The 72089-nt window shown below is 37.3% G+C and overlaps 2 protein-coding genes across 2 annotated transcripts; one reads left to right on the forward strand and one right to left on the reverse strand.

Annotated features, from left to right (window-relative positions):
- Window positions 1-12661: 12661 nt before the first annotated feature.
- Window positions 12662-39706, reverse strand: MMUT (methylmalonyl-CoA mutase). Its single transcript, XM_024766077.1, has 13 exons — window positions 39542-39706; window positions 35788-36212; window positions 34191-34558; window positions 30591-30748; window positions 29766-29937; window positions 28251-28499; window positions 25743-25854; window positions 24230-24345; window positions 22269-22384; window positions 20550-20681; window positions 19254-19401; window positions 16699-16866; window positions 12662-12918 (listed from the first exon to the last, which is right to left on the reverse strand). The coding sequence occupies exons 2-13, from the start codon at window positions 36170-36172 to the stop codon at window positions 12790-12792; spliced, it is 2253 nt and encodes a 750-aa protein (XP_024621845.1). The 5' UTR covers window positions 36173-36212; window positions 39542-39706; the 3' UTR covers window positions 12662-12789.
- Window positions 39707-39819: 113 nt separating this feature from the next.
- On the forward strand, window positions 39820-55146 carry CENPQ (centromere protein Q). The gene is made up of 9 exons (XM_024766392.1): window positions 39820-39885; window positions 44031-44173; window positions 44929-44983; window positions 46259-46385; window positions 46971-47039; window positions 47590-47719; window positions 52650-52769; window positions 52924-52998; window positions 54210-55146. Exons 2-9 carry the CDS (start codon window positions 44072-44074, stop codon window positions 54339-54341), a joined length of 810 nt encoding a protein of 269 aa, XP_024622160.1. The 5' UTR covers window positions 39820-39885; window positions 44031-44071; the 3' UTR covers window positions 54342-55146.
- The last annotated feature ends 16943 nt before the right edge of the window (window positions 55147-72089 follow it).

Raw genomic sequence — 72089 nt, forward strand, 5'->3', positions numbered from 1 at the left:
AAGACTATCCAACTGGTAAAATGCGTCCAATACCATCTATATTATGGTCATAGCCTGACAAACAATGTTAGATGGATTATTTTAGATGATACAGATTTTCAATGATAGCCTTGGGATTTTCTAAGGGCCGTTCCCTTAGAAAGCATGCACACGATTTTAAGTTTCTGAGCATATCTGTGACCAGTCTTTCTGAATTTAAACTGTTACAGGGCCCACTAAATCACACAAATTTCACCCCAGGGATGAGAAAGAGGAGTAGGAAGAAGTGGAGAAGAAACAGCACTCACCACAATGAAGCAAGTGTGGGGCTGTTTAAGTAAGAGGCTGTGAAGCTCTGCATTTCCAGTCTGCAGAGTCAGCTGGAAACACCGTCCTCAATCATGGTCTCCATTTCCCAGTGAATCTTTGTATCGTGCCTACAGCATGTCTGTTTTCAATTTAAGTCAAGTTTATTTCAGGCCTTGGGTCTGTGGAGTCCTGCTAAGGACAAGGTCGTATAATCTAAACAATCTGTCTTTGTTTTCCTAGGGTGCAATTTCTTTGCCTTTGCAAGGAGCCTGGGACCATGAGTACCCATTTTACACAAACATGTGATGAAGAGAAATATAATCAAACAGGGAGTATTTAGGAACCTAAACTTACACGGATATAGAGGACAAACTAGTGGTTACCAGGGGGGAGCTGGAAGGGCAAGATAGGGATAGAGGATTCAGAGGCACAAACTACTGTGTATAAAATAAGCCACCAAGGATATATTATACAGCACAGGGAATACAGCCAATATTTTATAATAGCTATAAATGGAGTATAACCTTTAAAAACTGTGAATCACTATGTTGTATACCTGAAATTTATATAACATTGTATACCAATTACACCTCAATAAAAAAAATTGTTTTGAAAAAAGAACACAAACTTGGTCTTGACATTGGGAAGGATATATTAGAAATATATATTAGCTAGAATGCGTTCAGTGCAAGCAACTGAATACACAGCTAAAACTGGTTTAATTGGTGAGAACAGTTATTTTCCCCCATAACAAAAATTCTGGAGGCCAGGCAGTTCCAGGGTCTGTGCAGCGCTGACTTAAAAAAATGTACGCACAATGTGAGAGTTGCGAGTTAAGTTTTATCTGGGACTAAATGAGGACTGCAGCCCGAGACACAGCATTTCAGATAACTCTGAGAAACTGCTCCTTTGAGGAGGGGAGGGGAAGAGCCAGGTTACATAGGAGGTTTTTCAACAAAGGGCAGGTAATTGGGAAGTCAAAAGATTACTGTTAAATAAAGAAAACCAGACATTTCAAGTTAAGGAATTTAGAGCTTTTCTATGTATGGAAAGATGCAAGAGGCTGGGCTCACTGAAATCACTCCTGTGACATGCACCTCAGCTATCTGGGGCCAGGAGCCTGTGTTTTCACATCCTGAGTTTCCTCGGGGCTCACCAGCCCATGTTGGAGGGCTGCAATCATTGGTGACTGTGACATCCTTTGTTTATTCATATGGCAGGAAATATTCCATTTATAAATATTCCATTTATATATTCCATTCAGTAGTCACTCCATAGAATCAGAGGCCCATGTTCCATACAGCTTTCCACTCTGCCACTCTTAAATTACTGACTCTGCCTTTTGGCTCTTCTCCTTGGAGTGGCATGATCGCCATCAGAGTTCTAGACAACCACAGAGAGGCAGAAGACAGGATATTTTATTTTCATGCATTTTTCAAATAAGAGAGTTAAATATTTCCCAGAAACCACAGAGCTGATTTTCATTTAGGTCTTATTGGCTAGAATTGGGTCCCCTGCCCAAGTCTTAGCTGCTGGAGAATGCAGCCAAGAGAGTATTATTTAGGCATCTTCAGCCTCTACGGCAGAAGGAGGATTCTGCCAGCAAGGAAACACAAAGGGGCTTGTAGGATGCTTCAGCAGTCAACACAACCCGCCACGGTACAAGGTACACTTTACTCTCAAAGAGCTTACAATTAATAATAACATCATTTTGTATGGTGATTGACAGTTCACAAAGTCCTTTTGAATAAATTATCTCACTTAATCTTCACATTGCCCTGAAAAATAGATTAAATTACCCTTTCCATATTTTTAAGGAGGAAATTGAATCTCTGTATGGAAAAAGACTAGTAATATAGTACAAATTAAGCTTCCTCAACCTTGTAAGTCTACTAGTAAACAAACTTAGAAATCACAGGGATCAACTGGAATTGGAACTAGGTAGGCAGATCGCCACCACAAATCAGCCAATAGTCTAGGAGAAGAGGAAATGAGCAGACAAGAAAAAATGAATACCCAGTGAATAGGTAAATCTAAGACAGGGGTCATGAATGCAAGCCCTACTGAGAAGTTTAATTCTACAGTATTTATTGGGCACTTACTGTTTGTGCAAAGTTTAGACTGTGGAGAAAATCAATGTGAATTAGACTTAGTCTGTGCTCTAACAGCAGAGTCTAATGTAGCCCCAATTAGTAAATGCTCTGACAGAAACATGGAACTCAGTATCTCATGAATAGTTGAGGGAAGAAAAAAGAATGTAGGCAGATTTTAGAGAGTAGGACACCACAGTCTTTTATTCAGCTCTCTTCTCCCTCCACATGTGATGTTCATTGTTAATGAGAGTTTATTTTCTTCCTACGCAACTATTTTTGGTTCCCAGATCATTTGACATGAACACCAACCAGCCAGGATGGATGTTGGCCAGGGTGCCATATTCTTTTTCTTTTTCTTTTTTTTTTTTTTTTTGCGGTATGCAGGCCTCTCACTGTTGTGCCCTCTCCCACTGCAGGACACAGGCTCCGGACGCACAGGCTCAGCGGCCATGGCTCACGGGCCCAGCTGCTCCGTGGCATGTGGGATCCTCCTGGACCGGGGCACGAACTCGTGTCCCCTGCAGTGGCGCAGTGATTGATTCCATCCAAAATTTCGCCTAAAACACAGTTATTTAGCCCTACCTTTTCTACATCTTTCTAGGTTTTTTTTTTTCTTAAATCTGTACCAGTAGGGAACTTTGAATGAATTTGCTCTATGCAGATCCTTATGAAAACGATGCAATTAGAAACAGGGAGAGGTGCTGGAAAGCAGCAGGAAGCTCAGAAAGTAGACAAAAATTTTCTGTACGCTAATGTAAAGTGGAGTTAAACATTTTCCCTACCCTCAGTATTCTTTAAAAAACTAAGTTGACCTGGCCTTACAAAGGAACTTCTAGTCTTGAGCTGATGGGATGTGCTCAGTTGAATAGTCTCAAATAATAATTAATTTTTTCCACTTTAAAATTTTTCAGAGATTACTCCATTCAATGGAACTCTCATAAGAGAGGTAGAAAGCAGAAATTATTAAAAGTACAAAAAACAAGCAAAAAGTATTCACTGGCATTGTCTGTTGGGAGAGGTCATTAAGAGGACATGACCACCAGCTGACCCAAGAGCTGAACCCAGGCAATCGGAGGTACCTCACCCCCTTCCCTTTCCTTGGAATGTACGTCCCACCCACTTTTCCCATAGCCGAAGACATTTCAAGGACAATTCTTGAGAGAGCACTGTTTTGTTGAGAACATCTGGACTGAATACGTGACTGAAGCCAGTCGAGGCCTCTACATAAACTTTTAAGATTCTGATGGATGGGTGTGGAGATCTACTCAGCTTACACTCATCCAAGACAAGCCTCAGGTGTAAGCTCCCTTGCCTATTAAAACTTACCAATCACACCAATCTGGAGTGATCTACCTATTTCCTCTTTCTCTCTTTGCCGTCCACGTATGGAGGCCAATTTCAGATTTCACCCACCGAGCTCCCAAGGTTGCAAACCAACACTGTCTGACCTTCAAGTAAATAGAACAAATTCATATTTGTGGTCATGTGAACTCTGTCTGCACATGGCCTTTCAAAAAATATTTCAGGGACCAGTCCTCCAAGAGTCATTTAGTATCTCATGCAACAGTGATAGCTTATTGCATATAAAGGTGAGAATTGTTGCTGCGATGTGTACAGTTGATGGAGAATAATAGCAGCCTTCTCAGCAGCTAATAAAAGGCCATCTGGAGACACCCTTCAACACTGATGTTACATTTCATTTTTTTAATGTACTAGAGATTGCATGGAAAATTAAGTTTTGTGAAAGCCAGCAAAGTGGCATGCTGTTGCCTTTCCTTAGGACTTTGTCACTTGTATTCATAATATTGTTTCTAAGCTGACAAGGTGACGCAAATCAAATCCATTTTTAGAACTTACTTTGGCTTTGCTGTTGTAGATTTCTATAAATCACAAATCCACACCTTGGAAACAGACTAAATAAATAACATATCCTATGTACTAGCGTCCTCTGATATCTTTAGTAGTCAAAGTAAAGTAGAAAATCTGATTTTTTTTTTCCCTTCCAGTCTTAACTGAGTGAAAGATTGTGTCATTGTCTTCTTGGATAACCCACACATTTTTCTCCCTCCCTGAGGGAAGTAAAACTAACATTCTTCAGTGTTTACTCTGTCTGAGACACATATTCATATACAAAACATTCAAGGAGGGTGACAGAAAACTGAGGCCCAGCAGGACAAGCAGATGAAGTTGCCCACAATCCAACATCTGGAAAAAGGCTGAACTAGAACTTGAGTCAATCTAATGCCCAAGTCCATGCTCTTTCCACAACTGGACATGATTCACTGAGGCTGAGCTGATACACAACCAAAAAAACCTAGAGAGCAGAGATATATATGTATATGCAATGGAATATTACTCAGCCATAAAAAGGAATGAAATAATGGCATTTGCAGCAACATGGATGAACCCAGAGATCATACTAAGTGAAGTCAGACAAATATCTAAAGATATCACTTATATGTGTAATCTAAAAAAAATCATACAAATGAACTTATTTACAAAACAGAAATAGACTCAAAGACGTAGAAAACAAACTTATGGTTACCAAAGGGAATGGGGGGGGGTGGATAAATTAGGAGTTTGGGATTAACATACACACAGTACTCCATACCGATATAAAACAAATAAACAAGGACCTACTATATAACGCAGATATTCAGTATCTTGTAATAACCTATAACAGAAAAAAATCTTAAAAAGAATATATATATACACACTGTACACCAGCTGTACACATTGTACACTGTATATCAAGAATACTTCAAAATAAATAAATTAAAAAAACACATGCCTAGAGAAGCCACTTGATCAACAGAATGAAAAGAAGAAAAAGGAAATGTATTTTCATATTGCAATCAGAATCTTAGAACTAGAGGCCCCCAGACAGTGACCTCAACACACTGGCACCGCTCCCTCCCCAGCCCTAGTCCCCAGGGTGGGGTTGAGGGTTTCCTTCCCAGGCTCTGCTGGAGTCCCCTGACTGCATCTGAGACAGGAAGACAAGAGCACAGCCATTTTGGAAAGGGACCAGGGAACGCCTTGGGCAAAACAGGCCTTGGAAGCAAAAGAACAAAGGCCCTGCGGGCCTGAGTCCCAGAAGGGGTAAAAAAATAGGCTTAAAAGATTAACTTTATCTCTGTTACACTGACGAGTATACCTAGCTGCCATAACACAAAAAGCTCAACTATACATTTGCACCTTATCCGTTCCTGTGCTTTCTTGCAGGAAATTCTCCTGCATTTCTTTCCTCTCAGAGAAGCACTCCCCATTCCTGACAGCCATCCTGGAGCCCCCTACTGCTGATTAAAGAAATTATCAGTGATTATGAGACACACCTTGTCTTTTGTTATAAAAGCAACTTGCCCTGGGGAGCTGGCCCTTCCCGCCCCTGCTTTCTCCGTTGTGCACATTCTATCTCTTCTAATAAAAAGCTTTGCTTGTCTAAGAGTCTTGAGGAAGCAATATTCATTTCTACGGTATTGCTGTCCAAGAATCTGGAAAGGGCCGTGCACCAGCTCATGAAGGTATGCTCCAGGTTAGAGGGAAAAGCTAAAGGGATTCGCTACCAGATCCCCGGCGCCCGGCCAGGCTGTGGAGGGGTCTCCGTGTGCCCTGGGGGCGCCCTGACGAGGGGGACGGTCACTGGGCAGGAGGATGTGTCCAGGGGGAGCGCCGAGGGTTCCAAAAGGTAGCAGGAGTCGAGGATGGAGAAGAGGGGAGGCCTCGCGGGTGGAATCTTGAACAAACATGGCCTCGGAGCCAAAAGGGTGGAAGGCGCAGGGATGGAGGGTGCTTTGGAGCTACTGGCCTGGACCGAAACGCGGCTCACTCACCTCAGTCGGTCTTCTGAGCTGCGAGGACCCCGGAGACGGCGCTAGGCAAGCGGGTCCGACCTTTTTAGGCCCCCCGGTCCGCAGGTGGAGTTCCCGGAAGCAGCGGGACGCCTCGGCAATGTTGGGTCTGTTTCCGCCTGGAGGGCGTGGCACATCGATTCTCGCGTTTTTTCCGGGACCAATTGGTGAGCCCTATTGTGTGCCCTGCACCCACCTCGGGGCCCAGCTGGGACCCAGACAGCCCCGACCTACCCTCCCAGGGCACACAGGCCAAGGGGACTTAGATTCTCGTCTCTTATTACTTTCCGTTTCCCCGGGACCCTGGAAAGGCTGCGGGCATACCCAAGCTGCCCAATAAATGTGTATTGAATAAAAAGAAAAAATCTTAGAAATAGAAAGCATTATACCCACCAATACCCACAATAGTTTGCTTCCACATCACCCACATATCTTCAGTACCAGTAAGTGGACCCTCAGCAAAAATATGAAGTAAAAAATGTTTTCGTGTGCATGCATACGCACACACACGCATACATGCACACAAATACACACATACACACCTGTTAAAAATACTCAAATTGGGCTTCCCTGGTGGCGCAGTGGTTGAAAGCCCGCCTGCCGATGCAGGGGACACGTGTTCGTGCCCCGGTCTGGGAAGATCCCACATGCCGCGGAGCGGCTGGGCCCGTGAGCCATGGCCGCTGAGCCTGCGCGTCTGGAGCCTGTGCTCCGCAACGGGAGGGGCCACAACAGTGAGAGGCCCGTGTACCGCAAAAAAAAAAAAAAAACACAACCAAAAGAAACTTTGTTGACAATTTCCCATTGTTCAGGAAAACCCATTGCAAGAATGTGCCTCAATTTTCCCTTCTTCTCTGCCCCTGCCCCCATTCTATTACTCACACAAATACCCTTTTTATTCTCTTAGCTCCTTTATACTCTCTCCCAGATCAAAATGTATGTGCGTAAGAAGATCTAATATGAATTGCCAACACTTCTCCCAGAGTTAGAGTTTACTCTCAGTCCTAACTAGAATTAAAGATGTGGTCTGCTGTTAAAGGAATTTCCAGCACAACTAAGCATGTGAGAAAGTATATTTGGGGGTGGCATCTTTGAAATCATCCTAGTTGATTATTTCTTCTCTTGGTCAAATTTATTGTCCAACTGAGCAGTGACTTTGATGAGAGTCAGAAATTTTGTGTTCTCACAGCATCATGTGGAGACTTCCTTCACATCATGTAGTCACAATCTTCCTGTGAGTTCATCTCCTGCAAACTGGCTACCATCTCCTTGAGAGGAACCATGTCGTATGTACACATTATTTTTATTTCCAAGGGCTAGAAGTGAGGCTAGCATAAAGTGTAACAATTACTATAGAAAATGTTGATTGGTCTTTCTCTGCAGGCTGCACAGTTCAAAGTGGGTTCCATGCACTATCTCATTTAATCCTTAAGACAAACATTTGACATGGGCTCTGCCGTTATGCCCCCTTCAAGGCGGAAAACAGCAGCACAAAGTATGCAGGGCTGTGACAGTGCAAGACTACAAAGTAAATGGCTCTCCCTGGAGGTGGGCAGTGCACAACCGTGCAGAATTAGCAACAGCCCTCTCAGTCAATGCTTTTAGAATCTAATTTAAATTTTCAATTGAATAGTAGGCTTTTATCAGATATATCTGCAATTCTGAAGAAAAATTTTAGAGGTCTTGATACCTTAAACCAAAGAACATGTTAGAGGTAAAGACAGCCATCTGCCTAGTGTCCTTCACAACTTATTGTCCAGATAACCATTTATTCTGACAGAAAATTGTCACTAACATTGCTCTGATGACCATATGGTCTAACGAGAATGAGAAAACTAAAGGAGAGAATAGGACAGATTGTTTGAAGTAAAGATAGTCCAGAAAATCTGAGAATATCATCAATGTTACTCTACTACAAGTTTTAGGCTATTTTGGTAATAATTTAACATAAAAATGTCTCTTTTCTATAGACATATGTAATGCGTACTGGCCACGTGGAGCTCTGCTAAAACATAATAAAATCTTGTATGTCTTTATTTTCTAAAAGTAATAGCGTATTAGGGCTTCCCTGGTGGCGCAGTGCTTAAGAATCCAGCTGCCAATGCAGGGGACAGGGGTTCGAGCCCTGGTCCAGGAAGATCCCACATGCCGCGGAGCAACCAAGCCCGTGTGCCACAACTACTGAGCCTGCACTCTAGAGTCTGCGAGTCACAACGACTGAAGCCTGCGCGCCTAGAGACCGTGCTCCACAACAAGAGAAGCCAGCGCAATGAGAAGCCTGCACACCACAACGAAGAGTAACCCCTATGTGCCGAAACTAGAGAAAGCCTGCGCGCGGCAACGAAGACCCAACACAGCCAAAAATTAAAAAAAATAAAGAGTAACAGCATATTAGAATTTAACAACTGAGAGTCAACCAATAGAAGTACACATTACATGAATTCATGGCACTTATCTGAATTGATATTTTGTCCACTGTCTCAGAATCAAAAGGATATTCGAGTAATCCTGAAAGAAGTTATTAAATTCTGCATTTCTCTTTGTTAAAGGACTTTAACGGAATCTGTATATTGCGTTGTGTATAAATATTCCTAATATCATTCTCTGATCTCATGGTAAATGGAAAGAGAAGGTCAGTATAACAATAAGAGGTTCAAGTGCAGAGGGAGGAAACATGCCATGAAGAATTAGTAACTTAAAATGAGTTAGTGTGAATTAGGGATGGATTTACTGAATGGAATTCAATAACAATCTCATATCCAAGGTCATAGTCTAGCTTCACTGCTAATGAATTGCTCATTTTAGCACAAACCCAGTACAGTTCATGAACAATTATCAACATTTAGTTTTATCAACCATAGATCACAATCACAAAGGATGACATTAGGTGCATCTAAGTAGATTATTAAAGAAATTTTGTTTATAGCACCTATGGGTTGCCAGAATGGGCATCATTTCGAATATTTTCAGGGAAATAGAATAATCCTGAACTTAGGGAGACACCTACAGGTAGAGTAGAAAAATCAAATAACATAAAAGGAGGATCTGAGAACCAGAAAACAATAATATTGTTTAATCAGGAAAACCAAAATAATTTTCTTTGAAAATAGTTTTGAATGCTGAGAGCATTTTTCATAATGATAAGCACAAATTATATAAGAATATCTTAGTAGAAAAAATATATATATATATATTTTAATTTTATGTCTCAAATTTAAGGTACTTATAAAAATCAAACTTCGTCAAATGGTCTAAAGCATGGTCCATAATTGTTGGAAATGGGTCAGGATTTATCTATTGGTAGAAATAACATTAGTTGCTATCACCATTACTATTATCATCAATTTTTACTGAGTGTCTACCAAATAGCAACAAGTATATTTAGATATTCATCACTTTGGTAAGGTTTTTTTCCTCATTTAAAATAAAAATACTCCTGGTTGGACTTCCCTGCTGGCATAGTGGTTAAGAATCCGCCTGCCAATGCAGGGGACACAGATTCAAGCCCTGGTCTGGGAAGATCCCACACGCCGCGGAGCAACTAAGCCCGTGCGCCACAGCTACTGAGCCTGCGCTCTAGAGCCCATGAGCCACAACTACTGAAGCCCACGCGCCTAAAGCCTGTGCTCTGCAACAAGAGAAGCCACCGCAATGAGAAGCCCAGACACCGCAACAGAGTAGCCCCCGCTCGCCGCAACAGAGAAATCCCGCGCGCAGCAATGAAGACCCAATGCAGCCAAAAATAATAAAATAAATTAATTAAAAAAAATAAAAATACTCCTGAGAAAACAAACATGGTCAGTGCCGGCAGACATTTATGCCTTAATGTAAATGATTTTATTAGGTTCTTTCTTAAAAAGAATTTTGAGTAGTATGAAGTGGATAGGAATATACAGATACTACTGTCTGTGAATATAGACCTAGAGCTGTTTAACAGCCCCCCATCCCCACCCCATTAAATGAATCCCCACTCCCTGAAATGGAAATCAGAAGAATTCGTCCGGTTTTCTTTTGTTGCTTATCCCTCCTACTTCTATGCAAGTTTTGCTCAGAAAGGCTGCATCTTCGAAGCTCTCCTCCACTGCCTATATTACTATTATAATATTCATATTTATATAACTTATATTTCCATTAAAGGAAAGGATTTGACATCTTCAGATGCCTAGAGACATCATTCTAGTATACTTCCAAAGCCGGAAAAGCTTCTAAAGCTCTGGTATTGACCAAAAAATCATTAGAAAACAAATCCTGTAATTCTGACTTTTCCTAATGTTGACATTATGCCAGTGTATCCAGTCGTGAAATCACTGCACATCAAAAAAGGTCCACAAAAGAACAACTAAAATGGGTGAGAGGAGAGCAGATTCCACACAGCAAATACCTAAGGATCAAGAGCCTTTTTTTTTTTTAAGACAAAAGTCAGATTCTGTCGATTCAATCTTCCAAAAATAAGATCATAGTCTCTCCATCTTTGCCATCTCTGAGCAGCACCTAAGCAGCAGATAAGCTTACTTAGAATTTCTGTATTATATTATTGTAACAGTCTCTCAATTCTTATCTCCAGTCTCGACTCCATTAAAAGGCATCTTCCACACAGCTGTTATGCTGAAACAAATCTCATCAGATTATTTCCCTGGTTAAAACCCTTCTATGAATCTCTTTATCTTCAGGATAAAGTCCAAATCCCTGAACTGTACAAGCCTCTGTACAAAATCGGTCAGCGCCTACCTTCCCAGTTTCATGACTTAACATTCATTCTTGTTTAATAATAACAACTAACATTTATAAAACATGTACCATATGTACCACATGCCAGGGCTGTCCTAAATACTTTTTTGTTGTGGTAGAACATACAAAACATAAAATTTACGATGTTAACCATTTTTAAGTGTAAAGTTCTGTGGCTTTAAGTACATTTACATTGTTGTGCAACCATCACCACCTGAAACTCTATAGCCATTAAATATTAATCCCCCGTCCCCTGCGCTCCCCAGGCCCTGGCAAGCACCATTCTACTTTCTGACTCTTCTAGGTACCTCATATAAGTGGAATCATTCAATATTTGTCCTTTTGTAACTGGCGTATTTCACTCAGCATAACGTCTTCAAGATTCATCCATTATTACGTGTGTCAGAATTTCCTTCCTTTTTAGAAGTAAGCTGAATAGCGTTCTGTTGTATGTATATACCACATTTTGTTTATCCATTCATCTGTCAGTGGACACCTGGGTTGCTTCTACGTTTTGGCTATTGTAAATGATGCTGCCATTAACATTAATATACATAGGTTAATGTACAAATATCTGTGTAACTCCCTGCTTTCAATTCTTGTGCATGTATACCCAGAAGTGGAATTGCTGGGCCATATGGTAACTGTTTAATTTTTTTGAGGAATAATATCACCTTCCACAGCAGCTGTATAATTGTACGTTCCCATTAGCAATGTCAAAGGGCTCTGTGACAGTTAATTTTATATGTTGACCTGACTGGCCATGGGGTACCCAGATTAAACATTATTTCTAGGTGTGTCTGTGAAGGTGTTTCTGGCTGAGATTAGCATTTGAATCAGTGGACTTGGCAAAGCAGACTGCCCTCCCCAATGTGAGTGGGCAACATCCAGTCTGTTGAGGGCCTGGAGGAGGAAGGAGATTGGAGTAAGAAGGAATTCACCACTTTTTTCCATCTCACTAACTGAGCTGGGACATCTCATCTCTCTGGCCCTTGGACTGGGATTTACACCACAGGCTCCCCTGGTTCTCAGGCCTTCAGACTCAGACTGAATCACACCACTGCCTTTTCAGATACAAACACCCCCGGTTCACATCATCATTCTGGAGGAAGCCATGTTAACAGCCTGAGCACTTTCATTTTAGGGACTATTCATAAAGATCCACTCTCCTGAGTCTTAAGCCAAGCCTAGCAATAACAGGCTCACGTGTTCACGTTCAGGAAGAAAGTAAAGTCAGACTTGAAGGAATATTCTGCCATTCCCCCCCGCCCCGCCTCCCCATTCCAACTTTGGGTCTGATTTAATACACTTACGAAGTAATTCTGGTAGAATTTGGCTGAGGACTACAATCACAATATAGTCCCTACATAAACACTCCCATTATTTTTTCCAAGATAGGTATAATTATTTTATATATATGGATTACATCTTCTGGTGTTCAAGTCAATGTAAAACTAAATTAAAGAATGGGACTAGTCAGATTTTTTTTTAGGCATTGTTTAATTCTTAAAATAGAAAGTAAATAGGTTTATAAGAAATCTTTCAAATAAATATCACAATTAAAAAAAATAATACCTTTGTCTAGAGTTTCTGACAAAGTATTGAGCATATGTTATACAGAGTTTTTAAGGATTTTTTTTAATTTTTAAAATTAAAATTAAAGTGAAACTATACATACACACTTATAGCATAACAACATTCTTATAAGTCAGGTGCTTGAATGTAAAGCTTTCAGGAAAGCACATATTAGGTGTTGAATAATTTGAAGACGTGGCTTCTTTGATCATTAGTGAAAGAATAGTTTAGAAAGCTGAAACAAAAACAGGATGTTACATAGATTGTTGCTTCTTTTCCAAACACTTCTCAATATCATCAAGCACTTGAACGGCAGCCTTTGGAATTCGAGTCCCAGGACCAAATACGTTGGAAACACCAACTTTAAACAGAAATTCATAATCCTGTTGAAAGAATTTAATTAGTAGAACAGACAATATTTCTAATTTCAAGAAAATGAAACAAAAGGACAATGAATGCTGTCCTTTCTTCTTTATCCCCAATGCCCCAAACTTTCTCATCCGGTACACTCTTGGCATTTGGGGCTGAAAACTTCTTCCTTGATTGGAACTGCCACTAGCACCACCGTTAGTACTCCAAGACATTAAAAGAACAAAAGACATCCTGCCCATTTTCCAAACACCCCAGCATGTTGTTTGTGGTGGGAAGCTGTATGGTCCACCAACTGAGAACTTCTGAGCCCTAAACCATAATTTTCTCTCACCTAAATTTTTACTACTTGCCATTATTTGTGTTAAATTTAGCAACACATTATAGCTTTAAATTTACAAGGCTATTTATTTCCTCCAAGGTAATTTTGTCTACAGCTAGTGAATGGTGTAGTACTCTGAATTCGGCTTCGTGATGGAACTAGGTTTTCTAGAAATGAAAATTAACTCATTTAAAAAAATTCTCTGTTGTTGCTGCTGCTATTTGTTAGTTTTACACAAAGTTTGAGTGAAAAGATTCCCAGGGCACAAATACTGCTCCAGGCTTTGGGTTGTTTTAATATCAGAATATTTGTATTAGGACGTGCTTTAAAGCCCTGATCCTCACCCACTAGGATGATCATACATCCAGGACATTCTGGTCTGTGCTTATTGCTGCAACAGCTTTTTTGGTTTTTTTCCCATAAGTCTTTTTTTTTTAATTATTGAGGTATAATTGACACATAATATTAGTTTCAGGTATACAACTTAATGATTCAATATGTGTATATACTGCAAGATGATCACCACAGTAGGTCTAGTTAACATGTCACCCTAGTTACACAATTTTTTGTGTGTGCACTTGTGAGTTTTGTGTGTGTACTTGTGAGTGCAACTTGTGAGTTGTGAGTTTAAGATTTATACTTAAAACTCTGTAACACACTGAGCTCTTGGTAACTCTCTTAGTTACTTAGTACTATGTCCTTAGTCCTTAGTCTCTAAGGTACTACTTACTTACTTACATACTACTCTCTTAGTAACTTTCAAATATGCAGTACGGTACTATTAACTATGGTCACCATGCTGTACACATATTCCTAGGACTTATTTATTTTATAATTGACAGTTTGTACCTTTTGCCCCCTTCACCCATTTCACCCACCCTCTACCACTGCCTCTGGCAAACCATCAATCTGTTCTTTTCCATATAAGTAAGATCATGTGGTATTTGTTGTTTCTCTGTCTGACTTATTTCACTTAGCATAATGCCCTCATGATCCACCCATGTGGTCGTATATGGCAAGATTTCATTTTTTTTATGGCTGAATAATATTCCTCTGTGTGTGTGTGTGTGTGTGTGTGTGTATGTGTGTATCACATTTTCTTTATCCATTCATCCACTGATGGACGCTTAGGTTATTTCCATGTCTTGGTTATTGTAAATAATGCTGCTATGAACATGGGGGTGCATATACCTTTCAAGTCACTGTTTTTGTTTTCTTCAGATAAATATCCAGTATTGGAATTGCTGGATCATATGTACTCCTATTCTTAACTTTTTGAAAAGTCTCTATATTGTTTTCCATACTGGCTGCACCAATTTACATTCCTACCAACAGAGCACAAGGATTCCCTTTTCTACACATCCTTGACCACGCTTGTTATTTCTTATCTTCTTGATGATAGCCATTCTAATAGATATGAGGTGATATCGCATGGTTTTGATTTGCACTTCCTTGATAATTAATGATGTTGAGCATCTTTTCATGTACCTGTCGACATCTGTTTATTTAGATCCTCTGTCCATTTTTTAATTGGATTATTTTTGCAGCATCCTTTTTAGTAGTACTCATTTTCATTCTTAAAAGTGATCACACTGGATGATTAATTACATGGTCATGCTAATTATCCCCCAGCTACTTCTTTTCTATCTCTATTATTTCCTTATAACATTCTTGTAATACCGTAATTCTGCAATGGCACTTAACATGTGTTATCGCTATAAGCTCCACGATGGCAATGGCTCAATCATTTTGATTAACCGCCATATATTAGTGCTTTCTAATCTAAAATCTAAGAGACTTTCAGTTGAATAATAGCAACATTTTATATATTTACTGGAAACAAATAATGAGAAAAATGCATGGGTGTTAACTGATACATAATTATATTATAAAGGATACCCATGTTAACACACAAGTGTGTCATTATAGAATATGATCCTTAGTCTTTAAACTCATGGGGAAAAAAGTATGGCAAACACCTACAGATATTCTAGGTAATTTAAATATCCAGAGACTTATACAAAATATATTTCTTGAAAATGTCAGCTCACTTATATAACAGGCCTGCATTTCTTCTCAATTCATATTTCAATGCCAGTATTTTGTGCTGCCTAATTATTTTGGTTCTTAAATTTTAATGTCATGCCCAAGAGCTTAGGGATTATAGACTCTAAAACTGCAATACAGATAGAAGTGTTCCACAGACAGACAGCAGTAAAGACTAAAAGCCCTTTATATTCCCAAGTAGTAAACTATATTTATGAAGATAAGAGCAAATGTGCTAACAAAAGCAGTTTTGTGTTGACTGTAACACATTAAGTATTGTGTTGTTAGAGAGAATAAGTAATACATAGCTTGGTCACCAGCCCCACATTGTCACCAATCTCACAACCTCATACATATGTGTATTTTCTCATTTCCTAAGTAGTGTATTCATTATTTTATATTCTGAGTTGTAATGGAGGGAAAACAATTGTAGACATGGGCACAAGGCCACATGTCATTGACAGATTCCTGCTATATAGTGGTGAGGCCTTTATAGTATGTATGAACCATTTACTTAGGAACATTTTCATGTAAAGTTCTTGTAACTCAATACTTTTTCCATTCTTAGTAAAAGAAGAAAATTTGATATAATTAAAAATTAAATTGGAAATAGACCCAATTTATATCTTAACTATTTTAACTTATCAGGAAGGTGTCCCTGCCCCCTTAATAAATTGACATTATTGTTACCTAGCATCCATTTCTCCTTTCCTAAGAGGATCTACCTTTTTGTTCAAGAATCCACCTCTGCCCCATTCAGCCAATAATTTTTAGGACAGGCTGACTCCATTTATGTCTGAATTAGGTATTTTTGGCTCTAAGAAAACTATTCCCCAATCAAATTAGCTTCATGAAAAAGGGCCTCTTACAGGACCAAGTAATTTATACAGTGCTGAGTGAAGGCAACATTTAGGGATGGGAACAGACAGGAAATGGACAAGGCAGTGACTCTAAAACAACAGAAGTGCTACCGACTGACTGACTAAAGGACTGGCTCCACTGCTAGGACAAGGGGTGCTCACTCTATCTCTAGGGAGGGGCTGATATAGTCACTGTGTGCTCACCATTTTTTGCTACTCCAGTTGTGAGATTTTATTACTTTTATCCTGTTCCTTCTCCGTCATTGCTTATTGAATATAAAGAAGATAGATCTCTATCTAGGTGACTAGTTTGTAGGGAGGCAACTCTCTCATACAAGCATTATATATTATTAAATCAAATTATGCATATTGAATTATAATATATTCTGAATAGAAAACAACATGGACCACTTTTATAGAATTTACTTAGTAAATGACCTAGGAAATAATCTGGCTCTAAATCTGCAACAAATTTTTAGAGAAAGTATATAGAAAATTAAAGGACTATGAATAAGCTACTCAGGTTTCCCATCATGGTACTAGAAAATGTAGGAGATGAACGATACCTGTGGTGGTATCACCCCCCCACACATGACGAGAATATCTGGCCGTCCAAGGGCGTTGAGCTCCTTGATGAGCTCAGGAACTAGGGTCTTATGCCCAGCAGCGAGTGTGCTCACACCCACAGCATGAACATCGGCATCCACAGCCTGCTGGGCCACTTCCCGGGGAGTCTGAACAATTCAAAAGTAAAGAGACAAATCATTATTTATTCCGAAAAGTGTTTCTAAAGTGTTATACTACTTCAATCAACATTCCAAGATTTTCCTCATTAAAAATCTTGAAGTGAATATAACTTCATATTTCATCATCAAATACCAACTCATCCAATTATTATAATAAACACCAGGGCTATATCTGCTTCTAGCACTACAAACTATCAATTAGATTTAAGTTACACCAAAATATAATTCCCCCCAAAATGTTCAAGATAAAGTAGGAATATAGGCAAAGTATATATTATCTCTTCATTATAATTTTTAAAAAATACATCTGTTGTTTTCACTATCAACATTTACTGAGAGGCAACATGGCATAGGATTTATAAAGAAGTAAAAGACTGAACATAAAATGCAACATGAAAAAGTGAGCCTTAGGTTTTAAAATAGAATGGGAAAGAACAAGATGGTGAACTAGGAAGCTCCAGGACCTCATTCTTCCATGGAAACACAGAATTAACAGTAATATATGGAGCAAAATAAGGTGAGAACTATAGAAACTAGTTAAGGGACTACAGCACCCAGGAAAGTGCATAAACAAGAGAAAGGATGGTGCCAAGGAGGGCATGCCTCTCATTTATTAACTGATTTAACCACTGGGATATAGAAGCATAAAGGATGTTTTCAAACATTCTATTATGAATTGAATTACCAAAGATCATATCTGCTCTGTAATGAGTCCGTGACATTGCTTTGATACTGTACACATATATTTAAATCATTTCATATAAAAAGTACCTACAAGTTTCTTATTGTAAATGTAATGTAAATTAAGACAACTGGGAAGGATAAGGCCACCTGAGAAACCACTGCACAATTATAAGCACTAAAAATACTATCAAAATCTGTGAATTTTCTGAGTTGGCACGATTTTAAGGCTCATAATTTTAGTGCAGAATCAAAAGATTTTATACTCAGTAATGGATCTACATTCAAGAAGGTCTCTAGGTAAGTCATACAACACATTGGTAAAACCTTGAGTCTGTGAAAAATATTAACACACGAAATTAAATCCTTTAAAAGTGTGCATATTCCTGCTATTGATTTCTTAGAGGTAAGACATTTAATTTAAGCATGATTTGTTATTCATATCATCCATGCTACCAAAATTGATTAGATTAAAATTCCATTTAGGGACTTCCCTGGTGGCACAGTGGTTAAGAATCTGCCTGCCAATGGAGGGGACACGGGTTCGAGCCCTGATCCAGGAAGATCTCACATGCCAAGGAACAGCTAAGCCCGTACGCCACAACTACTGAGCTTGAGCTCTACAGCCCAAGATCCACAACTACTGAGCCCGCATGCCACAGCTACTGAAGCCCGCGCGCCTAGAGCCCGTGCTCTGCAACAAGAGAAGCCACTGCACTGAGAAGCTTGTGCACCGCAACGAAGAGTAGCCCCCGCTCGCTGCAACTAGAGAAAGCCTGCGTGCAGCAACGAAGACCCAAAGTAGCCATAAATAAATAAATAAATAAGTAAATATATATTTAAAAATTCCATTTAAACAATTCAGTTCCATGCCTTATGTTTATATAAATTAAACTGTATTTTAAATGATAAAATGTTGCAATTTTAAAAACATCAAATCTAATTTTAATTAAATCAGTCATCATAGAACTGTATGATTGTACCTTCAGCCACAGATAAGTTTTTTTTTTAATGATGTAGAATTATGGTTAACAAAGTTGGTGGTATTAAAAGACAAATTATATTTTTGCAGATGGTATATAATGGGGAAATGAACTTTTGGTTATTTGAGAAATTCCTTTAGATGCCAATGTTCCTTTAGACAACAATTTTTTAGAATTCTTTTATTTTATGAAAAATTATTTCCCAAAAGCTAACCACTAAATATTGAAAATGCATTATATTTGATCACTATTTAAAACAAACAAACTAAAGCAAAAGGACAGCAAAATGTAAGTAAAAAAGTAGAATGGGAAAGTATTCAACTTAGAGGAAGACTGAAAGCAATCTAAATACAGTGTATATACTATTTGTTTAATCTGAAACATATTTGAGATTCTTAACAAAACCCACCTTAAATGCCTAAGACTCTAAACACATTTACATATTTATCTACCAACACAGTTCAGGACATATCTCCAGAAGTCTGTGCTAACTCTTTATAGTAACAATTTCTTCTAGCCTCTCTAGAGTAATATTTTAAAATCCCAAATGGGAAAACTCTTATGGGAGACTATAAAGGCTGGGCCTCTTCAGGAAGATTTACTTCTTTCCTGGTGAAAATGCAATGAATACTCTTTTAGTCTTCATTCCAGTTGACCTATCCACAGTATGTAGCAATAGTACTTGAAATTCCTCCCAACAGTTTTCAATACCTGAAAAAGAGGACCAATATCCACATCAAAACCAAGATCAGCAAATCCTGTAGCAATAACTTTTGCTCCTCTGTCATGTCCATCTTGTCCCATTTTTGCCACAAGAAGACGAGGTCTACGACCTTCACATTCCATGAATTTCTGAACCCTAAGGAACATTTAAAAATACAACAGTTATATATTAATTGCCCAAAGGTAAGATACAAGACTCTAATTTATTTGCAGTAAATCTTTCAAGTTTATTTAAAACATCTAATCTGTTTACTCATATTTTGTTAATATCTCTGTTTCACATTAAGAACTCCATTAAAGCCTGAGTATGTTTACCATCTCCCCCCTTGGAAAAAAATTTGAAAGATGGCACAGACTGTAAGCCTGTAACACTGAGAACATCACAGTGAAGCAAGATAAGGAAATAACTTTACAACTTAAGACAGTCCCCAGAGTACAATATGCAGAAATAGTTAAATATAAACTAAAAAATGCCTTCAGAAGTATTTGTACATATACGTGACTCACTAGCTGTTTTGAACTGTCCATACCTCACTTACCCTTCACAAGTGTGAACTCCCCCAAGGTGACCTCAATGTGGTATCTTAATGTATAATCAAAATACTTGCTTGCTTAAATCAATAAATTTACACCTCAGATGAAAAAGCATGAAGAAACAAAGTTTTGTTAAAAGAAAAAAAAATGTTCCATTTCGATGACTTTCACCTTGGCTGTTTTGATATTTATTTCATATATGAGTAGTGACATAATATTTTTCATGGAAAATTTATTACAGTGGTTGAGAAAACTAATCATCAGGAAGCTACTACTCACACTTCAGAAGCATGATCAATTTATATTAATTCATATTTCCAAATCATGTTTGACAGTTATTTACTGTCAGCCCAGTGACGAGTGATTTTAATTTTTGCATAGATGGCAACCAAATATTTACTTTCAAATAGGAAAAGTAAGATTTTATAATTATTTGAGCAATTAAACAATGTAAATAAAACTTAAGAAAATATGAAAATGTACCATCATAAGGAGATTGAAATCTAAGTACCTGGAGGATATGAAGCAATATCAATGTTAGTTAAACAAACATTTGCTTGAAATGAGAAACTCCTAAAGGGGACTGTGGTGAAAGTTCAAGATATTATTTTAGTAAAGCTACAGATTAAGAGGAAAGTACAAGTCAAATATTTTCCAGTGGTATATGAAAAAATTAAGCCCACCGTAGATTCATGAGGATTGTGTTAACAGAAAAGATGACATTCTGGTTTAAGAAATCTCACATATTACCTCTTGATAGCATATGATATCTCTTTACTTTCTCCAAATTCCTGGCGATAGGCTCCACTCACCATACGATCACTAGCTTTATGCTCACCAAATACCTTTTTCATGGCATCTGTGATTTCTCCAACTGTACATCTAAAATATTAAATGGAAGTTCTGTTAACATCATTTGGGATAAAAATATTTAACTTAACATTCAATATAGTTAGACATATTTTCTTACCTAAGTCAAAAACAGGCTGTCAAAAATCTAAATCTGAATGCTTTCTACTGCATTCATGATAGGATCTTTCCTCAGAATACTTATGAAAAAAAATGATTCTGAATGCCTTTACTGAAAAATGACCGAATGACCTAAAAACTACTAATAGACAAGCATCTAAAGGTTACTGAATAATTCACTGCTTAACAATACAAATGGGCAAAGACCAAAATTCCTACTGATATTTTTTGATAAAAAGTAAATCTTTTAGCATATTCCATTTGGTTTTTAATTCATTCAACACGTCTTGAGTGCCTAATATGGGCCAAGCACTCCTAAGTGCTAGAGATACAGTGATAAATAAGACCAAAAAAAAAGTACCCGCTCTTGCAGAATTTATCATCTAGTCAGGGAATACAGATAATGCACTAACAAACAAATTAATAAGATAATTTCATATGGTAATAAATACTATAAAGACACTAAAATAGGCAAAATGGAATGAGGTGTTTGGGAAAAATGTTTTAGGGATATTGAAGATATGAAGATACAGCTTCTGAACCAAGACCTAAATGATGAGAAAGAGACACGCAAGGGAACTTAAGAGGGAGAAGTGTTTGAAAAGGAAATGCTAAATGCAGAGGCTCTGAGAAGTAGGAAAACATGTTTTATGTTCTAAAAATAGAAAGAAGGACATTGGTACACAGCATAACAAAGGAAGTAGGATAAGACAAGGTCAGAGAGGTAGGCAAGGATCATATCCAGCAGTCTTGCAGGCCATGGTTAAGATTACATTTTAATTTAAAAGGACTGGGAGACCACTGAAGGATTTTAAGCAGAGAAGTCATCTTATTTCTTTTAAGAAATTAAAACAAAAACAACAAAAAAAAGGAAATTAAAACTGAAAAACAAACAAAAAAACAACCGATATACTATTCACTCCATCCCTTAAGCACTTGAAACAACTTAAAAGTCCATTATATTAAGCAATAAACAAGAAAAGCAAAAATAATTTACTTTTTGACATTATTGTATATTGGGAGAAAAGTTTTTGTGTCACTTGCTTTTATGCATGTTCTGTAAGGCAAAGCACTGACTGCCTTTATGCTGGACTATCTTTTCAGAGATGTCTACATAGTACACAGCCTTGGAAGACAGAGATACCGTCCAGCTTGGACAAAGGGCAGGTGTGCTTACTGTCCAACTTAATAATATCTCCCTATCCTTGAAAGTACATCAAACTTCAACCTGCAAATCAGTGACACAGGTTTATTATAATAGCTCCGAATGTCCTGAGCCACAGGGAAATACATGAATATTAATACACTTCATTCAAAATGTATTAATGTTTTAAATGCACAGATGTTGAAGAAAAACAAGATTTTATTTTTTTGGGGTTTCCAATATTTTCTTTTAGGCTCACATGGTTTATAGAATCAGCCTTTTATTTAAGTACACCCTGAAAAACTAAACTGGTCAACTTTTAGGATTTGGAAATCTCCAAACTTACATATCCTTACCTTGCACGAGCTGCATCTACTGCAAGAGCGAGAATATTCCCATCTCCACTGGCAGCACATGCAGTCAGGGCAGTGAGACACCGCTCAGCCAAAGCTTGATCCCTGCTGGATTTGACCTTACAGAAAAGGGTAAGGAAAGGGACCATATATGTGATTAGAGAATAAAACAGAGATCAGATTATACTCTTATTTATATCATATGGAAATTGTTCCATAATCCTAACTTTAAAAACAAAAGAAAAAAATAGAAGAGAATAATGTTTCCTAGCATTGATATTCATTACATTTATTCACTCCCTCAACATTTAAGGACTTCCTAAAATAATACTAAATTCTGCATAACACTGATAATTCAGAAACAAGCAGGGCAATAATAAATAATAGTGCTGACCCTCCCAAGTAGTACATGCTACTTAATAGATTACAACTTACGGAATATTTCAGTTATATTTTAAGTTTCCCTTAGCTAATTAATAGTCTATTGGTAATAATATGTATGTATATTGCTATTCTACTTAAAAATAATCCCGAGAGAAAAAGAGAGACAGAAACAATGAGAAATACTGCAAAAGAGAGAGAAAGACAATGAAAAGTGTAGTCAAAAACATTCTCCCTTGGGTCTTAGCTCTACTCTGCTCTGCCAACAACCTGCCTAAACAAAGTTACCTAAAATCCAATTTTTTATAAGTTTTCACCACCTGTAAAAAAGTCTAAAATATGATACTGCCTAAGATGCCACTAAAATTATATCATATCTATAAGCAGAGGTGGGTTAGAAAATTTATATTAAAGGCAAGGAGGAACCCAAATCCATTATCATTATTGAATTTCTTACTCTTACCCCAAATAAGGTAGATCATCATTTATGGTAAGTGGATGCCCTCAAGCTGTGCATTTAAGAGAGTTTAAGTACAAGAGAGGAAAAAAGCAGTTTTCCAAATATAATAAATATTGAGACTTTTGTGACCACTGGAAATATAATGGTACATCCTAAATAGGACCCTTTAAAAAATGACAAAAATGTGGGAGAGGAGTCATTATCTCCTGAATGAGGGTGAAAAAGGAAATAATATCATTAAACATCTGTCATTAACTCTAATAGAAAAAACAAATGGAAGTTGAAAGTTATACATACAGTCTAACTGGACAAAGTCTACTGGATTCTTAAAGAACATGTGAACTGAGGGGAAAAAGGTCCTATCTTAAACAATCATAGGGAAAGTTAACAGAGAAAACCATTAAGGAATTTCAACTTTCCTGCCTTAGAAATAGCAGTAATTACTAAAGCCAGAGATTAAGAGACCAAAGTAGCTTCATACAATAGAAATATATAGGTTACAGCAGTAAGAATTAATATGTTTTATCTACTTTAGTATTTTATATACTTTGGTTCATCTCAGTGAGAAACTGGAAATTAAAACAGTTCTCTAGTTTCAATCTAAATATCTTTCATTCTAAACTGTATCTTACTAAAGCACTATTCAAATATATTTGAATTTTTTTTTAATTGAAAGCAAATGATTCTTTCATAGTAGTATCAGGAACATGGAAATTAATTACCGTGAGAAGACCTGGGTTCAAATATGGACTCTGAACTTAATTTTGTTTTTAGCTTTGAGTGAGTTATATAATCATCTAAGCCTTACTTCAAATGTGTAAATTATAGAAGGCATTATTATTATGGTGTGGTTTTTAATAAGAATACATAAGTTTCACAGAGGCAGATATCATGATTAAAAACATGAGTGTTTGGTGTCAACAGACTTAGAGATTTGAGTCTTGGATGCTTAATTATTTATCCTGGGCAAGTTTCTCCATCTCCCTTTAGTTTCCTTACCTTTAAAATGCTGGGAAATAATACACACTTCATATGGTGGTTCTAACAATGCAGCAGGACAGCATGAGGGCTTGGACAGTGCCCAGCACACAGAAAACGCTCAAAATATGATAGCTGTTATTACCTTCTTAAGTTTTTCAATCTGCTTGTTACGCACTGAAGTGTTATCAATTGCCAGAACATCCACAGATTCTTCTTTTTCCAACTGGTACTTATTTACTCCAACAATTACTTCAGAACCTGTTAATTTCCCAGAGGAAAATAATATGTAGATTCTATTCACAAATAACTGTCTAACAGTAATGCTCTAATCAGCACACATATTTTCCTTATAAGTTTGATATTTTTAAGTAGCATTCTTACTCTTAATGAAATTTCAATATAGATCAGTGAATACCAATATGGAATGGGGATAGGAGGGGAAAAGACAGGTATATATCAGAATCTCTGTAAGGGAGGGCTTTGATTATTCACCCAAACTATATGCTTTCCCAGAGTTTCTGATAAACTCTCTTCTAACACTACAAAATTAAAACTCTAGTAGCAGCTACCAACTAAGATTTATAAGGTAGAAGACAAACATGCGATGGCTTTTCTAATATTTTCTTGAATCCTCTTACAGCCAATCACTTTTAAACAAAAAATACCTTTAAAATCTATAAGTGATAAACCAGAATTACAAATTATACTTCCTTAACACTATAAATATATCTTGCCTCAAACTACCAGATTATTACTCTAGCTAAAGACATCCCACCAAGAAAAGACGTATATCCTACCTCAGGATATACGTCTTTTCTTATTTTCTTCATAAAACTTACCATAATCCGTAATTATTTTGTCTATTTATTTGTTTACTTGTTCATTTTCTCTCTCTCTCTTACCAAAATGTAAGCTCTATGGGTATAGAGACCATGTCTGTCTCATTCACAGTTGTATGCCCAGACATAGCAGTGTCTCAAATACTAAAGACTAAAAAAGTATTGGCTGACTGAATGAATAAATAAATGAATAGTCCAATGCAGAGCACAATGACCAATAATAATGTCATCTTCAAAATGGTGGAGATATCTACCCACATATATACACATAATAAATGGGCAAACCTCCACACATACTTTGTACATGTTTGCTTATGTGCATCCAGGCATGCAAAAATACAAACACAGAGATAGATACATATAGATTCATGAGAAACATTTTATCCAAGTTTCATTTTTCTATAATTTTTGTTTTACTAACTTTATACGTTATCTTCAAACAGAAATTAATATTTCTTTTCTTTTTTAATAGAATTTACATCATTTTATTTATTTATTTTTGGCTGTGTTGGGTCTTCGTTTCTGCGCGAGGGCTTTCTCTAGTTGCGGCAAGCGGGGGCCACTCCTTATCACGGTGCGTGGGCCTCTCACTGTTGCAGCCTCTCCCGCCACGGAGCACAAGCTCCAGATGCACAGGCTCAGCAGCTGTGGCTCACAGGCCCAGTTGCTCCGCGGCATGTGGGATCCTCCCAGACCAGGGCTTGAACCCGCGTCCCCTGCACTGGCAGGCAGACTCTCAATCACTGCACCACCAGGGAAGCCCCAATATTTTTTAAATACTGGATTTCACATATAAACTCTTCTACTTTATCTTACCAGAATCTATTCTAGCTTGCCTTCGGGCAGCACATTCTTCGATTCGAAGTTTAGGTATTCCCTCTGCTACAGCTTTGGCCATTCCACCCATCTCTTCAATTTCATTAATGAGCTAACAAGGAAAAACAGATTAATAAAACTAGAAGAGAAGATGAAAATATTTTAATAAACAATACAAATGTGTTATGTTATATAATTACTAATGTTAATAAAATTATAAACTATTTTAGTGGTAAATTTAATGTTTCATAAGAAAAGAATTAACAATAGAGCATTAATTAGAAATTCTGCAGAGTTAATAATGCTGTATTATATATTTGAAAGTTGCTAAGAGATAGATCTTAAAAGTTCTCATCACAAGAAAAAATATCTGTAACTGTGTGTAGTAATGGATGTTAACTAAACTTATTCTGATAATCCTTTCACAATATATACATATATTAAATCCTTACATTGTACACAAACTAATACAATGTTAATATGCCAATTATATCAATAAGAAAAAAAGACATTCTGTGCTTAAAATTATTTAAAAAGACAACAGATAAACTAACAAGTATATTTTGGAAAACACAAAAATCTCTCGCTCAAGTCTTAGAAGCCAACTAAAGATAACACTAATTCTGTAATTTTTAATTACATAAATAAAGTTTTCATGGTTACATAAATACTCTAAAAAGTATATTTCAAAATGTCATTTTATTTTTTGATTTGAGCAGCAGAGTAATGATATAACTCTAGCATTACTGACATCAAGAAATACCTAAATCTTCAATCACAGCCTCATATATACATAAGACAGTGGAAAATGGATGGTGGAATGGAAAAACGATTTCGTAGATAGGAGCAAGGTCAAATTGGCTTTCTGCTGATGGATTCAAGAAAGAAGAACCTGTACTGGATTCAACAGAAGCCAAGAATCTTCTAGGAAGCTAAAAAAGAAGGGGACTACTTGAGAATTTGCAACTACCTCTCTCCCATTCTGTCAGGAAAACCAAAATTTACTGAACTAGAGAAGCAATGGACTATGAAACATCAAGTACAGGGAGAGGCAAGGATAAGACGTCTTACTGAAACAAAAACCTACATTCTGAATGATAAGATTGCAAACAAAAAGGCACACAGAGGAAACAGTGACAATACAGGATATAAAAGAAAACTTCAAAAAATATAATGATCCTCAGAAAAAGAAGAAGAGATTCTGTAATAATGAAACAACTAGTATGAATGCAAGAGGAAAAATTAGAAAACAAAAATGAGCTCTCAGAAATTAAAAATACGATATATAAAATTTAAAGTATTTAAGTAGAAAGATAAAGGTGATGACTCTCCAAAAAACCAGAACAAAAACTCAAAGATGCATTATAGAACAGATAAAAATGTCAGAAATCATTTAAGGAGGTCCTTACCTGATAACCATAAGTTCTAAAAAGAGAAACCAAAGGAAAATGAGTGGAGAGAAATTATCAAAGAAATAATACACGACAAATTTCCCAGAGCTATGAGAACATGAAAAAGGGGCCAGGCGAAAAATGTCCACCAAAGGGGACAGTGCAGGAAAAAATACACACACCAAGGTACATCGACACAAAAATAAAGAAGAGATCCTGAAACTTTCAGAAAGAGACATCGTGAGTGAGAATAGCATCAGATTTCTGAACAGAAATATTGAAAGCTAGAATAAAAAGTAGGTGAATGCTTACAAATTTGCTTACAAACTCCCAAATGAAAAATTTCAAAACCAGACTATCAATTAAATATGAAAGTAGAATAAAGATATTTTCAAACATCCAAAGTTTCAATTCATCTCCCATGCACCATTTTTAGGAGGTGCCCATAAGACGTGCTTCAAAATAACAAGGGATAATCAACAAAGAGACAGGATTCAGGACACAGATTCAACATAGCAGAGGTGAAAAGGATTCTGACAATAATGACAAAGGGAAGGTCAAGAACAACAACGGTCTAGAGAGAAACCAGTCTAATCAAATGAGAATATAGAGGACTTCAGGAAGGATTTACACTGAGATATAATTATATTGGTAATATGGGACAAAGGAAAGAAGGGACAAGATCCAGCTAAAATACAAAGCTACCATACTAGCAAAGCAGTAGATAAGGTCTAAAATTGATTGAATTAGAACAAACAGTATATACATGTAATTTTAAAACATGAAGATAAAAACAAACAAAAAGACGTAGCTGACTCAAGGAAGCAGGAAAACAAGCAAGTGGAGGAGAAAGAACTGCTTTTTTGTTATAGTCTTTTAACATTAGTTGTCTTTTTAACTCTTTGAAATAAAATACTTTAATATAAATACAAATGTATTTTTAAATTAAGTTTCAGTTTTAAATACTATAAAGTCAAATCTAAAATTCCCTTTTCTCTGAAACACTTTATAAATCTTGATATAAATCTATAAATGATTTGATTTATAAATCAAAAATCTATAAATCTTTATAAATATGTAAATCTTATAAACAAAGTTTCAAAGAGGAGAAACTGACCTTCAAGGCAGCATCATAAACATCATTTGTGAGAGATTCCATCATATATGAACCTCCCCAAGGATCAGCCACTTTAGGAATCCCAGATTCTTCTTGAATAATGATTTGCGTGTTCCTGGCAATTCGAGCACTTTTCACAGTTGGCAAACCCAGGGCTTCATCAAAAGAATTTGTGTGCAAAGATTGAGTCCCTCCAAACACTGCTGCCATTGCTTCTACTGTGGTACGAATGATGTTATTGTAAGGATCCTAAAACATTTAGCAAAAGGCAAAAAATCAAAACAAAACAAGGCAACAACTGATATATACTGCAGCCATAAAAGATGACAATGATTAAGCAGTGGCTGATGCATACTTTCTTTGCCAAAGTCTGTATTAGTCTTCAGAATATCTAATAAATTTAGACAAATAAGTAAACAAACCAGATTTAGGATTAAGAGCCAAAGGATCTAGTCTGTGCTTAGGCACTAAAACATTGCCTCTGAAATTTAAGTATTTGTTGTGCTTATTTTTGTATTGCCTAAATAGTCTTCTATAAGTGCATCATGAATGTATACTTTGTCTACTTAGATTATTAACATACTTCATTTCATAGTTCACTATCTCCTAATTATTGTATACCTTGAAGTATCTACCTTAATGAGGTGCACAAAACTGACAATGATTTATTAATAAATGATTAATAAAACAGATGAACAATGGACTATAAGACAAGAAATATGACTTCTAGTTCATTCTGTTCCTAACTGTGATTTGGACAAGTCATTGGACCTTTCTGAACTTTAGCTTCCTTAGCTGTAAAAATGAGGAGGCTAAGTGAAAAACAATTACTAAAGTTCTTTCCAACTCTGAAATCTATTTTTCTCCATTTATAAGTACCTGAAATCATATTTAATATGGAGACTACTAGTTTTTGTTTTAAATTTATAAAAGCAATGTAACTTTAAAGTTATAAATTATTTTAATGTATCAAAATAATTTAATATGTAAAGAAAATGCATGTTAAAAAAGATCACCACCGCATAATTTTTTAATGAAATGAAATTTAAATAGATTACTCAAGTGATAATAGTTTTTAAATTGTTTGTTTGCATGCATGCTTATTTAAACACAACTATAATAAAAAAATTTGTATGTATAAAATCAAATTTTAATGAGGAAATTTTGTGTTAAGAATTTTAACCATTAAAATTATTTAAGACAATATTACTTAAATTATAATTTGTACTTCTTCCTCATCATCACATTTTTTTACTTTTAAAAAAGTAAAATACACAGCCCTGAATGTAAGCTAAGATTTAAATGATCTTATATTGTTAACCAATAGAGGGGGCCAATTTTATTTATTTATTATAATTTGTGTAAAAACAAATATAAGTATGCACTACGCTTCAGAATAATTATGATTTTCAAATATTAGCAGATAAGTTCTTAAATCTGTTTCTTGACTACGCCAAGCTGCTTAGAAGAAAATATATGACTACTAAAATTCTACACTTTAAATGTTATACATACTTGCTCAGTAAGTGACCATCCTGAGGTCTGACAATGTGCTCTTAGAAGAAGAGATTTAGAGTTTTTAGGCTTAAACATTTTCTCTATTAAGTGAGCCCAGAGTCTTCTCCCAGCTCTCATTTTTGCTATTTCCATATAAAAGTTCATCCCAATTCCCCAGAAGAAAGACAACCTAAAATAGTAAAGTCCAGAATTTGATTATGAAATGGAAATTAATTGTATCACATACACACAAAAAGCTCAGATTTTAATTTCAAGCTACTTAGTTTGAATTAAAATCAAAGCATATGTACTTCAGTAACCTTAAACCTGTAATAACAGATGACTTCTGTATTTTAAAATGGAAATATTAAAAGAACAAAAGCAAATCTGTCTTGAAAACCATATTTACATTTTAATATTATTTGTCAAATGTGCCGATTAATTGTGTTCTCTGAACAGCAGAGGCCAAAATTCCTCTAATTTACCAAGAAGTACAGTAAAATTTAATTCTGAATTTTAATTATAAACAGTATTGGCTTATTCCCTCTTTATCACTCAGATAAAACATAAAAAAAATCTGGTATGTTTATATATACAAATTCATTTTTATCAAAATATTTTGCAGGCTTCCCTGGTGGCGCAGTGGTTCAGAGTCCGCCTGTCAATGCAGGGGACACGGGTTCATGCCCCGTTTTGGGAAGATCCCACATGCTGTGGAGCGGCTAGGCCCGTGAGCCATGGCCACTGTCCGGAGCCTGTGCTCCGCAACGGGAGAGGCCACAACAGTGAGAGGCCCGCGTACCATCTTAATGTTGAGGCAATATTTGAGTTTAATTTACTCACCTTGGTGCAAATTCATCAATTGTCAGGCCAGCTTGGAGTCCAGTTCTACAGTACTCCAACCCATCTGCTACAGTATAGGCCAGTTCCAGAATGGCATCAGCTCCTGCTTCCTGCATATGGTATCCACTAATTGAAATTGAATTAAATTTTGGCATGTGCTATATAAAATAAAAAAATACAACTGTAAATAAAAATATAAGAAAGGTTCTATTAAATCTATCTTCTAAAAGACAATATTATTTTAAAATGATATTCGATTCAGATATACTAATTAGTTCATAATATTAACTGAAAGTATGTAATGTTTAGTTACATTCAATTCACTTTCCAATTAAAATGGCTGATCCAATGAACTACTGTAAGGACTGTACCTGTTTATTTTTCTAGTGAAAAAGAATCACCAACCATCATTTAGCACCGAAAGTTAAACTCTGAAATTAGCTGGCTGAGGTTAGGAATGTAACCTTTGGCCCAAGAACTGAATGATGACATCTTTAATTCCAAACTCATGACTTCGACCTCATAAGAGGTCCTAAGACCTCAAACCTTTGGGAGAATCTGCTGAAGATGTATAAATTTAATTATTATTAACTAGTTATTAATTATCTTATTTGAATGAACTCATTGAATATGAATAAGTACACAGTGGGTAAAAAAAGAAAATGGTTCAGTGCTAGTACTATATATCAAAACAGGAAAAAATGCATGGCTTAAAAATCAAAGATTTCAGTTTGATTTACTGTGACATTTAATGCTAAGGATAATTCAGACAGGTTCCTTCTACCACAACCACTAATCCACTATCCCCCTAAAATGTCACATTAGGTGGGGTACATATCACACAGAACCTGCAGAACCAAAAAACGATTATCCTTCCAAGAATTAACCAAAGATAAAATAATAAAAACTAAATCAGACACTCATTACAGTTGGTTCAGAACATGGACTCAAGTCAGAGTGCTCAAATTCTAGTCATGTCACTTAACTAGCCAGAAGACTATAGGCAAGTTTCTCACCTTGTTATCTCTTGGTTTCCTAACCTATAAAATAGAGATAATAACTCTACCTTCCTCATGGAATTGTTGTAGGATTAAAAGAAACGATTCATCTAAACAACTTAGTACAGTATTATGCCCGTACACAGTAAGTAATCATAAAAAGTTAGCTGTTGCTAGTGTATGGTATAGATTATCTGTATTTTACATTTGCAAATATTTTATTTATAACTAACCAAGAGTTCTTGAAAAATGTTCATCACAAAAGCAATAAGGGGATTGAATTACATGGAATTGAGAGACTACTTGAATATATTTGGAGTTACAAATGAGAAGGAAACAAACATGTGCTTCTCTACTGAGAGGAGTTTAATAGTAGAATTTTTTTTAAGAATAGTAGAAACACTGGGAACATTGGAATATTATTCAGCCTTTAAAAGGAAGTAAATTCTGGGCCTCCCTGGTGGTGTAGTGGTTAAGAATCCGCCTGCCAATGCAGGGGACACAGGTTCAAGCCCTGGTCCGGGAAGATCCCACTTGCTGCGGAGCAACTAAAGCCCGTGAACCACAACTACCAAGCCTGCACTCTAGAGCCCACAAGCCACAACTACTGAAGCCTGTGTGCCTAGAGCCCGTGCTCAGCAACAAGAGAAGCCACTGCAATGAGAAGTCCGTGCACCCCAACAAAGAGTAGCCCCCGCTCACCGCAACTAGAGAAAGCCCGCGTACAGCAACGAAGACCCAACGCAGCCAAAAATAAATAAATTAAATAAATTTTTTTAAAAAAGGAAGTAAATTCTGAAACAGGCTATAATATGGATGAAACAAGGGCATTACGCTAAGTGAAATAAGCCAGACACAAAAAGACAAATACTGTATGATTCCACTTATATGAGGTACTTAGAGTAGTCATATTCATAGAATCACAAGGTAGAATGGTGGTTGCCAGAGGCTGAAGGAAGGGGAGAATGGAAAGTTATTATTTAATAGGTACAGAGTTTCAGTTTTGCAAGATGTAAAGAATTCCGGAGATGGATGGTGGCGATGGCTGCACAACAATGTGAATGTACTTAAAGCCACTGAACTGTACACTTGGAAATGATTAAGATGGTAATTTTTATGCTATGTGTATTTTGTCACAATTAAATATTTTTTAGAGGAACAACATAAAAGTTTAGTTACTTCAAATAACATACTTGATCAATATCTGAAACTGGCACTTTTATCACTTATATGAAAGATTATATAAAGCAATTTTGAACTTGCAGATGACATTAGTGTTTCACAAGGTTAAATGCCCAAGTACATAACAGCAGACTGGTACTATCCACTCCAATGGCCATCCTCTACTCTCCTCTTGTACCTGAACCATACATTCAGTGCCAAAGTGTTCTACATTTCCAATCTTACCTCTTTCTGTCAACTGAGATATAAGTGGAAGTTTGTTCCTTCTGGAAGTTCACCTTTAATCAGAGGGGCTAGGTCCCTCTCCCCACACAAACACAGCCGGCCCACCTACTTCCTTAATCATGAGCTGGCACACAAACAATAGAGAAGCCAAATGAAAGGAGGCTGGAATCCTCACGACTGCGGTGTTTCCATACAACCAAGACCTTGAGTCTACCTTCCGACTTTTTTCAGTTGAAACAGAATTGACTCCTATTTAAAGCTACTGCTATTTGTGTATGTGTGTGTGTCATATACTGCTCAAATCAATCCTCCTGTGAATGTGTTCTTGAAATTGAAAAAGGTGATAGGCATGTATTCTATACAATTCATGTGAGCAGATGGAATCTATGAAAAGCAATAAAATTGAAAAGTATAAAGTTTATCAAATGAGGAGAGCAGGCAATGCTAGCAAGAGTTCGGAGATAACAGCAATTACAAGAGGTAAAGAGATTAAAAAAAAGCTTTGATGATGGAGGAGAGATGTGCCCTTTGCTATGAAATAATGGTCTAATTTTAAGGTAGGTAAGAAGAGAGCATTGCCAGCAAAAAGTAAAGTGGGAATGATGGGGGGAAATATAAATGAATTACTCACAGGAAATGAAGAAGCTTTATGTTTCCCTGTAGAAGGATTGCTGCTAATATAGGAATACTATAAGAACCTTATTTGCTCACCAATCTTGGGAAAATGAACCTAGTTCAGGGGTGAAATATTAGAGATCTCACTGTGGTTGCAGATATAAGTGTTATCTTCTAATCCAGTTTTTTGCAGAAATAAAGCTAATATTTTGATCCCCATCTGTCTGACACCAGTGTCTATTCACAACTGGATCTGAACTTTGGAGAGAAATAAAAGAAGTGTAAATTATGAGCCCTCCCTGATTCTAACAAATATCAGAGAATAAAAATTTTAATAAAGAAAATACAGTAAATATCTACTGCCCAGATTCCCACAGGTAATGACAGACCATAAAACTAGTACATTAAAGACCAAAAAATAAAAACAATACACACACATAAACACAAAACCCACACCCTGACTCTATACTACAACTATTACTCTGACTCAATTACCAAATTCAAATTAGGCTATGGCATTTTATAAAAATTCCTACATTCAAAGAACTACAGCAAAATCTATAATAACCACAAAGGATACCTTTGCTGTATATTGGAAGATGTCAGCAATAATTTTCATGGATGGTTCTGGAGGAAAAATGTAAGTATTTCTGACCATAAACTCCTTTAGTATATCATTTTGGATTGTACCAGTAAGTTTCTCTTTAGGTACACCTTGTTCTTCCCCAGTTACTATAAAAGTTGCAAGAACTGGAATAACTGCTCCATTCATGGTCATGGAAACTGACATTTTTTCTAAAGGAATTCCATTGAAAAGAATTTTGGTATCTTCCACAGTGTCAATAGCAACTCCAGCCATTCCAACATCACCACGAACTCGAGGGTTGTCTGAATCATAACCACGATGAGTTGCCAGATCAAAAGCAACTGATAATCCCTGCTGACCGGCTAAATATATAAAGAAAAATAATGTAGGATTAGAGTCTGACATCAAAGTAAACTGATTTTCTTTAACACTACTTAGTGTTGATTCATCTCATCACATTATACTTTTATAATAAACATTTTTTATGCTCAAAACAAACAAATAAAATACTTTATTTCCTACTAAAAGTCTGCTGTTTCCCATGTGCTAAAATGCACAAAGTGAATTCCAGACTTCACTATAGTAAAGGATAGATGGAACCAAACGTGCCATATATCTCATGTCCATCTAAAGATTTTATTATCTTAACGATTTTTAAAAATTTTTTTATTTATTTCTGGCTGTGTTGGGTCTTCGTTGCTGCCCGTGGGCTTTCTCTAGTTGCCGCGAGCGGGGGCTACTCTTCGTTGTGGTGCGCGGGCTTTTAATTGCGGTGGCTTCTCTTGCTGTGGAGCACAGGCTCTAGGCATATGGGCTTCAGTAGTTGTGGCATGCAGGCTCAGCAGTTGTGGCTCACGGGCTCTAGAGCGCAGGTTCACTAGCTGTGGTGCACAGGCCTAGCTGTGCTCCGCGTGGTATGTGGGATCTTCCCAGACCTCCGTGTGGTATGTGGGATCTTCCCAGACCAGGGCTTGAACCCATGTCCCCTGCAATGGCAGGTGGATGCTTAACCACTGTGCTACCAGTGAAGCCCTATCTTAACAATTTTTGATAGAAATATATTTAAGATTCATGAAAAGATATGGCTGTTTGTATATAGTTAACATAATTTAGTATTTGTATGCTCGCTTATTTTTGTTCTTGTCTTGACCTTTCAAATATTATGGGAAATAGAATTATGAAAACCATGCAAAAAACTAAAATTTGTACATGATCATTTGTTTATTCCTTTCTTGGGTCATCACTTAAACCACTTTCCCCTCCAATTCCTATCCTGATGGTTTTAAGTAAAAGCTTCTCAAAGGCAAAGCCAAGGTCTCTTTTCTTCATATAGCTTCACTTCACCTAATTCCTTTTACACAATGTGCATGTAAGTATTGTTTACTCTCAAGAATTTAGTACTTTATTCTGGGTCATCTATCTTTTTGACCGTGGAAGTTGAAAAACATTCATTTTTTTCAGAGTATAGACTTAACTACAAAGTTATAAAGTGACTATTACCTTTATAGAGATTAACCAGCCTCCCTTCAAAAAAACTAAGATGAGGAAGTGTATGTTTGACCATAAATATTACGTCTCACTAAAATCTCACCCTTAATATTGTCCTTATAGAACTTATTGCTCTCTTCCACAGTACTAAAACCAGCATACTGGCGGATGGTCCAGGGCCTAAAGGTGTACATGGTGGGATACGGCCCTCGTGTGAATGGCTTTACTCCTGGAAGTTCTTCAGGTAAGTCCTTGGTATCCCTGCTGGAATACAGAGGCTTTATGGAGATCCCCTCTGGAGTGTGCCATATTAGTTCTTCCGGGTTTTTGCCTTTCAGCTGCTTTTTAGCCAGGGCAGCCCATTCTGGGTGAAGGGGTTGTTGCTGATGCAGAAGTCGCTGCCATATAAGCCTGGAGCCTGATGACTCTTTCACCTGCTTCAGGTGATGAGGTGAAAGCAAAAAAAGCCGACTCTTAGCCGTCAGCATGATGGAGCATGGAAAACACCCAACAGGAACAAGAACTGACCTAGAAAAAGAAACACAGTGAGTATGTATTTATAAGACAGCAGCAAAATAGGAGCTTTTGGTGAAAAGGGAAAAGAGAAAGAAAGGGTATATCAGTATGATTTCATCTCTTCTCCTCTGCTGCCCCCTCCACCTGATATTTTATAACTCTGGTCCCTCTTTTCCACAACTGCTATCATTGTTCTAGTTCTAGTCCTCTCCCTCAAGAGACTCTTGGTTTTACTGACCAGTCTTACCCCCTCTCATCCACTCCACACACTGACACCAATGAAAATATGATCATGTATCACAGTTCTCGTAAAATTTTTCAAAGGCTCTGCATCATGTAGAGGATCGAGCGTTGCCTCCTAACTTTTTCATTCAAAAGGTTTTTATTTAACACCTACTTTATGACAGGCAGTGTTGGACGCTGAAGAAAAAAGTGGTGAACGAAACAGATATTCAAGGCCCCCATGACCTGATCCCTGCTTATCTCTCAGAATCACCTCTGCCTTTGACCTCTACACATTTTGTGTTCTAGAGATACTGGATTACCTACAGTTCCCTGCATACGTCAAAGTTCCGGGACATGCTCTTGCTCTTCCATTGACCTAGATACTCTTCTTTGGCTAAAGCATCACCTCCAGTACGCGGGCCTTTCTATGTGACAGGCACTCCTTAAGGACTTTATGTAGAGAAGCAATTTTAATCCTCGTAACACCACCAAGAAATAGGTACTAATATTATCCCCATTTTACAGATGAGGAAGCTGAGGCACGGAAGAGCTAGCATTTAAACCTAGGAAGCATTTAACTAATATACGCACAGCCTGTCCCTGAAACTACAAGCTCAACTAAATGGCCTCTTCAGTAATCCATACCACAGAGCTCTGTTTCCCTCTTTATACATCTATCATCTCCCACACTACAATATATTAGAACGTTGTTTTTTTTATGTTCATATAAAATATTTCTTTATATACGTTTTATGTTTATACAAAACACACATATACAAAATTTCATATACTGTATATATTCTCCTCTATTCTATAAAGTGATCCAATATCAGAGCTGTATATTCCTGATAATTAGCAGAGTCTTTTTCATCATTTCAGGTAACTAAGTCCGATTTCATCATTTTACAGATGTAGAAATTAAAGTCCAGAGAAATACAGAAATAAAGTGGCTTGATCAAAATTCCACACAGAAAAGCAGTAACTGTTCACCTGAGTTACTAAATCCTTGTCAGAGTCATATAGTCTCAATATGTAGAGCCTAGTATTTTAAAAGATTTTGAGTTGCAAATTTTATCAATATATTCATCATGCCATGTAGTAGATAAGGCAATAGCAAAGTGAGCCTAAAATTCTATTTTCCATACTATTTCTTACCTATCAATTTAGTGGAGCTTAAAAGAAAATAAGAATACCCAACATTTGTTAGGGAGTTGTGAAACAAAAAGACAATCCACCGGTGGGAGTATTAACTGATTTAACTATTTCCAAAAGCAAAGTGGCAATACGCACAAAAGGTCTCAAATGATTATGCCATTCCACTGAGGGCCATCAGTCCTGGGAAAGTTACTAGATAAAAATACATGTTCCCTATAGTTTTACTTGTAGTAAAGAAAACTTAGAAACATCATCAATGTCTAACAATGAAGAAATAAGTGAATTACAGTATAAACAAATTATAGAATTTTATATAGCTATTAAAATACGTTTAGGACTTCAGCAAAACTAATCTTTGACGTCAGAAGTCAGAAGAGTGGTTACGTATGGTGACTACGAGAGAAAGGGAGCAAGAAAGGAGCTTTGGGGTGATGGTCTTGATCTGAATTCCTATTATACAGATGTGTTCAGTTTGTGGAAATGCCTCAAATTTTACAATTATGATATGTGCACTTATCTGTAAGTATATTATACATAAGTTAAAATTTAAAATATGTTATGCACGGTTTCTTAAAAAAGGAGATAGGCTCAAAAAGTATTAAGTGAAAGATAAAAAACTGTAAATGCAATGTGTTCAACTAGTTAAAAAAGTGCATAGAACAAAGTCGAAACAGAAATACAACAAAAACAATTCCTATTTTCTTTTAACTACAATGATTTTTATTCTATTAAATCCATGGGGTCCTTATCATCCAAGTTCTTGTGAGCCATAAACTACAGGTACCAGCTTAAAAGGTGGGTGAGAAAAATAAGTAATTTATAACTGAACCATTAGGGTAGTAATGATATAAAAAGTAATCTGAAAACTGCCTGAGACTAGATTGCAGACAGATAATATCAAACTCATTTCACACAAAATACAGGTAGGGCTTTTCTAAACCTGGATAAATGATAGGAAAGAGCCTTATACTATATAAGCGACTTCCTAAAATTGCATGGCAAATTGGTAACGGTTGGAAATAGACATCACTTTTAGATAAGAACACAACTTCTGCTGACGGCAACAGGATTTCTGCATTCTTCTCATATCCATCAAGAGAGGCTTCAGCATCCAAAGAAGCAACATGCAAAGCAAATATAATAAGTTACTGATGGTTAGAATGTATTAAAGAGCAACGATGAAGCAAGCCTGACCCCACACCCTCAAAAAATATGGGTAAAACACCTACATACAGCTCTGAATCAAATAACTTTCAAGTTTGTTTACATGTGGTTCCGCACTAATACTTCAAGAAAAGCTAGCTTGGAGAGGACAACATATAGTATGTCAATTAAATGTACTACTAGCATAAATAAATCATTAACCATAAGAAAATATTGGGAGAAAATCATCAGATTATTCAGAGTTTCGAGCTTATGAAGGATTGCTCTTTCAAGATAAAAATGAGAACAAGTTAGTAATTTACACTTTCATGTCAACTTAGACCTGTCTTTCCCCCTCTCACCCTTACCTTCATCTGTACACAGAAAGACACTTCCACTCCCGCCACCTCTTACAAAAAACCCTCACAATCACCGCGGCCTAGACGGAAGGCAGCTGTGAAGCCAGCACATCCCTCTGAAATCTACAATCGCCCTCGGCCTAGAGAAACTTCGGGGTGCCTGGGGGGCCAAGGAAGATGGCGACATGGCCTCTGGGACATTAAAGGCACCTTCTATCCTGCAGTACCTCCGGACTCCCCCTCGCTGAAAGAGAGCGGTCAGTGGAGAATCTAAACCTAAGAAGCAAGTAGAGGAGAGTGGGATCCCTTCCCAGTCGTAAAGTAAAGAAGGAGGAAGTTAGGAGGTTGGGAGGAGGGAAAGGACCGAGGCTCAGAGGACAGGTACGGGGGGAGACAGGAGTCTGAAGAATGGAGGGATTTGAAAGGCTGACGTTCCTCAAGGTGCACGGTCTTACTCACGGGTCGGCCTATCTCGGACCGCGGATGCGGGAGAGAACGGCTGGACCTCGTCGCCCCCAGCCCTACAAGTAAAAGGTCCCCAAAGCTGGGCCTGCGACCAAGCAAACGCAAAGGCCAGCGAGACGGAACGGGGGCGTCGGCCGATATCACCCTCTTTCCAGCCAATCTCATTGAACTCTCGCGGGAGCGCTCCCGATGACGTTGGGGGCGTGGCTAGATGCCCTCCTCTCTTCACAAGCGTTTCCGGTTTCTACTGGTTCACTTCCGGGTCTCCGCGGCTGTGGAAGGTTTTGGCGCGAATTTCTCTGAACGCGGCACCTGGAAGGATTCAAGAGGCGTCTTTGGTGAGTAGTGAAAGCGCTTTCCCTGACGGTGGCTCCAGTTTGGGGATGAGTTTTGTGTCCGGCGCGTTGGTGGCAAACTCGGCGAGTCGTGTTTGAGGAGCTTGAGGTGGTTTTCAAAGAGCAGGGAGACCCGAACAGGTGTGCCCTTCGGAGCCAGCGATTGAAAAAGTGGTATTTGATTCTCAAGGAGAGAGTGAAGCCACTCATGGTTCCTCCCTCCTTTCCCCGAATCATTGTAATACTTGTTCTTCCTCCTTAACCTCTCCCGCAGTCAGTCGTGGGGCGAAGTGCAGCCTTAGTGATGAGTGCCTTTGAGCCTTAAGGAAGCTGCGTCGGCAGCGTTCGCTACCCCGAGGCCTCATTTGTCAAGAGGTAAACATTGTGTATTTGCAGTTTTGCCAGACGTTGTGCCCATACAGAGGTCTAGCTTGGTGGCTTCCACGAGTTTCAGCACTCTGGCAAAGAAAACAAGACAACCTAGAATATTTCCCTGTTTCCTACAGAGTAAAAAATACATTCTTTACTGCAGTATATAGTCTGGCTGCAAACTACAGTTCCAGTCTTTTTTTCTGTCCATTCCTCCCGTACACGTCAAAGCCTCTCTGAATTTTTTCTGTCCCTGAACAGACCAGTTTCTTTTGAAGTGTCCTGCCAACGGGCTTTTTTTCTCTCAAATGCTTTACTTCCCTTCCTTCTGGCTAAATATTTCAAAATGTAATTCAAATATTACTTTTTTCTCTGAATTCTGTATGTGCCCCCCCAATACCCACACCAATTTGAGATATTCACTCATTTGTCTCGTAACATTTGTCGCATTGTGTATAATTGAATATACATAGGAATTGTTTTCATATGTCTCTAGCTACTACCACTAGCCTATGGTTTCCTGTGGATCCAAAACAGGCCAAAGTTTACTCTTCCTTTTTGTATATGCTACAACTAGCCCAATGGTAACAGTAGATTATTTTATTTATTGAGTTCTTACTATGTCCCAAGTTCTAGGCACTTTATCTATTCTGTACAACCTTTTAGCTTTACAAAAGCGTTTGATATTGATACTTCTAGCCGTGGGGAAAGTGAGTAAATTTAGTTCCCCAAGGCTATACAGCTAGTTAAATGACAGCTGGGATTTGGAACCTGGGCAATTTGTCCTCATCCCCGGCTGGCTCTTGGCAGTGGTTCTCAACCTCGGGCAGTTTTGCACCAGCGGATATTTGATAACGTCTGGAGACAATTTTGGTTGTCACAAGTTGGAGGAGTGGGAGGGGCTCCTGGCATCTAGTGGGTAGAGATCAAGAATGTAGCTAAACATCCCACAGTGCCCAGGGCAGCCCCCATAGCAAAGAACTATCCCATGCAAAATGTTAATAGTGCCGAGGTGGAGGAACTTTCTGCAGTATGGCTAATTACCTCAAGTAGGTATCAGTGAAAACAGACCTTTTCAAACTGTCTGTGGTAAAGGATCAATTTTTTTTTTTAATTTTTAATCAGTCACAACTGATACTTTTGTAAAATACAATTTAAAAAAAACTGAATACTAGCCAAACCCATGAATGAGCCCTAATGTAAACCATAGACTTTGGGTGATAGGATGTGTCAATGTCGGTTCAGGGACTGTGGCAAATGCACTGCTCTGGTATGGAATGTTGATAGTAGGGAAGGGGGGGGGGTATGCTCGAATTTTGTACTTTTTGCTGAATTTTTCTGTAAACGTAGAACTTCTCTAAAAATGAAAGACTTTTTTTTATGAATTATCAGAAAAATTAAACAAAAAGAAAAAACAAAGCCAGTTATTTTTTGGCCAGATCTAACATACATAAAATTGTTGTCAAATTGCTATAAAAGTTTCTAAATGAATACTTTTAATGTCTGTACTTTAAAAGACTGTAATAAACAGTTTGTAAATCAAATTTGGAGTAGCACTGAATTACATGTTACTGAATAAAGAATATCAAGAAAAACGATGAACAAAACCAAGCTATAAATAAGTGCCAAATGAAAGAGACCGTAAGAGCCCACAGACTTTTAGAGAGCGTTGAGGTGGAGTAGTTAGGAAGGCTTTCAGGTGCAGGTGGCTCATGATCTGAGAGGAGGTTGGGCACAGACAGGAGAGAGCAGCTCGGGTAGAGTATGTGCACTGCTCAAAGTGTGTTCCGGAAATCCAGTCTATCTGGAGAGGGAGATGCAATTGAGGAGTAGTGGGAGAGAAGTATGGAAAGCTTGGCAGGTCTAGATTGTTAAGGACTATAAATGTTATGGTAAAGAGTTTGGATGTTATAAGGTAGGTATTACGGAAGGATTTTTCTTTTTTAATTAAAAAATATTACCTATCTTGTTCCAAAATTTGGGATTGGAAACGACTTGGTAGGGTTGTTTCCACGCAGTGTCAACTGCAGTGTATTGGCTAGGTACATGCGCAAGGCTGGCAATCGTTGGTGTTAGCTATTGGTTGGGAGTTCAGCTGGGGCTTTTGCCTGGGTCTTTAGTTCCTCTCTGTGTTGGCCTTCCTCATAGAGTGCTAGCTGGGTTTCAAGAGCAAATATTCCAAGCAAGGGGAAGTTTCAGCTGCTAGTCTCTTCATATTTGGGCCAGGAAACTGGTACAGAATCATTTCCACCATATTCTACTGCTCAAACCGCTGCACAGTCTGTAAGATTTAAGACAAGGGGACATATACTTCACCTCTCAATAACAAGAGTGAGAAGGAATTTGCACCATTTTTAGTCTCCTAAATGGAATGAGGACTAAATCTCAGCCTTCAATTGTTCTCTCACCTGGATGCTCTTCTTCAGTGAACAGCTGTACTGTACATGGCAGTCCTTCCAGGAGAGGTCCACAAGCAAAACTCTCATATGGATTGCTTTTAAGTAGGGGAGTATGTGGCATGGATGTCAAGTTGAGAGAATTTGACATTTCAGGAATGCAACAGAGGAGACTGGGTGTAGAATAAGGTGCCACATTGTTCAAAAGCAGGGTAAAGTGTATTTTAGCTTCCACTGCTTTTTGTAACTGATCTGACATGTAGTCTCCAAGTATGGTTTGTGATCTTTCAGTTAATTCTTTCTTTCCCACTATTTTTGTCTTATGGGAAAAAGAAAAGCTTGAACTTTTCCTTTTAAAATTTGAGAGAATAGATTTATCCAGAGTACCCACTTTATTGTCTGTCTCTAAATCTGCACGTATATTTAAATTGTAGTTACGTGATAAACTCTGAATTTTTAGAAAAGGAATGGTGACTGGTTTCTCTATATATCTAACTCTATATGTCTAGAAAAATATGTATATATAATGTACACACCACACATACTTGTGTGTGTGTGTATGTGGGTTTGTGTTCACGTGTACTATACCAAACGTGTATGTAATTTCTTAGCTATCTGCTCTTTATGATCTAATGCAGCAATATATATTTTATCCCTCTGTTTCTTTTAGCAGAAATGAGTTTGGTGATAAAGAACTATTAAATGGGGAAAGGGAATTTTTCTAAATTTTGTCATTGACATTCTCATCCCCACTCCAGTGCCTGTTTTGTAATGTGTGGGAAGACAGAGTAATCAGTATACTTCTGTGCTTTTGTTAAAATGCACATAACCCAGTAAAAGCTTAACTTTTTAATTCTTAATTCCTTATGAGTGAATTTACCACATGAATTTCTACAACATAGATTCATGGTATAATCCTAAAAATTATCGTCTCCCATCTTTGACATTAAGTTGAATGATAAATCCATTAAGCCTAAAATAAGAAGGCCTGAATGTTATTCTTTGAGTTGACATTATCTGTGACCAGAGTAAAATAACTTAGCACTATATATTTCCATTTTCTTGGATTTAAATATAGAGATAACGTTATTGTATGGGGGAGTATAAAGTAAGAGGTGTAAAAGTGTTTTTATATAAGATTTTTTATTGCCATACAAATGGAAGAAATTTTTAGGAATGAAATTGAATTAGATATCTTTACTCTAATGAGAACCAATGTTATTTGTTTTAAAATATATTTAAATGTTTTAAAAACACACAATACTATCCCAAAACTTTCTTTATGATTTTTTTTTACAGGCAAATTTGGAACATTTATAGGTAGTCTTTTTAACAAAATGTTTTTAATAAAACAAGTCTTTAGTGTTCTTTTCATCTTTACAGACATTTTGAAGCACTGTTATAGTTGTTCTGTTTACATCAAGATGTCTAGCAAAGCAAATCCTTCTAAGAAAAGGTCTCAACATTTAAAAAGAAATCCAAAAAGAAAAATTGATAATGAAGAAGCGGAGTTATCAGAGAAAGAGGTAATGAAATATCAAGTTTATCATTCAGGACTCTGATTAGAAGTATCTGTTCTATGTAAAGGAGTATGTGAAGACTAAAGGTCAGCTTTACTACAAATTATAGTAATTCATATTCCACATATATTGTTATATGGGAGCTGTTGCAACATGGGTTGTAAAAGTTCTCACATAAAAATTGTTTACCTCAATTTCTAAAGATATTGATCAGAGAATTCTTTAGGGAAGAAGTGCGATGGGGCATTGCTAAGGTGTTTAAATAGGAAGACTGGTAATATAGTATATAGATTCTATGGCACTCATATGTTAAAAGACAAGAGAATCTGTCAATTGATGGAGGAGATTTTTATTAACATAGAGAAAAATTAGTTTCGGAGGAATTAGCTTCTTCCTACCATAAAAGAAATAATCAACATTTTTTCTCTATTTACCCTGTATTAGGCAATGCCTATATTTGTTTTTCAGGAAAAGTATATAACACTATTTCACAGGCAAGATGAGTATGATTTCTTTAAAACATTCTTTGACACCATATGAAATTCTATTATACTTTATCACCATTGTTCAGGAATTGCTTTAGTATATCCTCTGCTTGTGATAAATACACATCCTTTTTCGTTAGAAGTAGCAATATACTTTTTTTCTGTCTTGCCAGAAGGTATATGAATTCTCTCCAACGTACATGACAAATCTACTGCAATAGCAGTATCTTTTCGTCTAATGTTTCTTTGTGCATGCACATGTGTTTTTCCCTCTAGGTTAGAAACACAGCGAAAAAAAATAAAAGTCATCCAAAACACCTGTCTTCTGAAGGTATTCCTTTTCTATGTCTTGTTTAACCTATCTTTCCCAAGCTATCTATATTTATGAAAAAATTCTCAGCATCTTGTTTATGAGTTCTGCATAAGCAAAAGACAGTATAAAACAGTTACATTCTTATTTTTGCAAGAATAAGTAGTACTGGTTGGTCAGTTCTTTTGGTCAACTGAAATTTTACTTACCACCTGTAGCAAAATACTGTGTAGGGCTCTAAGTTGAAAGGAGCAAGAGAAATTCAAAGTGTACCCCAGTCTGAATTATTACTGATTTGTGATATACAGACACACCTACTGACTTCTCTTTGAGACAAATATGCTTCTGTTTTGCCACCACTATTTAGATTAGATTGGAACCGCTAAGTTTGTCTGGAGTAAATTAGTTTGGAATAGTCATCTTTACTTAAACATCACTTCGGCATGGAAGAATTTTCTACCTCTCGTCACCCTAGACCAAGTTAGGTCCTCCGGTTTTATACTTCCATAGTGCACTGGACTTTTTCTTTTGTAATGCTTTGCATACCTGAAATGTAATTATTTAATCTCCCTTCTCTCCAAAACTAATCTTCATGTGAGCCAATAGTGTACCTCCTTTGTTTATTTAAAAAAATTTTTTTTGCGGTACGCGGGCCTCTCACTGTTGTGGCCTCTCCTGTTGCGGTGCACAGGCTTTGGACACGCAGGCTCAGTGGCCATGGCTCACGGGCCTAGCCGCTCCGCGGCATGTGGGATCTTCCCGGACCAGGGCACAAACCCTTGTCTCCTGCATCGGCAGGTGGACTCTCAAGCACTGCGCCACCAGGGAAGCCCCTTTGTTTATTTTTTATAAGTAGAATAATATCAACAACCTAGTAGACACTGATTATCTGTTTGTGGTTTGGTTAATCTACTTTGTTTCAGTTGCCATCCAACATTTGGCAGAAATCATTTTCTAGTCTTCTCAATGAAGCCCTTTAATTCAGGTCATTTCTGAGAACCGGACTTTTGTGTTGAATCCTAATAGTTGTAGCTTGGTTCTTTATTTAAGATTGTCTTGAGTTTGTATCCGCAACATCACTTAATAGTATTTCAGTTAACATAACAATAGCATATTCATATTCAACACCTGGCCTGTTATGGCTATGCAATAAAAAGGAAATTAAATAGTTTATACAGCTTCATAATATTGGTTCTGATAATTCCATTAGCTCTTTTAGATAAATTTATATTTGAATCACTTTTTAAGTAAAAACATACAAACTTCTAGAAAAACCAGAGTCTCTTCTTTCACCAGTGACAGGACAAGCAAAGCATGCTAATCTAAAACAGGTAAAGATCGCAACCCACAAGAGAAAAACCTGGCAACCTCTTTCGAAGAGTAGCAGAGAACATTTGCAAACTATGATGGAATCAGTAATAATGTGAGTATGAATTTTTTTTCCATTTCACTCTCTTTATTTCTGCTTATATGTTTCCTATAGACAGTGTCCTTTTAAATGTTATTATCTACTTTATGGTGATAGAGTGTTTTTCTCTTTTGCAAGAAGATTTATTTTATGTCTTTTGATGGCCTTAGCATTCAGCAAAAATGTCTTTATTAATTTCAGAAACTTGGAATTTCATCAGTGGGGTAAAATTGAAATCTTTGCTTGATCTGCAATCTACAACTTTTTCTGGTGAGGGATACTTTAGGAAGAAGTTAGCTCAAATTAACACTTTATGTGGAAGCTAACATGCCAAAAGGAATACAGAGACAGGATTCTGCCATCAGGGAGCTGAAATCTATTAGAAGAGTCAGGCCTATAAATTAATTACAACAATATAATGTGATAAAAAGAACTTAGATTATTCCTCTGCTTTAAAAGAAAACATAAAAGAAAAAGTGATTGATTCTTCCTGGCTAGTAAAAAGGGGTACTTGAAAGATATCAGAGAGAAAAAGTAAACAGATAATACTAGTTATGTTTCAAACTAATATTTATTCAATCCCTATTTTTTCTCTTCTAGAGCAATTTTGAGTAACAGTATTAGAGAAAATGAAAAAATTCAATATCATCTGAACTTCCTAAAGAAAAGGTAATACAGTTATGCAATTAAAAAATGATTGAAATATAATTGAAAGGTTAAATGATGATTTGTCAGGGATTTGCGGGGGTGACTTATTGCTAAGATTAGCCACTGTTAATAAAAGAACATTACAGGGCTTCCCTGGTGGCGCAGTGGTTAAGAATCTGCCTGCCAATGCAGGGGACACGGGTTTGAGCCCTGGTCTGGGAAGATCCCACATGCTGCGGAGCAAGTAAGCCCGTGCGCCACAACTACTGAGCCTGTGCTCTAGAGCCCACGTGCCACAACTACTGAAGCCCGCGTGCCTAGAGCCAGTGCTCCACAACAAAGGAAGCCCCTGCTCACCACAACTAGAGGAAGCTGGCGTGCAGCAATGAAGACCCAACGCAGCCAAAAATAAATAAATAAAATAAATAAATTTATTTAAAAAAAAAAAGAACATTACAGCCCTTGGGAGTATGAGGGAAGAAAAAAGAGGATGATACTATTTCAAACAAAAAAACAAAAATGATACTAATGGTACTCAAAAATAAAGTTATGTTTTTATTCTATCCGTAAGATTGCTGCAACTGTGTGAAACCCTGAAAGTCCCTCCCAAAAAGCAGCAAGATTTAACTCATGTGTCAAGTCTACTGAAAATGGAAAGGGCACAGCACAGAGCTAATGAAGAGGGTCTGGCATTATTGCAGGTATGAAGTTTGAACAGGGAGTTCTTCTTTAGAGGGGAAGGGGGAGAAGACCAAAAAGTTTTAAAAATTGTCATGATATTCTTCAAATAACAAATACTAGATCTTGGACCAGGTTTTTCATTAACTTTTATTTTTAACAAAGCAAAAACTTTGCCTGAACTTTGGGCCTCTAAAATTAAGACTATTTCTAATATATTTGTAATTAAGTAGCAGTCTTATTTTTTTCATCAGACTTTAAATATCAGATTATAGGAATTCATCACTAAATGCTGTAGCATTTCAAAACACATATATTAGTTTTTCTGTCCTGTATATGCTACTTTATTGGCAAGAAGAACACAATCATCATCATTACTGTTTTTTTAATCATTATAGATAACATGTAATGAGGACCTTCTGGACCTTCTATGTTCTAGTCACTGTTCAAAGCACTTTACAGTTATAGCCCTTAATGACTTAAAGAGACCTGTGCCATATTTCACATTTTACAAGTGTGCAAAAGAGACATATTGGCATTTCTAGCTGAACCTTAGAGTGCTCACAGTTATGATGCAGACCTATTAGTCCGATTTCAGGGCAAGTGATTCTTAATCATTATTCTGTAGAAGATAGTGGGAGATAATATTAGCTGTCATGATAAACTGCAGGCTTTTAATTAGTGGATACTTGAACAATTAAGAAAAGCAGCCTCGGGAGCTTATTAAATAATTATTAAAACTAAAACAGATTGGACCATATATCCGTTTGCCATTTTAAAGTAGTTTGTAGATATGGTCTTTGTTAGCAACTCAATTTTGTAAAGCAATAAGTTTGTTAACCTTTGTTAGTAAATACGAGGTGGTGGTAGTTTAAGCAAGGAATGCATCCTTAACGATTTCTAATAACTCACCATTCACAAATAGGTCATTCCAGATTTTCCATATGATTGAGAATAACAATGAAAGGATTTATTTGTGAGCAACAGCTCTACATATATTCTAAATTTATAGAGTGGTATTTTTTAGTGGTTGCGTCACTTTCTTCATTGTATGCGATTGAATTTAACTTTCATCCCAATGTTACTACTTTGCAAGAGTATATTTTCAGTACTGACCCTAGCTCCCCCAGTTAATGAACAGTTGGATAACATTAATATAGGTTATTTTTTAAATTTCAGCTTTGTCTAAGATATAATTGACAAAATTGTAAGATATTTAAAGTGTACATCATCGTTATTTAATAAACCTATGCATTGTGAAAGGATTTCCCCCATCTAGTTAATTTCCCTTGTCATCTCACTTTTTTTTTGGTAAGACAATTTAAGTTCTACTCTCTTTCAATTATATAATACAGATTTCAGTTATGTAATATCAGTTATAGTCACCATGTTTTACATTAGATCCGCAAACCTTATTCATTTTAGCTGCAAGTTTGTATCCTTTACTAACTTCTCCCTATTTCTCCCACCCGCCCCCAGCACCTGGCAACCACTTCTGTACTCTCTGATTCTATGAGTTTGACTTTTTTTAAAGGTTATTTTAAAAGGTTTTAAAGTATAATAATGGTAAATGTTATTTTAACATTTAATATTTGCATAAAGTACTAAATCAGAGATAGTAAATAGTCTTTAATCAGAGACAGTAAATGATAGTGTGATTTTTGTAACGCTGGGAGGCATCTCTCTTTTACACCTAAAACTGGATCTCCATGTGCCAAAAGCATAGACTTAAATGGAAAAAACTGTTTTTCTATACTCGCAACACTTCTGACACCAAATTTGTGGGGTTTTCATACCAAGCAATTCTCCACTTCTCTGTGGAAACCAACTGGGTGTCCTACAATTCAATTCTAACACTAACTACCTGGAGTTAGCACAGACCCCACAGGCTAAGGGCTCAGTCCCACAGAACTGCCCCCACTTCAGATGCCAGTGCAAGGCCAAGCCTCCTGTACTTCTGACCAACCAAGTATAAATCGGGGCTTCCCATGACCTCCTCCTCCGGTTTGATAATTTGCTAGAACAGCTCACAGAACTCAGGAAAGCACTTTATTTACTATTCCAGGTTTATTATCAAGGATACAACTCAGGAACAGCCAGAGGGAAGAGATGCATAGGGCAAGGTATATGGGAAGGGGCACGGAACTCCCGTGCCTGTTCAAGCACCTCCATGTGTTCACCAACCTAGAAGCTGTCTGAATCTAGTAATTTAGAGTTTTTATGGAAGCCTCAGCATGTAGGCATATCTATTATTAACTAAATCTCCAGGCCCTCTCCCCTTCTCAGAGATCAAGGATCCAGGCTGAAAGTTCCAACCCTCTGATCACAGGATTTTGGTTGCTCTGGCAACCAGCCTCCATCCTCTATGAGTTATTCATTAGCATAAATTCAGGTATGGTTGAAAGGGGCTTATTATGAATCACCAAAAGTGCTCCTCCCACTTCAGTCATTCAGAAAATGCCAAGGATTTGGAAGCTCTGTGCCAGGAATCAGGGATGAAAATCAAAGGTATATTTCTTATAACATCACAACAGTCTAATGTTTGCTTGACAGTCAGTTACTCAGTTGAAGCACTGTTGGCATTTTGGGCATAAGAGTTCTTCATTGGCATAAGAGTCTTTGAACTAGGAGTTTGTAGGTTTTATCTGTCCAATGTGCCTTACTTAGAATGGCTTTTTTGCACTGCAGCCTAGAGTTACTGCTGGTGATGACCTTCCAAAACCTGTATCAGTTACCAGTAAGAGAAGTTGTGTTCATGCAACAAGGACACATTCATTGAACTCTCACTGCTGGTTCTAGGGAAAGGCAGTGGTGAACAAAGTCTTTTAGAGATACCGAGAAGATGGTATAGGACCTGCTGGGGCATAGTTTTTTTTGTTTGTTTTTTAATTCATTTAATTAATTAATTTTTTACTTTTGGCTGCATTGGGTCTTCGTTGCTGTGCGCCGGCTCTCTCTAGTTGCAGTGAGCGGGGGCTACTCTTCATTGCGGTGCGCGGGCTTCTCATTGTGGTGGCTTCTTTTGTTGCAGAGCATGGACTCTAGGTGTGCGGGCTTCAGTAGTTGTGGCACGCGGGCTCAGTAGTTGTGGCTCACAGGCTCTAGAGCACAGGCTCAGTAGTTGTGGCACACGGGCTTAGTTGCTCCGCGGCATGTGGGATCTTCCCAGACCAGGGCTGGAACCTGTGTCCCCTGCATTGGCAGGCAGATTCTTAACCACTGCACCACCAGGGAAGCCCTGGGGCATAGTTTTTAATCTCTCTGGATCTCACAACCAGAGTTAACATAAGAAAATATTAGAAGAAGGACAAAAAGTAACATTTCTACAGACAACAAAAGCATGCCAAAAATACGTGTTCACAAAACAGCTGAATGCTAACCTAATTTCCCAAGTGAGCTGAAAGAAATTTAGAAAAAGAATAGAAGGTATGAAAAAAGTCATAAATATTAGAAATAATAAAAAATGAAGCCATGGGATTCAGGAAAGAGAGCTAAAGGAAAAAAAAACTTTTAGTAATGCAGACTAAATTAGAAGGAGCAATAAGCAAATGAACAGAACAAATAATACTTAAATAAAAGGTAAAGTAAGGAGAAAATTTTAAGACTCAAAAAGAAAGAATGACTTTTTTTTAAGGTATTGAGAAAAAGTGACAAATATAAAGGTTTGGCAAAAAAGACACAGCATGGGTATGGTATGAATACCCAAAGAAGATAACCAGAGCAATGGAACAAAATTAATTTTTTAATTATACTGAAAAATTTTAGTTCTTATTACATTAACCCTTTCCTTCATTCAGTGCTATTATTCATTCCCTTCTGTAGTGTGTTGAGTGGTGGCCCACCAAAAGATATGTCTAAGTCCTAATGCCTGGAACCCATGAATGTGACCTTATTTGGTTTAATAAGTGTAGCTCACAGACCCAAAGTCTTGGGTACTCAGGGATTAGCACACTATTCCTATAAGGGCCAGGTGATAAACATTTTACTCTTTGTGAGCCATGTATGGTCTTTGTTGCATAGTCTTGTTTTGTTTTTTAACCATACTTTAGAAATGTAAAAACCATTCATAGCTCTTGGACTGATCAAAAACAGCCTATGGGCAGTTGCAGACCTCTGCAGGTACCTTTTTTAATGGTTACTAGAAGCCATAATATATTTGTTGAGGAAAATTACTGTAGTTGACGGTAAAAATTCGGCTTCCAGTATTTGGAGAATGTTGTAGATGTAAGTATCAGCCATATCGCTCCGCAGGATTTAAGAGTTATTATTTCTGTATGACTTCTGTGTGACTTCTTTACTTGTTCCCTGATCCCCAGGGGCAGTGCTATCCTTGGCTGTTGCTAGGACTAGATTTGAAAGCAGTGCAGTACTTAATACCATTTAGAAACCTGGAAGCTGGCTAACTCTATGTGTGGCCTGCAATCCGTACACCCCTGATATCATTATACTCATTTCATTCATTTCTTATTTTCTCTTTGTTTTCCCCCATAAGATATATATATTTTTTTAGGTGGGAAACTGCCACTCATTTTCTATTACTATCTCTGCCCTAATGTTCAGCATTTCTTTCTTTTGGCAAATGAAAATAGCACTCAGATGTTCCTAAATTAAAGTTAGAGTTTCTCTGCTGTTACATACCGCTTAAGGAATGCTCCTGTACCTGTTGCCATCAGTCCTTGGGCTCTGCTAGATTCACACAGGTCTTCCAGGATATCTGATGTCTGCAGTTTTGGTAAGTTTTTGAGGAAAGCTTCACATACATCTTTGTTCCATTGGTAAATCAATTTCTAGGGAGTCTGTTTTCTGAAAGAAAAATGAAAATTATCAGTTTCTTCCAGAAGTGTTTCAATATATAAGGTGTTTTTAAAATATGTATGTATATATTAATAGCTGTTTGGGTTTCATTTAATAGTATATTTAATTTAAAACATTAGCTTTCTCTCTCTGATGCAGGAAGAAACAGATAAAATAGTGGAGACCGTAGAGTCAATGACTGGGGATATTCACAGCCTAAAGAACAAAGTTCATGTTCTGAGAAATGAGGTAGAAGAAGAGGAAAGGAAGGTAAAACAGGTAATTGTTTAAAAAAAAAGTATCGCTAGAATCTGGATATAATTTTTCATGATTAGATTCTACCCAGACAGCTTTTGAGTGTAATAAGAGAAGTCAGCCTTTTGAAATAATCTAGCTTTATGAAATAATCTGTAGCTTTCTTTTTCTACTTTAGATGTTTCAAATAGGTAGTGAGGTACTCTCTCTTCCCGAACTTTCTCAGAAGAGTCTCAAAGCACCCATACTTCAGGTAAGTACCAATTTACCATATTAACTGCATCACCAGTTACGAATTGTATATATGTATAATCATTATACATATAAGTGTATAAGTATAATCATTCTTGTCAATAGCGGTATAGCATTCCATTGTATGGATGTGCCATAATGTAGTAATTTGTGAAGATGATGGAAATAAATAATTTTTGCTACTACAGGTAATACTAGGAAGATCCTTGCGCATATATCTTTACACAGTTGTGCAGTCATGGCTGTAGGACGGGTTTCTGGAAGCAAATCCTGACAGCTGCTTTTGTTTGTGCTTCTGATAATGGCGTGTGCAGCTTTTCCTAAGACAGTGCTGTGTCCACATTTGTGCAGTCATGGCTGTAGGACGGGTTTCTGGAAGCAGATCCTGACAGCTGCTTTTGTTTGTGCTTCTGATAATGGCATGTGCAACTTTTCCTAAGACAGTGCTGTGTCCACATTTGTGCAGTCATGGCTGTAGGAGGGGTTTCTGAAAGCAAATCCCGACAGCTGCTTTTGTTTGTGCTTCTGATAATGGCGCGTGCAACTTTTCCTAAGACAGTACTGTGTCCCATTTGGGCGTACACAGCACACTGCTAACTTACCTTTGCAAAGGACTCCCACAGGTATTATAGTGTAAGTGTTTACAGTGGTAGAAAGCCTTTACGTTTCCCCAGAAAGTAACAAAATTTTCCTGTCTCAAATCTACCTAGGGTGAGAGGAATGGGAATGGGCAGAGGGAAAACAGAATACCATAGATTTAAAAGTAGAATGGCAGTGAGTTGATGATAATTGAAACTGAGTGAAGATTATATGAGGTTTATTATACCATTCTCTCTAAATAACATACATATAACATTTTTCATAATGAAAGATTAAAAACTAATTATATGGGTAAAGGTGGTCAAAAGGTACACACTTCCAGTTATTTATAAATAAGTCATGGGGATGTAATGGACAGAATGGTGACTAGAGTTAATACTGTATTGTATATTTGGAAGTTGCTAAGAGAGTAGATCTAAAAGTTCTCATCACAAGGAAGAAAAAGTTTGTAACTGTGTTTGGTGATGGATGTTAACTAGACTTACTGTGGTGATCATTTTGCAGTGTATACAAATGTCAAATCATTATGCCGTCTGCCTGAAGCTAATATAATGTTAATATCGATTATCAAAAAAATTAAATTTAAAAAATGAATTATTGTCATGCTCACAGAAAGAAATTTTGATGCTAATTCCAAACCAGAACGCTCTTCTGAAGGACTTAGATGTTCTCCATAATTCACCCCAGATGAAAAACATGTTAACTTTCATTGAAGAAGTCTATAAGAGACTGGATGCCTCTTAAAGAGTTTATTGTTTTGTTTTGTTTGTAGATTGTTCCATATGAATTTAATGTTTACGAATTTGTAAAAATGTTATTCTACGTGATATTGCCGGGGCTGAGGCTTCTTCAGGATTCTCCTAATATGCACTTTAAAATTAACCTCTATAAATCTACCATTATCCTCTATACATCTGTTGTAGGCCTTGAAAACTGTTTTTATCAATTCCCACATCTAGGAACTCACATTTATGTTGCTGTATTTCCACTTATCTGCCTTAAACCCTAAAATGAGAACAGCCACAATCTGATGGTTTATAATGGCTGAATAGAGTTCATTTATTGGTTAGTGCAGAGGAAATATGATACTGTGACTTAACATATGTAAAGTGTTTATAGTGCCTAGCACATAAACATGTAAGTGTTTGGTATCAATATTGTTTTTTAGCTGATGACTTGCATTTTCTGTCTGGTCACGTGGAACTCTAGAAGTCCCCAAATGCCTTTGCTCTTTTACATAACTCCCTAGACTTTTTGTGGCATAATTAATATCTGCCAGGTGTCTTTAACTTTAGAGGTAGCATGAACATTTTATTTCTTTGGTTAGGTTAGTGAATAGATGTTGAATATTTATTTTCTACTCTCATCAGAGCATACCTTTATTTCATAAAATTGTTAAAAACGAACCCATGTTCATTTATTCCCTTAAAATAAACACCAAACCAAAAAAAAAAAATCCCTTCTTTCTAAATCTTTTCTCATTGCGATAATAAGCATATACACATGAAGAAATTATCACTTAAATATATTAAAAATCATTTTTAACCAACCACAGTATATTGTCTGGGTTGCTTTTATCTGTTTATAAAATAAAATAACTTGTAATTTAATTACTTTTCTGTCTAACCTAGAATGTTTTGTCAGTTAATTTAGAGGGTGCTATAATTTTGTTAATGCCCTCCAGGCTGAGACCACCAGGAAGACAGCTGCAGTTAAATAAGTTGGATTTAGTGCTCACCGCAGTGAGGGAGACCACACGTCATGGGGAACCCTGGGCAGCTCAGCAAAAGCGTCAAAAAACAGATCTTAGGAAATAATGGTCAAAAAGGACCTTAATGGATCTTAAGGGAAATAAAGTCTTTGAGAAAGGAAACCTATAGTGCAGCATTTAAAGAGAACATTACAGTATATACTTTGGACTGTCTGCTACATGCCAGGCAAAGCAGCTAAAGGAAAAAGATTTCACAACATGTCTTAAAACTTAAAAACCCTTGTGTTTTTAGACTGGCAAGTAGAGCCCCAAATCACTTTTATCATTAACCATGACATTTATAATCGCTTTTGGTGGGGATGAAGGAGTTACATTAAGTCTGCTGTTTCCCTCAGAACATCTGTTTAACAGCTGATTGAAAGTCAACAGGAATTTCAACTTACCACTGTTGCTGAGGGGTAGTTCTCTACCATGCATAAACTGGTCATACTACCCTCTTGTAGCTTTGAAAAGTACATGATCTAATTTTGAGAGACGTACAGTATCTTCTGGCACGTAGCAGGCAACATACACAATATTTTCTTCAAAGGTTGAATTGTGGTATACTCTTTGTGAAGAATTTAAGAGTTAATTACAGACCCAAATAAAATTGAAATTCAACTGCACAAGGTCCCAGTAATTCAGATGGTCATCTTATGTAGTATCCTCATCTGTCTAAATTCTCACATACACAGGCCATGACAACTATCATACACCTTCTCTCCGGTGACTGATAAGTGCCCGTGCCAGAAACTTTAAATTCTAAAAGATAAATATTTTGGAATGGAGCCTATATGGTATAAAAATGTAGCCTGTAATAAAGATAGAATATCAAATAAAATGTAGAGAAAATAAATTATTCAATAAATGGTCTTGAGAAAGCTAGCGAACCAACCGCACTGGGGATGGAGGTGGAGGGTGGTGGTAAATATTCCTACTTTATGACAGAATAGATTCAAAATAAATAAAATTAAATAGAAAAATAGAAACTGAACAGAATTTATGAATAAATAACTGATGTCAGTGTAGATAAAGCCCGACAGACATACTTGTTTTGTAGTACTTCACTTTATTGCATTTCACAGATGCTGTGTTTTTTACATACTGAAGGTTTGTGGCCACCCTGTTTTGAGCAAGTCTATTGATGCCATTTTTCCAACACCATTATTTTTAAATTAAGGTATATACGTTTTTTAAGATATAATACTGTTGTATACTTAGTAGACTACAGTACAACGTACACGAAACTTTCATATTCACTGTGAAGCCAAAAAATTGTTGCAAGATTTGCTTTATTGTGGTGGTCTGGAACTGAACCTGCAGTATCTCAGGTATGCCTGTATTATTCATATAAACAGAGACAAAACCATAAAGAAAAAGAAATTAATAGATCATTACATAAAACTGAACTTTTTAAAATAAAAATTAAAAAACCAAGCCAAAGACACAGCACAGACTGAAAAATATCTATAGCATATATAAAACAAAAATAATATCTTTATTCATAAAGAGCTCTAAAATACCAGTAAAAAATAGATTAAATACCAATAGGAAAATGGGCAATTCTCAGAAGAAAATACATAAATGGCCAGTAAGTACTTGAAAGATTTTCAGCCTTAAAATAATCATGTAAATGCAAATTAAAACAGCAAAACTTTTTCACCTCTCAGATTGGAAAAGATTGAAAAAGGCTGAAAGGGAAAGTCGCTGAACATACAGGAAAATGGGTCCCCAGTAATGCTGCTGAAGGAAGGAGGGAAAATGTTGTAATTTGGGGGGGAAAGGCAGCCTGTACAGATGTTACAGAAACACAGTTTACTGTCAGTCATTTAAAATTATTATTTTATATGGGTTCTACCATTCTCCAGCTTTCCGTTGGGCATATGTTTAACAAACAGGTTTTGCTTAAATATGAGACACCTGCCCAGCAACCTAAAATTAAGGGATTTACTTTCTTTCATTTGGACAGAATTTCTTGGCATTCTCTATTTACCAGAAATAAATGCAGGTGCACCTGTCAGCATTAATATTTGAATCATTTAGGTTGGCTTAGTTTCCGAACAGAAGTATCCTAAATCCTCTCAGGTTTCATTCATTGTCAAGAAATTCAGCTTTAAGGAAGAGAGAGGAAAGAAGGAAAGCAAAAGCAGAGAGAAATTCAAATTTCCCATTTGTGCTTTATTCTGTCCTAAGTGACTGATACATTTTTCTGTTCTAACTAGTTTTCTCATTAAGAGTTGCTACCCTTGAATGTATTTCTCACCACTTAACCACCACACAACCACTTTCTCTTGCCTTAGGTGTTTGTCTCCTCATTAAAGTGACAGCTGTTTGTAGCAACCATATCCAAAGACTGGTTATACTTGTTAAAATTGGACAAAGAGGAAGATGAAGGAGTGATGTTTTCCAAATACAATAAAACTTAGAGTACTTTTTTTACATAGACTTTTTTCTTTTTTAACTAACAGAAACAAATGTGCCTTAGCCAGTTTTACCCATTTCCACCTCCAAGGAGGTCCTTAAAATTAAGGTAAGTTTTCAAATGGAATGGCAGTGCTGTATAACAAAAATAACAATGGTTAAAATGGCTGGTATTTATTGATATGTGCTATATGCCAGGCACTATTCTAAGCCCATTACATGTATACATGCATTTATACCAATGTTTAATCCTAATAACATCCCTATGGGGATTAAACTTCATAGCAGTCACTGTTATTCCCATCCTGCATAATCAGAGACAAAGGAAGCTAAGTAACTTTGTTTTAAGATCACTCAAATAGTAAGTGGTGATAGAGCTAGGAAGTAAAAAAGGTCAGGCTGTTTGTCCTATAGAGTTTTAGAGTTTCCCAGTCTGTTTACCGTCCTGTCCCTGAGATGTTGTTTTAAATTTTCCTCGATCCCCAGTCAGGCTTTTTAAAATCAGATTTATTTCTGCATAGGAAGTTAGACAGTTTGGGTTTTTTTTAATAAATTTTTAAAATTTTTATTTATTTTTGGCTGTGTTGGGTCTTCGTTGCTGCATGCAGGCTTTCTCTAGTTGTGACGAGCGGGTCTACTCTTTGTTGTGCATGGGCTTCTCATTGTGGTGGCTTCTCTTGTGGAGCACGGGCTCTAGGCACAGGGGCTTCAGTAGTTGCGGCACGCGGGCTGCAGTAGTTGTGGCACGTGGGCTCAGTAGTTGTGGCTCGTGGGCTCTAGAGCGCAGGCTCAATAGCTGTGGTGCACGTGCTTAGTTACTCCGCGGCATGTGGGATCTTCCCGGACCAGGGCTCGAACCCGCATTGGGAGGCGGATTCTTATTCACTGCACCACCGGGGAAGTCCCACAGTTTGTCTTTAACACCTACATCATTACCCAAATTTGGACACCTTATTTTGGATATCTGCCCTTCACATACAAAGTCATAGTCTCCACTGTCACTCCTGAAACACATGTGTTAGTGTTTTTATTTGCAGTGACATTTCTGCCTGAGGCTTCTTTGACTTTGTTTTGAAGTTTATTTTCAAGAATTAAATGAAAAAGCCTATTGAGCCCATTATTGCTTGTATTTATTTATTCTTTCCCCCTGCTTAGTTGTTAGATGAGTGACCCAGTGCCAGAGCCCACAGAATGCCTGGAATGTGAGCTAACACTGCAGAACCACTAATAGAAAGAAAACACAAACGTGTTCTTTATAAAGAAGGACATAGTGAGAATGACATTACCAGGCTCTGAAGTGGGGATGGTCTTAGGACACTGGTAATTTCAAGAATGGAAGCAAATTCGGAAGCACAACCAGCCCCAGAGAGTTGCAACTAAGTAATCCGTCTCAGTTCTCAGAAATTGCACCAATTTTTATCTTTTCTTTTTTTTTTTTCTTTTTTAATGTCATGGGTTTTTAAACCTTTTTCCAGACCTTATAGGGAAAGGTCTGGAAGAGCTAGCATTTCTTGAGCATCTACGTATGCCTAGAATATTAAGAAATTTGTATTTCTTTTTCTGGTCATGGATGCATAAAGATAGAAATTCTATCCTAAAATGTTTATTTTTTACCAAGGAAACGATTAGGGGCCCAAGAATCTGGACTTGTTTAAGGCCCTCAGAGAGGGTATCAGCAGTTTCAGGAGTTAATAAGATCAAGTCTGAGATCTGTTTTACAGAAAAATGAAATACTTGCCTCATCTATTCTGAGGACAATAACAAAGGGGCATAAAATTGGAAGGAAAGACTTAAATTTAATATAATGAGTGTTGTGTCCTATCTGAAATGAAACGCTAAAAGATGTTTATAAGTGGTGAGTGACGGATTCTAATTTATTGAAAATATTCTGGTATTTGCAAGGCACTATCTCGAGGATGATTTCTCAGTTTGAGTCGGTATAAAGAGAAGTAGTTGTTTGTGGTCCCGTGATACCGAGTTCGTATTTCTTCTCATGTCATTTTCTTCGAGAATGAGTTCTTCTGCACAGCTAACCTACCTGTGTTGCTGATGCTTATCTACTCAACCGGACAGCAATGAACAGTGTCATTGGTACATTGCCAACCTCATCTCCTGCTTCCCGAGTGTGTGTCCATGATGACAAGGGGAACCCCGTGTCTTGGTCTGTCACAGACCAGTTTGCCACCATGTGCCATGGCTAAACCCTGCCAGAGCATCGCAGGAAAGGTTACAGCCGGCTGGTGGCCCTCACGCTGGCCAGGAAGTTGCAAAGCCAGGGATTCCCCTCTCAGGGCAACGTCCTGGATGACAACGTGTTCTCCATCAGCCTCCTAAACAGCATTCAAGCCGAGTTCTTGCCTGGTCGATTCTATAGGCTTATTCTCACCCCTGCAGCTTTCTCTGGGCAGGTTCACCCCTAGCCCATTAGAACTCCAGGAATTTTCTTCCTTTTTCTGAACATACACATGCTCCTAGCTGTCTATGAGGGGAAAAATTAAAACTAGAATCAGGAGAACCTTAAATTTTTGAAAAGGACCAGAAGACAAGCAGGGTTAGGCTGGGAATGCCTAACTCTCCCTGTCTCAAGTTTCTAAAGTAATGACTATAGGGGTCAGAGACAGCTATGGCTAAAAACAGGATAATTATCCTCCTTTGCGATCCACTGTAGGAAGAAGGTTCTAAAGTCAGAGGGTCTTCGCAAAGGAGCAGAAATGACTGCATGAGAACAAGTGATTTAACACGGGAGCATGTGGCCACTGCTTCCTTATTGCTGCTTGGGCTTCTGCTCGGTGTTCTCATTACCACGTCAGTTCCCTACGACCCAAAATAATGCTCCCCTGTGCCTGCCACTGCTGTTTCCCCAAACTCTCTTCCTACCACCTGTAACTCAAGTTCTCTGTAGAATATTCTGCTTTTTTCCCTTTAATTACTGTCTCTCCACTTCTGCCTAGGACTGTAGCATCTAGTTCTTCCCTGGAAATGTTTAAATGCAGTGGTTCTCACCTTTTAGTGCCCTTCAGAATCACCCGGAGGGCAGGTTGCAACACAGATGGCTGAGCCTCTCCCCACAGCCTCTGATTCAGTAAGTCCGAGGTCAGGCCTGAGAATTTGTACTGCTAACAAGCTTCCATTTCTCAGTTGCCTTGGATGGAGGAATGAAGATATGGGCATTTTAAAAGCTAGAAACAAACGAACAACAACAAAAACAAATAAATCAATAAAAAAAATTTTTTAAAAAGCTCGAAACAGTCGGCATAGGACTGGACATTGCCTATCACCTATTCCAGCCCCCTTGTTTATAATCTGCTTTCTCATGGGAAACTAAGATGCATACGTAGGTGTGAATCTGGATATGCAAATGCACATGTAAACTTACATACACATATATTTACATTTATTTCATGTTTCTGTATGCATATGTACACACTCAGAGAATTTTGATAAGATAAACTTTAATTCTCTCATTACATATGAAGATTTGCGGGCCAAAGAAAATAAATGACTTCTTTGAGATCATATAGATAATCAGTGCTAGAGGCGGAGCCAGAACAGTGTTACTTTGATTTCAACCTTTTTTTTCCCTAAGCCACGTGTCTTTTTTCATAAAGGAAATTTAAATGATTAAACTGATTAAATGATTATAATCAATACTCTTATTAGTCTTTTATCCTTATCAGAATTTTTGTTTTAATTTGGATTCCAATTGATTGTGTATGCATATCTTTCAAGGAAAATAAAGGAAGAGATAAAACATCACAAGCTATGTTCTTCTATCTGCAATAAAAGCAGACACAAACACAATGGTTGGATTTATCTAGTCTGGATAAAGTTGACTTAGCCATATGGAAAATATTGGTTTCTTACCCCATGGAGGTCACAAACATCCCAACTACAAAGATTAGAGGAAATCTAAATTTTAGGTGTTTATTCTTAGAAAAGTAAACAAACTGGCTGAAGGAGAGCTTTGTTTTAATAAAAAAATATGATTCCTTGGGAGTGACAGTATGCTTAGGTCACCATGAGCCAGTTGTTACCTAGAGACTTATCGTTGGTGCCAGAGGGAAGAGGTCTAAGTAACTGGGGTCCATAAATCTCTCGGGAGAACTGGTCTAGTTTCTGCCCCAGGGATTCTCATTATCTTTAGCATTGATAACTGAGGGTTACTCCCAGCTGGTACATGGCATCATTATTATAGCCCTGTGCCTTATTGTCTTACTAATAATAATGTGCCTACTGTTTACTTAACATTTAACTACATGCTGATAATTGTGCCAAATTTTATATATACTTTTGTGTATGTGTGTGTGTGTGTGTGTGTGATTTTTTTTTTTTTTTTTTGTGTGTGTGATTTATCTTATTGTGGGAATTCTGGCTGGGGGGTGGGTTATGACTCATCAAAGGTTATGCAGATTTTAAGTCGTGATCAGAGCCTGAGTTTGTCAGATTCTGAAGCCTGTACTTTGAATTATTATGCTAATTGGCCTCTCAGGCAGCTAGGAACTCTGAGGACTCAGTACAGGCAACATGCTCAACTCTGCAGAGACGTGTACTTTGCTCTGGGTGGATGCGGACTGGGTTTTGCAATTGTCTGTGTATTTAGTGAGCATGAATGTTCACTCTGCCTAAGACTCACTGAGGGAAAATACAGAGGAAGAATGGACATTTCAGTCTGCTCAAACTTTGGGAGCAGGACAAGGCAGGGCAGTTTCGGAGGACATTTAGACATCCTCTAGAATAGAATCTCATTTAATAACACAAGTTTTGTTTCTACTCATTTTGCATTTTTCATGACAAATTTTTGTTTGGTGATTTGAATTTTGAGAAAAAAACATGAAAGAACTCTAAATTAAATTTCTTTAAGTTGTCTGTGATAATACCTAAAGTTTTGTATCCATTTCCCCTAATCTCAGTAAACACTAGGAGCAGAGAAAAAATAAAAAAAGTAAAACACAGCCAATGGAATAGCACAGCACCTACAACAAAGATGATTTCTCCCTTCTAACCTGGGATGTTAGCATTAAAATTATTTTAGTTGGGGAAAATAAAAATAGTAAAAAAAAAAAATGCAGATGGAGGGATTGTTGTGTCAGTATAGGTAACATTAACAGCCTAATTCTCTTTCCCCAAGTTTCTATTCACCCATGTTTCTCAATCTCTGATAGAAATCTTGGCTCCAGCTATTAAAACCCAGTTGCCGACAGCCCTTTGCTTTTTCTGATCTTACTGTACCTGAGCAGTGAGGTGAAAGAGAGAAAGAAGCCACTCCCAGCCTCTCCCCTTTTCTTTACCCCCTCCAACCTCAGCAGTACTGGTGGCATATGTGTTCCAGCCCTGTTCCAATTTTGTTCACTTCTTTTTAAAATTATTTATTTATTTTTATTTATTTATTTGGCTGCGTCAGGTCTTCGTTGAGGCACAAGGGATCTTTGTTGAGGAGTGTGGGTTTTCTCTCTCTAGTTGTGGTGCGTGGGCTCTGTAGTTTGCAGGCACATGGGCTCTCGCTGAGGGGCACGGGGCTTAGTTGCCCCATGGCATGTGGGATCTTAGTTCTCTGACCAGGGATCAAACCTAAGTCCCCTGCATTGTAAGGCAGATTGTTTACCACTGGACCACCAGGGAAGTCCCTGTTCACTTCTTGAGTGAACTTTATTTTCTTAAGTGAACTTTTGTTCACTCCCCCTTATTCTGGCTCTTGTGATTTTAAAAGTTACAAATAAAAATAGCTAACATCCGGGTATTCTTCTTCCTAATTGATGTGCGGCTTTCTCTCCCTCTAACAGATCTATGTGTTTCCAAGGCAAAATATACTCTAGGTTTTAAACACTGTTAAAAGACATTGCTTATAATCCAGTAAGACTGTCAGACTTTAGTTAGTACCATGCAGTTACTGCAGTGAACACGAGATGTCAGATTTTAGTTCTAGATTATTTCCCAAAGAGAGCACTTGATATATTTCTAGTTGTCCCGTTAGAATTTTTGCATTTTTTTTTGGCTGCGCTCTGCAGCTGTGGTATCTTAGTTCCTGGACCAAGGATTGAACCCAGGCCCCAGCACTGAAAGTGCCGAGTCCTAACCACTGGACCACGAGGGAAGTCTCTCTGCTGCATTTTTGACTATTTCCTTTCATCAGATTCCTGAGACTAAGAACATGGAAAATAAATATGCAAAAATAACAATACAAATTTCAGGAAAAGAAAATAGGTTAAAAGGGGAGATTAACCCCACAAACATTAAAACATACTATAAAACTTATATAAAGTGTAGTAATGGTACATGATTGTACAGAACAAAGGGGAAAAAAGGTCCAGAAATAACAAGTACACAGGAAAGTTTAAAATAAGATCAAAGTGGCATCTCAAGTCGCTGGGGTAAAGATGGAATTTTAAATAAGTGGCAGTGAGACAAATGGATAGCAATGTGAAAAAAAGTAAAATTAAATTAAACTCATATTTCATACCTATACAAGAATAAACTGCAAATTGATCCAAGATATAAATAAAGCCTTTAAAAAGAAAAGAAGTCATACAAATACTAGAAGAAAACATTGGTTGGTTCCTTTATAATGTGGGTATTAGGAAAGGCTTTCCAAATTCAGAAGTAATAAAAGAAAAATATTAAGTTTGATAAATAAAATACATATGTATGTGTGCATGTGTGTGATTTCTCAGTGGCAAAAGATCTGGTGTCAAAATATAAATTACACACTAGGAGAAACTATTTGCAATTTATATCACAAATAGAGAACTATTTTCCATAAAATATAAAGAACCCTTGACACTGAGGAGAAAAAAAATTTACTCAAATCCAACAGAAAAATGGGCAAGAGACATGGTTAGTTCACAGAAAAACAAATAAAATGACCCTTAAACATAGGAAAAGATGCTTAACTTCACTCAAAAAAAAAGTGTGATTAAACTGTCATGCAATACTTTTAAAAAATATTGAGAACCCAAGTTTGAAGCTGTAGAAAATAGGCATACTCATATACTGGTAGTGGGAGTAGGAAAGTTACAACTCCAGTGAGGGGAATTCAGTACCATCTAATAAAATACATATGCATTTATACAAGCAATTCAACTTCCAAAAATTTACCCTGAGGATTCCTCCACAAATATAAAACCAATGTTTGCACTGGGTTATTCACTCCAATATTATTTGTAATAACAAACTTTTAGAAACAACCTAAATTTCCATCCTTCAAAGTCCAGGTGAATGAATTACGACACATCTACACAGTGAAGCACTTATAGCAACAAGGAAGTTCTCTGTGATGTAATTTGAGGTAATTTCCATGATACGTTTTTAAGTGGAAAAAAAAGCTACATGTACAAGAGTATGTAAGAAAGAATGAGAAAATTAGTGTATATCAAATAGATCTCTGCTAACTTTTCTTTTGCAAACAGAAACACAGGAAGATTAAACGAGAAACTATTTTTTAAGTGACCTATAAGTAGTGGAGTTAGGGATGGGAACAAGACTTCCCCGAATATATATCCCTTTTATATTGTTTTGACTTTTGAACAATGTAGGAACCTGGGATTAAAAATAACATCTATTCTTTGGCTCTGTTGACTAAAAAGGGCTACAAGTAACAACACTCAGTGATCATCCCTGATAGTCAGATCTTCATAAATACCTTTCAGGGAAAATAGAACTCTTGGAGAAAAGGCTGAAGAACAGGAAAAGGAAAGAACACCTTGGGCAAGAAAGTAAGGAAATGCTCGAGACTAAATGTGGTCATGTTGGGAATTCCCTGGCGGTCCAGTGCTTAGGACTCCACGCTTTCACTGCCAAGGACCCGGATTCAATTTAAAAAAAAAAAAAAATTGGTCATGTCAAAAGAAAACAGAACTGGTACAACAAACTTCCTACTTGGCAAATTTGATACCATATATAACAGCATCGAAAATAACAATAATGTAGTGGATTATAACACATGAATTTTTTAAAAAAAATCCTTGAATCCACAATGATAAGAAAATGAGGTGGTCTGGCAAACAAAAACTCTTCTTTACAGAAGAATACCTACTAAGGAATGTAGAAGGAATGGCAAATTAGAAAGTTGACATTTTGCAATCTCCAATTTAAGAATTAACTCAGGGCTTCCCTGGTGGCGCAGTGGTTGAGAGTCCGCCTGCAATGCAGGGGACTCGGGTTCGTGCCCCGGTCCGGGAGGATCCCACATGCCGCGGAGCAGCTGGGCCCGTGAGCCATGGCCGCTGAACCTGCGCGTCCGGGGCAAAAAAAAAAAAAAAAAAAAATTAACTCAAGCAAGGATTATTATTAAATAATATTAAATAAAATTTATTTAATATTATTACTACTTACAAATTGTAAAGGGTAAAATGGACCTGTATAATGGAGATGACCGGTGGTCACCATCTTTACCAAGTGGTCAAACTTAGCATGAGCCGCAGTGGAAGAACCCAACATTGTGTGCCTTTTGACACAATGCAGTGAGAAGTGCAATATATCACCACATAGATTTCTGGCCAAGACTGCGTAACCTGAATCTAATCATAAGGGAAGAATCAGAATAATCCAAATTGTGGATGAAACATTCTATCAGGTAATTGGCCTGAACTCTTCAAAAAAGTTAATATCAGGGGTGGGAAGAAAAGATGTGAGTGCTTCATTCTAGATTTTAGGAGACTAAGAAGCTTAATCACCTGCGACTCATGAACGTTTATTGAATTCTGGATCAGAGGAACAAACTCTAAAACACACATTTTGTAGACCACTGGGAAAAATTTATTATGATACATTAAATGATACTATCGAATTAATGTAAATTTTCTTAAGTACGATATTGGTAATGTGGTGGCATTTATTTTGTTAAGATGCATGCTGAAATATTTAGCAGTAAAGTATGATATCTGTAACTTAATTTCAAATAATTCCTAGTAATGTCTATATAGTGTGTGTGTGTAAAGACAGAGAGGGATCAAATATGATAAAATATCAGTGAATCCAGGTGAACAACAGCTGTTTATTACACTCTTCTTTTAACTAATTTTATGTTTGAATCAAAATAAAACTAATGGTAGAAAGTGGCAGATTTTTACAGGCAGCTTAACCTATGTATAAATGACAAACACAGGTCACCACAAATTTAATGTAAAATATTGCATTTAAAGTATTATTTTATTCTCAGTTTTCCTTGACTCAAGAGTTCTTTCTCTTTTCATTGGAAACTCCATGACTAATAATTACTGATAAATGTTGAATTTGTGATGTTTGACTCTACTCAAAAACCTTAGACCCAGAGACATAGGAGACAATTTAGGTGAGCAATAGATGATGGAAACCTGAGAGGCAAAGAATGCAGAAGTAGAAACAGAGAGGTCTTAAAGGAGGAAAGAAAGAAGAAGCACAGCTCCAAAGAAAAACACTGAAAGATAAACACAGTAGAAATAGAGAATTAATTATTTCAACAATGGTATCAGGCACTGGTCTAGGTACTGGAGATACAACAGTGATAGTTACATTGCGGTGAACAAAAGTTTTAAAAATCCCTGCCTTCATTTATTCTAGAGGAAATGGCATCTACTATGTGGCAGGCACTGTTCTAGAGGCTTTACACATATTAAATCATTTGCTCCCGACAACAACCCTATGGGATTGGTACTATTCTTACCCCCAGTTTTCAGATGGGTAAACTAAGGTAAGAAAAAGGTTAAGTAGGCCGCCTAAAGTCGTTCAGCTAATATATGGCAAAGGTAGATATTAAATCCAGGGAGTTTGGCTCCATAACTCACGCTCTCAAATTCTGCACTATATCACAATAGAAAGGAAGGAAGGAACTGCATAAAAGACCAGAAAAAAAAAAAAGGAGGAGAAAGTGCAGAGAAGAGGTAAAAGAGACACAAAGCATGGTCAGAGGAAAGGAGGAAAGGGTACCTATCAGGAGTATTAAACTGAAGGAGGGCTAAATTCCATGCCTTTCTTAATGAATTTATGGCTTTGAAAATAACATAAGATTGTCCTCAGTAAAAGAGTTGAGAAAGAAGGGGGAGGAGAGATAAGCAGTGGGGTTACTAAATGATCAGTTTAATCTACTACAACATTCTGTCCAAGCCTTGCCCTGGAGGGATGAATTATGAAGTATGAATAAGAGATAACAAGGGATTATTACTAACAGTTTCTTTGAGTTCCTAGACATTCCAGGTCAACTCATTTGCAGACTTGCTAAATGAGAGACTCAGTATTTTCCAGCCACTCTTGTTGATAAAACGTAGCAAATTTTAACAGCTAGATATTTGGGGAATGAAATCTCTCTAGATGTAAAATATCACTGAGGATTTCTACAGCTGTTATACCCCATATCTGATCACATGCACATTGGTTAATAAAATAACATAATGGGAAGAAAAATTGCCTTGCCCCATTAAAAATATTTTATTATAAACTAATCAAGATTGGGTATATTAAGATCATGACCTTTATTTTACTAACCTGAGTGATTATTTTATATGAAGTATTTCATAAGTATTAATTCACCCATATTGAGTCAAAGATTGAATTATCTCTGGAATAGTACTACAGGCTGCTGTTGAACAAGTCAAATTTTGTTTATGCTGAAGATGAATGTAGGGTAAAGAACACTCGTTCTTTATTATCATAAAATGCCAACTCAATTACTAATGACAAAATTTCCTGTTAAATAAGTTGTTTATTCATAGTCAATGAGAGAGCCTGGTCTTAAATCCCAATCTCTGACAGGAGAGGAGGATGATGAATATACTTTAAAATGTTGGATAATGCAGGCAGCTGACAATGAATTATAGTTTAAAAATCCCCTTTATGCAGCTACTATTCAGAGCGCTACATGCATCATCTCTTGCAGCTAACTGGCACACCTAGCATTCTTTGTCCTTTCAAAGTACCTGGCCGACATCTTTTAAGGGTCGCCAGCTCTCTGTGGAGTGAAAAGGCAATGTGCTTAAATGTTTCATTCAAAAAATATCATACATATATACCATGTTAGTCTCAGGGCCACATGTTAGGTAAACTAAGCCTCTTCTTCTCCCAGGAACACACCCTTTGGTAATACAAAATTTAAAACAAAGACTCCTTTTTAAAAAGTTTGCCTCAGTTTCCATTTTATCTCAGACCACTGGGCTAAGCTGCTTGATATCCCCAGAACTGCCACATTCCCTCTCTTCCTCTTTTTTCTCCAATTTATAACTAATAACATTAGCTCCTCTATTCTAAGATTATGGGTCTGGTACTTATTGTCTAGCTCCAGCCATTGACTTCTGCATCTTTCCCTAAGGATTTCATTAAAGACTGTGGTTTGGGTTCCCAGTTCTAAAAAACAATAATGAACTTTAAAAAAGTAAATTTAGGGCTCCCCTGGTGGCACAGTGGTTGAGAGTCCGCCTGCCGATGCAGGGGACACGGGTTCGTGCCCCAGTCCGGGAAGATCCCACATGCCGCGGAGCGGCTGAGCCCGTGAGCCATGGCCGCTGAGCCTGCGCGTCCAGAGCCTGTGCTTCGCAACGGGAGAGGTCACAACAGTGAGAGGCCCGCGTACCGAAAAAAAAAAAAAAAGTAAATTTAAAATATTTTGCAAGTTTCATAGTTTCAAAGTGTTACCAGAATTGTTTCATTTGACCTCCACGAAAACCCTGGGAAGCACACAGGACAGGTATTATTTATACCTTGCAGATGAGAACATAGATTTGGAGGCATTGGGAGACTTGCCCAAGATAACACGGCCCATCACAGTCACTTGACTCAGTCCAGTGTAGATTTTCTTTGCACAGTCTGAGTTCTTCAGGTCCCAAGAACCTTAGTTGTCAAAGGAAATATGATTAGAATCTCTTCTAAAAGGCTCGTAGTTTTCAAGGTCTATCCATAATCAGGCTGGATTTTATTTATACACAATAACCTCACCGTAGTCTCAGACTTGCACTTTGTGTTCATTTAGGTGGCTTGTTTCTTTTTTCATTTATTCATTAAACTATAAACAGTGATAGGCTGGGGTAGGATTTTGAAGATATTTTATGTCATGCCTAAGGGTCTGAGTTTATTTTTGTAGCTATGGGGATTGGAGAGGTAAGGGCAGAGAGGAAATACACACATACACATCAGCACTCAGTTAAATATTAGATATGTGGGGTGGGTCTAGCCACTGAGGGAAAGGGAAGACAATAGAATTGCTAGTCAAGCTAATCCTTGGGATAAGGAACACTTGAAAGAGGGGACTGATTTAAGAGAATAAATAATGAGTTCAGTTTTAGGTATTTTAGGTTTCTAGTGTGTTGACTGAAAAAAAAAAAAGCACAACATAAAAGTTGAGAGTTATGTTTTATATGGGGGACATTCTTAGGACTTCAAGCCTGGGAGACAGCATCTCAAATAACACTGAGAGACTGCTCCGAAGAGGGCGGGGGGTGGGTGTGGGAGGGGGGGAGTTTTTGCAACAAAACCAGGTAGTTGAAATATCAAAAGATTATTGTTAATAAAAGAAAATCGGGTATCTCAAGTTAAGTTTAGCGCTTCTCTATGTTTGGGAAGATGCAGGAGTCTGGGCTCACTGAAATCATCCCTGTGCTATGCACCCCAGCTATCTGGGGTCAATTAGCTATCTGGGGCAGTTATCCTATGCTTTCTCATCCTGAGTTTCCTTAGGTGCACCGTCGGGGGTGACTGCCGGGGCTGACGGCTAGATGGGCTTGGAGTGGGCAGCCCCTTTGCCTCCATCCTGAGTTCCCTCAGGGCCCACAGTCTGGGCAGCTGTAATGTAATGGCTTAATGGCTGCAACATCCTTTGTTTACTGATATGGCAGGCAACATTTTAGTTCTCAAGTGACATTCAAAAGAGGTGTCCAATAGAAAATTGAACAGAAACATTTTTCACTAGGTTAGACTGTGGTAGGAAGCAACCCTCAAATTTCATTGTTTTACTGTAACAAAAGTTTGTTTCTTGCTTAGAATATGTATCAGCTGCTGTAACTTTGCTGGATTCCAGTCAGCTCTGTCCCATGTACTGTCTTCATTCCCAGATCACAGCAAAGATGGCAGCTCTGATTGGAGCCTGCCCAAGGCCAACCTTGCAATGACTCTTCCTTTTTGCTCAGATGCATCCAACGTCACACCTGTTTAAGCTGAAGCAAGTCACACGGCCAAAGTCAACATCAGTGGGGTAGAGAAGTGTATGGGAATAAGGAGCATTGCAAGTCATGTGGTACACAAGCCAGGAAGTATGATCTTCTTTCAGGATGAGGAAATAAATAATTTGAGACAATAATACAATCTACCACAAGTCTGGAAATAAGCATCATGGTCTATAATAGAGAGATAAATTGGAGAATCATCAGAGTACAGGTTGCAGTTGAAGCCACGGGATGGATAAAATCATGGAAAGTGTTTTAGACGTGAGAGAAGAGAAATGTCAAGGACAAAACTATTCTCTACACGTGCCTCCATATTCACCATTGCACCATTGCTCATAATGTTGCCTTATCCAGAATACCCTATCTGTCACTCCCATATCCACACTCTTTATAATAGTTAGTGTGATAGACATCAGTGCAATTTAAAAAAATTCTTAACAACACCCTGACTTCTTTTTTGGAATGTTACCTTTCCCTACCATACAGTTTTATTAGGTGGGGAAAGTCCAGCTGTTTGCTTTTCCATTACAGAAACCAAGGGGATCCCCCAAAGGCTTCTTTGACTGTACCTTTTCATTTACTGTCCTGTATTGTGAAGGGGTAAGCAGGTTGCGTAAACTGAGCCAGATGGATACTTCTGAGTGGAATTTGACTCCTGAGTAAATGCTACAGGGACAAGTGTGAGAGTTGGAGTGCATTCCATCCAGCGGAGAAATCTGTTCCTGTTGTACCAACTCCTTATTCCCTCGGCAACAGCTTTGATTTCTACCTGTTTTAAAGTCTGGTATTCCCACTTTCCCAACAAATCAGTCAATATCTCCTAACAAATCTCCTAATATCCTTATGACAAAGCCTCTTTTCCTTAAATTAGAGTTGGTAGTAGGCAGTTCAGAGGGGAAGTAAATGGGTTCACTTTATCAGCACCCTTTATCAGGCTTTTATGCACTGTGAGATATTAAAGCATAGCAGACACCACTATCCTGAAGGCAAGCTGCCTATTTCTTTGTTTATGTTCTTTTTAGACTTTATCTCTTTGAAGTTTAATTTATTTGGCGTTTCCTCTTAACATTCTTTTATGCATTAATACACAACTTCTTGACATCTAGAAATTCAGGTGCTTTATGGTGGGTGAATCAGGCTCACTCCTCAGCAAATAGGTTTTCCCCATTCCCCATGCCCACTCTAATCCCTCACCCAATC

This window comes from Neophocaena asiaeorientalis, unplaced genomic scaffold, assembly GCF_003031525.2.
Source record: "Neophocaena asiaeorientalis asiaeorientalis breed wild unplaced genomic scaffold, Neophocaena_asiaeorientalis_V1.1 scaffold46, whole genome shotgun sequence".
NCBI lineage: Eukaryota > Metazoa > Chordata > Mammalia > Artiodactyla > Phocoenidae > Neophocaena > Neophocaena asiaeorientalis.

Bases quoted from the DNA above. Each gene is read 5' to 3' on its own strand.
- MMUT (XM_024766077.1), bottom strand. From the start codon at position 36,172: ATGCTGACGGCTAAGAGTCGGCTTTTTTTGCTTTCACCTCATCACCTG. The intron at 34,559-35,787 runs GTGAGATTTTAG...TTATATATTTAG, and splicing joins CTATAAGGACAATATTAAGG to CCGGTCAGCAGGGATTATCA. The intron at 24,346-25,742 runs GTAAGATAAAGT...GGAAATTAACAG, and splicing joins GCAAGCTAGAATAGATTCTG to GTTCTGAAGTAATTGTTGGA.
- CENPQ (XM_024766392.1), top strand. From the start codon at position 44,072: ATGTCTAGCAAAGCAAATCCTTCTAAGAAAAGGTCTCAACATTTAAAA. The intron at 44,174-44,928 runs GTAATGAAATAT...TTTTCCCTCTAG, and splicing joins CGGAGTTATCAGAGAAAGAG to GTTAGAAACACAGCGAAAAA. The intron at 47,040-47,589 runs GTAATACAGTTA...TCTATCCGTAAG, and splicing joins CTGAACTTCCTAAAGAAAAG to ATTGCTGCAACTGTGTGAAA.